The following is a 72,089-nucleotide window of genomic DNA, read 5'->3' on the forward strand; positions in this document are numbered from 1 at the left end:
TCACAGTTTTTCTGCGTTTTTGCAGCAGTCATTTATATACATTTTGCCATAGGATCCTCCTTAATATATACTGAGGAAAGCAAGTTATTTAAAATGTCTACCTTTTTCTTGTCTTCATTAATTAACATGACCATCTGTGTTGTCAGTGTACCTATACGTTCATTTTTATTTGTTTTTAGCAGTTATGCACCTAAAAAAAATGGGGTTGGTTTTGCTCTCTTTGGCCATCAATTTCTAATTTTCTAGTTTAGCCACTTTATTTGCCTTTTTGCATGCATTATTGGTTTTAAACGCCCTTCTCTTATTTTTAATCTAAAAAAAAAATGGTTTTGGTTGGAGCAACCCTTTAATCCTGTCTGTTAACATTTACCCTTCCTAATACATGTAGAATACACTCTGTATTCCATGATTCCCTCTTTAAACGCTATGTCAAAAATACTTATTCTCACTGTAGAAATCATGACAAACTTCTGTATTAGTCAATGATAAAGAAGAAAGTTGGTGAATGTAGTGTGTGTTTGTGTTGTAGTTTTAGTGTGTGTATGGTAAATGCAGTGTGTGTGTTGTGGTTTTAGTGTGTGCATAGTGAATGCAGTGTGTGTGTTGTGGTTTTAGTGTGTTTATAGTGAATGCAGTGTGTGTGTTGCAGTTTTAGTGTGTGTATGGTGTATGCAGTGTGTGTTTGTGTTGTGGTTTTAGTGTGTGTATGGTGAATGCAGTGCTTGTGTTGTGTTTTAGTGTGTGTATGGTGAATGCAGTGTGTGTTTGTGTTGTGTTTTTAGTCTGTGTATGGTGAATGCAGTGTGTGTATTGTAGTTTTAGTGTGTGTATGGTGCATGCAGTGTGTGTTTGTGTTGTGGTTTTAGTGTGTGTATGGTGAATGCAGAGTGTGATTCGGTTGTGGTTTTAGTGTGTGTATAGTAAAGCAGTGTGTGTTTTTGTTGTGGTTTTAGTGTGTGTATGGTGAATGCAGTGTCTGTTTGTGTTGTGGTTTTAGTGTGTGTATGGTGTATGCAGTGTGTGTTCTTGTTGTGGTTTAAGTGTGTGTATGGTAAATGCAGAGTGTGTTTTTGTTGTGGTTTTAGTGTGTGTATAGTGAATGCAGAGTGTGTTTGTGTTGTGGTTTTACTGTGTGTAAATGTGTAAAATAGGGGGCTGCATTGGGGTGGAGGGGTGGTATTTTTGGTGATATTTACATTTATTTAACACACTATTCTATCCCCCCCTCCCTGTTTCTTACCTGACAAGGGAGGGGGGAGGGATTGCATCCCTGGTGGTCTGGTTGAGGGAACCAGCCACTGTACAATGTAGACGGGGGCCAGCCAGCACCATCTTAACTTTCCAGTAACTCTCACAAGCTGTGCCTGCGTGCTGCACTGAGCGTTGCCATGGTAACCCGTGACAATGCTTTGCCGACCGTGGAGCTGGCGTGAGTTACAGACACAGGAGCTGCTGGAAAGTTAAGATAGTACTGGCTGGCCCCCATCTACATTGTACAGGTAGCTAGGGTGAACATATAGATAACGATCATCACTATCTATATGTGCACATATGGAATGTGGGGCCCGGGACTCCCAGAGCAGTCCGGGCCCCCCAGGACCGACCGGTGTATTGTCGCCACATGTGCAGTCGGACTCCAGGACAACCCACCACATACCTAACCCAATAACGCACTGACACTCGGGTATATGGGGAAATTTTGTCCACAGCTTTATTAAACAATCTCGAATAATAACAATTGTATTATTAATTATAATAATAATAATAATAACCATAATAATAATAACTTAACAAATAAACGTGGGTCATTGCCCCCCATACTCCGCCCTCGCATCCGAATCCTTCTGTTAATATAAAAGGCAATGACCCCCATATAAATAACACATATATATATAACATATACCAACATTATTCCAACATACCAACTTAAAGTGCCAAACATAAATTAACCATGGCAGGGGTATACCCGGATACCCCTACCCCACCAGGTTCTGAGCCACCGACAGGACTCGAAACCTACCAACCACCAATGACCACAGTTTACGTTTCCATCACGTTCATCCTAGGGAGCCTATTTCTTCTCCTTCAGCTCCCTATCCCACCACAAGCTCAGACCTTGACCTCTTAAGCTGTCTGAGCTCCGCCACCCCGAAGAAATAATGCTTTGATTATTCCGTCCTGCCAACCCAGTTTCATCAGGTCCCATCCCACTGCCAAAAAATGAACGCCGTCCGAGCGGAAGTGCCCCGGCAACCCGCCTTACAATTCGCTGTGCCGCACTACCACCCCCCAATTTCCTCACGAAGCTTGCCATCAAGCTATTCACTTTCTTTCTGCACTTGTCGATGGCCGAAGGGTCCCTTGCGTGCTGCCACCGCCTCATCATGATAATCTCCGACCATACCAACATCACCCCCGGAAGCAGGTCCCTCAGTTTGTTGAGGTTCTGCTTCATCCACTTCACCAGCCACCCATGCGGTGTTAGGCCTAAGTCATTGCCTCCCGCATGGAGCACCAGCAGGTCCAGCCTCTGCCCGCCTGCCGCCATCGGGAACACTTCCCCGCAGACCTCCCCCCAACAAAAACCCCTGTACCCAAACCATTGCACTGCCAACTGGTTCCTTGGAAAGCCCAGCTGCTGGCCCTGAGCTCAAGCTGCAGCCCTCCTTTCGGCCCAGAAGACAAAGGAATGGCCCACGATCCATGCGACATGGCCCATGTGGCCGGTGCCAGCAAAGCAGCCAGTCTGCTCCATGACCTCGCGCCGCCGACCGGATCCCATCCAGCAGCCTCTCCGCGTCGTCCATGGCCCTGCAGCAATGAAAAAGAAAAAACCCCACCAAACCCAATCCGTGTACACAGGAGTGCACACAAACTCGGTCAGGTAGAAAATTAGAAGTGAATTCACTTAAAATGGCTGCCTATTTAAATATCCCAGCCCATAACACCATTCCTTCCTTTCTTCCTCCTATGCACGCCTCCTAACTCCTGTCAAGGCCCTTTTTAGCTTAGCTGCGCTTTGGCTACATGGGGCTACATGACAACCGTTATGGTTGTCATGCCCTGATGCGGCCCTGTGTAGGGGTATAAATATAAATGTTATATTTAAAATTGGTAAAGCAAAGCTTGAATCAGAGATTATTTTGTTCAGATTCAGCACAGAAAAAATAGACAAGAACAAAAAGTAAATGTTGTTTTCGTATTATTATAAAATTGATAATTGCACGTAGAAACCTTTTAAAACTGTTTGCGTGAGCAGAAAAAAAATCCTCTCAATTAGAAAGCTAATACCAGATAAGCCCATCAATTTTTTCTATGATTATCAGAAAGAAAAAAAATTAAGATGTGGCATGTTAATGCTTCTTATGTTCATGAACAAATACAGTCTTTATTGCACTATGCATGATATATAAAGTACAAGATCATTGCCTCTCAGTTCTTGAAGTCCCCTGAGCTTCTGGACATGGAAAGAAAACCAGGACAAAATTGTATTATAGCTAACAAAGACTTGCCAGAGGGTCATAAAAATCAATTCAGTATCACTTCCTTATCATTCTGCGGGATCAATTATAATCAATTTTACTTCTCACTCTGTAGTAAATGTCATTTTTCATTCATTTAAGAATCCAGTTTCTGGGTAGAGAAAGAAATTGCAGTCCATGTAGGAGATTTTGTTCAGTTTTCCTTGCACAGCTTGCTGTTTAAATGGAGATTAAGAGCATTTGTTGTGGTTTACCTTGTAAAAGCTGTCATTTTGCACCTTTCATATGGTTTCCAGAAAATCTTTTTCTTTTATAATAAATTGATCATTACTCATTCAATTTGTAAGCAAATATCATTTACTCACAAAACTAAAATAATAAAAAATGTGGGTATATAGGTAGCAGTCCATAAGCATTAAATGGCCTGCCGGTATTAATGGCCTGCCGGTATTAATTCAAATGCCTTCTGCTAGAGACTGTGTGAGCATTATTTGTTTTAGTAGGTTTTTTAGTTTATCATGTCTTTTGTTTGGCCTTTTTGCAAATATAGATCGGAAAAACAAGATTGTTAATTAAGACATTGATCGCTAAGTATAAATATTTTTTGCATGTTCACAATCTATTTTAGAATGTTACTTAGTGTGAGTGGGTGGTAGAGGCAGAGTTGGGTTTTGGGGGGTTGTCTATAGACTTAGGAACTCTTAGTCACCTTAGCACAATAATATGTTAATTCTTTTTTGAAATATCTCTAAAGTGCCCAGGAGAATGGGCATATCCTGGGCTCTATTTTTTAAGGTCCTGTGAAACTAGGATTTACATATAAATTATACAATGTCCAGGAGATTGTACATCTACATATTTTATTAAACAGGGCCCATGTGACTGAGCATCTCATGACCACGTGGGGCACATTTATACAAATGGCCCAGGAGACTAGGCATCTCCGAGAACCAGCCTTCGTCCATTTCATGTGATGAGGCCATTTGTCCCTCTCCTACTAAAATAATTAGGGGTCCAGGTGACCGCTTTTTTTAGCTATAATTAATGTATTTGTTTAAAGTAATAAATAACTGCAGAGTGCAGATCAGCTTACAGGGGGCTGAATGGATGACATACAAGGGTGAACTGAGCACTCGTGCAAATCAGTCATGGGCAGTACATTAATGGCTCAGCTGGGGAGTTCAACAATCTCCCCAGCCAGCCTGCACACAGCAAGAGGTCCGCATAGCCTTCTGCAGGCCCCTCTACCTAAGGAGCATAGCACGCTGAGGGACAGTTAATGGGCCTTCACAAAGACCCACTATGCTGTTTCTTATGATGCACGTCTCTAGGAAGTACCGGATATACCGAGTTTTTCAGCACATTTTTTGTGCTGAAAACCCCAACTCGGCTTATACTCGAGTCAATTGTCTGTATTATGGCAATTTATATTGCCATAATACAGACTGGGGGCTGTGGGGGCTGCAGAGCGTTTACTTACCTCTCCTGCAGCTCCTGTCAGCTCCCTCCTCCTCTGCGCCGGTCCGTTCAGCACCTCTGTCAGCTCCCAGTGTAAGTCTCGCGAGAGGTCATAGTGCGGCCGCGAGACTTACACTGTGAGCCGACAGGGGAGCTGACCAAACCGGCGCAGAGGAGAAGGGAGCTGACAGGAGCTGCAGGAAAGGTAAGAGCGCCAGGGAGGACCACCAGGGAGTGAGAGCCCCCCTCCCTGCCATATATCAAGCAAGGAGGGGGATCGAAAAAAAAAAATAATAACAAAATAAAAAATAAAAAATAATAATTAAATAAAATAAAAAATAATAATAAAAAATAATAATTACCAAAATTATTAAAATAATTTTAAAAAAAATAATAACACTGCCCACCCCCCACCAAGGCTCTGCAACACACACACACACACTGCACTCATACACACACACACTGCATTCATACACGCGCACACACTGCACTCATACACACACACTGCACTCATACACACACTGCACTCATACACACACACTGCACTCATACACACACACTGCACTCATACGCACACACTGCATTCATATGCACACACTGCACTCATACACACACACTGCACTCATACACACACACTGCACTCATACACACACACTGCATTCATACACACACACTGCACTCATACACACACTGCACTCATACACACACTGCACTCATATACACACACGCTGCATTCATACACACACTGCATTCATACACACACTGCATTCATACACACACTGCATTCATACACACGCTGCATTCATACGAACACACTGCATTCATACACACACACTGCACTCATACACACACTGCACTCATACACACACTGCACTCATATACACACACGCTGCATTCATACACACACTGCATTCATACACACACTGCATTCATACACACACTGCATTCATACACACACTGCATTCATACACACGCTGCATTCATACGAACACACTGCATTCATACACACACTGCATTCATACACACACACTGCATTCATTATATACACACACTGTAAATAAATATTCGATTAATATAATTTTATTTAGAAATTTACCAGTAGCTTATGCATTTCTCACCCTAGTCTTATACTCGAGTTAATAGGTTTTCCCAGTTTTTGGGGGTAAAATTAGGGGCCTCGGCTTATATCCGGGTCGGCTTATACTCGAGTATATACGGTATGTGAAAGAGATCGGCAGATGGTCTGCTGAGAAATGAACCAGCCACATGTACATGTACATCAACATGCACCCTGTAGCACTGCTCAGGGAAGGCTATGTATCTTGTTCTGCAGGAAATTACATCATGTATCTAAGTTGCTCGATTAGTGTTACAGGCAGCATCTCAGCATCTCACCAGTACCGGCATCATTCAGCATCACAATGGATTTTCAGACCATCAGGGACAAGGATTTCTCCCTCCATGGCTAAAGGTAAGGCTCAGGGAGGGGGTGGGGGAATAATGTGTTTTTGTCATTTTCTGGCTTTGCTCCCAGTATCCTGAAGGCTGAAGTCCCAGAGGTCATGCTCCAAGTATCTTGAAGGCCTCAGTCCTAGAGGACCAACCACGCCTTTCCTGTATTTATGTTTTGGATTTGTGTTTTTGTAGCTAATATACCTATTTTCCTTTTTACATGTTGTGTATTGAGGTTTCTTTGCATATTAGTTGCAAACTTATGGTGTTTGCTGTTGTTGTCAGGGCTCCTTTCCAACGAAACCATGATGGAAAATAAACCCCACCTTAACAATGTCACATACTACTCACAAAAGAAGAAAGGACCACAGGCACTCCAAATTGAAACCGTATGCAGATTTATTAGGAAAAAATGCAACGCCAAGCAACGTTTCGACCAACAAAGGTCTTTTTCAAGCCACAATTAAGTACTACTACTCACAAGCCACAATTAAGGGAAAGGGAGGGAATTGGTTCTGTTCCTTAATCCACCAACAACACTAATGTCTGACTTCTGACATTGCTGCCTCTGCCACCACCATCAGTATATTGGGATTAACAGAAGCACCCAGGAAGCAATTGTTTTTTGTTTTTTTTCATTCTTTTCATGCTTTAAAACCCTGTACTGCCACGTCCACTGACAGTGCATCTCCTTTTATCACAGCTAGTTGATGCATTATACCTTCTTGGTGCTTTCCCAAGAAGTGCACAAGAGAGTATATTTTGTGGGGGTCATCAGAGTCACTCGTAAGTGAAAAGCGGAGTACCAAAGTAGTTTCCCCAATGTCTGGTATAGGTGGTGATGATGAATTCAGTGATGATAATTCTGTTAACCCCATAACACTTTTAACTCTGTCCCACAAGCTACTTGACTATGAGTATGATGAGCCAGATGATTTACAAGAAAAGAGTGTAGAGAGCACCTGCAGCATTTTTTTCAGGCAGCTAGTGTGCACTTGCCTCTTGCATCTTGTCCACCATCTCCAAGTCCATCTGTATCTGCTGTAGAATCGTCTCATCCAAAGGAGACAGCTGAAACACCAGCTGCACTTGCTACCACTGGCAGAAGTAGCTCATCCACTGTTAAAGTTTCCAACAACACCACAACAAATACCAGTACCACCACCATCAACATTAACAGTACTGGCACCATCAAAATTACCATTAGCATTAATCAATGTAAATGTTAGTGTATAGGCAACACCCACCAATTCAAATCCACCTGTATGTCCAGTAGACACAAGGCAAAAGGTAGGGGCTAATGCATCACACCAACCATGCAAAGTCTGGTTTGGAGTTTTGGTAATGTCAGCGAATTAGAAATAGGAAACCCAGTTTAAAATCTCTGACACACCTCCTCACAATACATATCTACCTACCTCAAATCCCTATATATTGTAAATTTGCCTGAGTGGCTATACTTGTTGTCAAATAGCCACTTTCAATAATTATATACTAATAATAACTTTGAGTACCTCCAAAAAGGCTGATTTGCAAAGTGTGAAATGTTTTAGAGGGTGAGTGAAGTCATCTCAAGTGCTGGTACTAGTACAATTCTGTGTTACTAAAGGAAGAATAGGCAGTATTAAGAAAGAACTAGTAATAGGCAGAATTAATAAAGTACTAGATAGGGACACTGATATTCTGTGCAGTTGTTCCAAACTACCAGCATCACAACTTCCTTTGCTTCCACCACCACCATTAGATAGAGCTGGGGAGATGGTGAGAGTAGTGTCAGTAGTCAACAGAGACAGGAACACTAATACCCCTTATTATCCAGTGAATATTTTTTTTTTTAAATTAATACTGCCACTAACAGCTACTTTCATTCTTTCATGGACTGGTTTAGAATTGCTTTACTGATGATTTATACTTTAATTTTTTAATTCTTAGTTAGACAGATTATTTGCTTTGCTGTGTTTTTTTGTCTCACTGTAGTGACTGTATCAGTGGAGGTAGCAGGCTTAGTCACGCTGCAAGATTTAGTGTTTGTAAAAACAGGGGATTTTTCACACATGAAAGGAAAAGTGATTGGGCGTTGATGACCAAGTCGCCTTATCCACCATTTCATTTCTTGAAAAAATACCCTGTTTTCAAACTAAATATCTCCTGCTGCTGCTAGTGCACTGTTTTGTTCCACACTGAAGGATCATCACTGACATTAGAGAGTGGATATGTGGGAAATCTTTGTTCTTGCTAGTCTGGAATGGGTAAGTCTGTGGTTAGTTGCCCACTGACTTTTTCATTTCCTTTTGGATAAATCATTTTGGACTTATAAAAGTGTAAAGTGGGGGGCGGAGCCAGCACCCGAGCTCACCGGCCGAACTGTTCAATAGCTCCGTGCGGGACATCGGAATTAACCCACCCGGTGCCGCAATCCGCGATCACACCGGGCTCTTAAGCCGACACACGGCAACCCCACACTATGGAGAAAAAGAGCAAAAAGCAGAAAGCCGATCCGGGCATGGGATCCGGAGATATCAGAGCTTTTCTCCGCGCGGCCTCGCGGCCTGCAAGTTCCAAAATGGCGCCTGAAACTTATACCACACAATCCTCGGACGAGGACAGCTACTATGCAGAGCCTGCAATACCTAACAGAGTACTACAGGCACCTCAGGAACCCATGGACATGGGGGACGCTGCACCAGCCACTAAGGCGGATATTAAAGCCTTGGTGAAGGACATTCAGGCCATGTTACAAGCGGACATGGCACTGGTGCGAGCAGAGGTGACTACACTCACCAACAAAGTGGCACAAGTGGAGGTAGGCCTGGGGGACACCAAGCTAGCGCAAAGCGCCACGGACGCAGCGCTGTGCTCCCTTCGCAAGCAATATGCGGACCAACAAATCCAACTGGCTAACATGGAAGACCGGAATAGGGCAAGGAACCTAAGGGTCCGAGGAGTACCGGAGACAATCACCGGCTCTGAATTGCCGCACTATTGCCGGCAACTTACGGCCACGCTATTGACACCGCGACAGGCAAAATTGGTCACGATAGACTCTTGCTACAGACTCACCAGAGCAGCCTCCACGCCACGCGAAGGAGCCAGCGACGTATTGATAAAGTTTGTGCGGGACTCTGACAGAGGACTGCTCATGGGGGCTGCGAGGGGCTCCCCCACAGTAGCATTTGAGGGGGCACAACTGGCATTTTACAGGGACTTTTCAAAACACACCATGTTGTGGCGGAAATCCCTCCGTCCAGCCACTCAGGTACTCCAGGAACACGCCATCCCCTACAAGTGGGGCCCACATCGTCTCCAGGCAGAAAAGGCGGGCAAGACACATAAGCTCTCACACGCATCCGACATACCGGCCTTCCTGCAGGAACTTGGCCTCCCAGCACTAACGACACAAGCGACAACTCGTCCATTGTGGACTGTGGCGGAGATCACTCCCTTCGTCCCAAGAGGAGAGGTTCAGAGGTCCACTGCCCCACCGACCTGACAAGACAGCAGTTGAACAGGACTTACAAACCTTTCATCTGTTGCAGCCAACAGGAGAGACACTTGACCCGTTATAAGTCTATTTTCTCCTATGCAGTTCATATTGTTTCCTTTTCTACTTTATGCATATGTTAGTTTATAAATTGCGCTCTTCCCATGTCCCCACAACAATGCCTCCATAAGCAACCGAATACTCCTATATGCTAAGCCACCCCTCCCCCCCCACATGCCCATAGAGTGCGCAAATTAGCTTATAAACCAACCGTCAACTCACTGCAGCACTCACAGCTTGTAACCTGGATAGCCATGCCTGGCTATGACACGCATTCCTGACTTAGGTCCCACGCGCAACACACCCAAACCTAGAGGTGCCTTAGCTCTCGCAGAGAGATATACCCCGACACCAAGCATACAGGCGCTTAAAGCTAGACGGATGCAACCTCCCTTGCCATACTAGTGTCAAAGCGCTATAGATAGGGCGATAAAGGGTTACCTAGGCCCAAAAAATGTAAAACCGGGTAGTCCCCACCCATGTGTCACAATTGTTACAGAGCGATATGGTTTATGTTATGAAATTACGAGTATAACACGTGGTATTGTTTTATTGTGCTGTACCCACAAAAATAAAGAATATGAAAAAAAAAAGTGTAAAGTGCTGGTGCGCAAAATATTGCACTTTACTCCCCATGGGTTGGTGCGCAGACGATGGACATTTATTTTTTGCTTTGCAAAAAGATAAGGTGCGCTGTAACTTTAAATAACTTATATGTGTACAATATAAAATATAGTCCTCAATACTATATTATAAAGTGCATGTGCAATGTGCAACACGTGAAAAATCCAATAGGGGAAAAAAGTCCACACTTACAATTTATAGCACCACTGGCGTGGATCACCCCTCAGGGTAACATAAATATGTAAAATAAACACAAAAAACACAGATCATAAGGTAATATGACTATAAAATGGTATACAATAGAGTAAGGGGAATAAATCTCACTTACAAAGGTAGAGCAGTAAAAGTCTGCTCTAACTATAATGGCAGAAGTCCTCTTATCTCAGGACTTAGAGATCTTTTATAATCAGGACAGCAGTTAGATCCTTCTGAAGCACTTTATTAATAAATAAAAGAATTCACACAAAGTGATAAAATGGTAAAAAGCTTCTTTGTCACCCGTCCAGAAGATTCTCCATACAAAGCTGTCGCGATAAATAAAGCTAGAATCCGCCGGCTATTGAATTGTGCCGCCGCAAGTAGATACTTCCGGGTTTCGGAGCGATCACGTGGTGACGTCGTGCGTGATTACACGTTTCGCCCAATCGGCTTCCTCAGATCACTTATCTCATTTATTTTTTGCTGTTTAGCTTTTTTAATTCTACAATAAAGTATTTTTTACCCGGGTCACCAGAGCATATATTGAATCCCACGTACTCTAGGGACTGATCCTCCCTGAGCGCCATAGCTTTGAGTGGGGCTTACACCACTCCAAATTTGTGAGTTTTATCCTTCTAAGGGTTTTTAGCTGTTTATGCATTTTAAATGACTTTATTGCACTAGGAGTGCTTTTCGTTTTTTATCTCCTTTTTACAGATACCTACAGTGCATATTGCCCACTGCATATTGTACAGAGAATAAGTATATGCATGTGTGTGATTGGTATAGGTGGTTGTCTTTAAGATATCAATTAGCACTTGAGATTTTATAAATATCTTTTGCGCACCAGCACTTTACACTTTTATCTTTTTGTACCTCATTACCAAGGTTTACAGCGAGTGTTGCATATCACAAAAGTTTTCTATCATTCTGTTTTAATTATTTATGGTTGCGCCGATTTTATCTATATTGTGTTGTGTTATCATTTTGAACTTATGACTCCTGTTTCCCATTTTTCATTAATACAAGATAGCAAAAGGAAAAAGATTACAATTAATCATTCTAAAACTAAGTCCTTCTACTTGATATATTTTTTAATAATATGTAATTTTGGAAACTCAGAATTGGCATTACAAAAATGACTGATACGATGTAAGCCAGGCAATATATTGTCATTTTTTTTTGCATTTCAGCACAGTCCTCTTTTTCAGGCTATTCTCGCTGTACGAATGGTTTTCATGATTTTTTTCTTATTTCCGTAATTCAGCCAAAACATACAGTGACATGAACTAAGTTCCATTAACCCAAAAACCTGAAAAAAATGTTTACTGCTGAAGTGCTTCCAAAGAACCAAAATGTTTTATTCTACACAAGTCAGACAGTTCTGAATAGTAAAAATCTAATCTTGGTTGCATACAAAGTATTTTGTCTAGGGATTCGAAGCATTGCCTAAGTAGTAAGGAATCATTTAACAAATCATAAAATGGTCAATGTGGAGAATGCATAATCTAAATTAGGTAGTAACTAGAAGATTAGAATACATTCTGGGCTCCTCTCTTTTTCTTTATTTTTTTCTCTTTCTTTCCTTTTATTTTTGATAAATTAGGGAACGATAGGGTCAGAGAAGGTAAGAAGGTAGGGCTTTGATAGGGAGAGGAGTAGGGAATCTTTTTTTACCAAGATAAAGGAAGGGTTAGGTAGGGAGAGCTATTTGGGTGAGGGATAGGCTCAAGGTAAGTTAGGACCATATCGAGATTGATTTTATAGACAAATAGATCCCCCTAGTTCCTCCATGCCTATTATATGTTTTCAATATACTATTTAGATTTGGTTATCTGTTATTTATTATTTTTTAAGTGTTACAAAATTTAAATGAATTGTCTTCTACAAAATGTAAAATTGTGTAATATGTACAAATGCTTTGTTTATGTAGTTTCTACTCAGAAATTATTTTCTTTTAATGAAGAGAGTGTAAAAAAAAAAGAAAATGCATGGTAGAACAAAATTCTATTTAATTTTATGATAACACGTAGTTATAGTGATGAGACTAAAAAAAAAAAAACATTGAAAATGCACAGACAAACACCTTATTGATAAATAGAGCATTGGTTAAAGGACCACTATAGTGTTAGGAATACAACGCTGTATTTCTAATATCATAGTGACCTTGCACCCCCCACGGCAATCAATAGGTTAAAAACCCTTTACACACTTGACTGATTTCAGATTCCAGCCCTGCCTCTCTCTACCTCCTCTGATGTCAGCGAGGGGTGTAACTATTTCTATGAACAGCCCTGCTCCTGGCCACATTCCCTGTCACACCCCTAAAATCAAAGTGTCTCTTCAAGTCCATTTGAAATGTTGGGATGTATGCCCCCTTACACAACCATCTGATTCTCAGGCCACTCCGCTAATGACAGAAATAGGGCATCGCTGTGGAGAGAGAAACCCAACTGACCACACTGATCATTTCCAGCATTCCTAGGGATAGGAAACTAATTTGTGAAACCAGTGACCGTCCCTGGAGGGCGAGGACAGTATAACAAAGAATAAGTAGGTAAACATGAAAAAAAAAATCATATTTACCTGCTTTTTCAGTCCGCATAATGAAACAACTGTCTCATTCAATGCTAAAGGCTCTGCATGGGAGAGTTGTCTCAAAGTGATGCACGTCTATTTAACCCCTTAAGGACACATGACATGTGTGACATGTAATGATCCCCTTTTATTCCAGAAGTTTGGTCCTTAAGGGGTTAAACAATTCAAAATAGAAAAAAAAAACTATTTGCACACTTATAAAATGACAGTCTTTCTCCCACTACGTAGCACTCTAAATGCTAATGCAAAATCCATGATATGGAAAGTAAAATATAATTAAAAAAAACATTAAAAGATTGTGGAGAAAATACACGGTTTGTTTTTTATTCAAATAGTTTTGACATTGAAGTGTCTGTTGTTGACTAAAGAGGACAAAAAAAGTCTCAAGGGAATTATCAGTGAAAATATAGCGGCAGTTATCTAAATGTATTTACTCTATAGAGGCTATATTGTGATTGATTGAGATGGAGAGTCTGATAAGGAGATGAGTGGTGTCACTATTGTTGGTGATGAAGACTTTCAGTCTAAAAATCTTTGGACTTAAGTCAGAAATACAGCACCGCCTATCAGGCATTCTAAATTAGTACTGTCCTTCATCTAAAATAAAAAAAATATTTATTTTATATAAAGAAAAAATATATATACATTCAAGAATTGTAGAATATAATCACAAAGTAATTGTCCCATTTTTAACAGTTGCTTCAGACAGAGAAAGGTCACAATGTATTGGAAAAAAAAATCTGTGCTCTGATAGATGCTAAATGGAAAAAAAAGAATAATGTGCGTCTTTATATTCACTTTATTATTATTATTATTATTATTATTATTATTACTATTATTTGAACCTGTTCTAGTATTTTTTTTTTATTAAAATGTGCATTTATTTATTTATTTAAATATGGGATTATTACCATTTGGTTCCAATTGTTTGCAGTGTTGCCTTTATTTAGTAATAAACACAGCAGCCTACTTTTCAGTCCACCATCTGAATCTTTGTCAAGACATATGTACAAACTGCCTTAAATATACTCACAGGTGAGAAAGAGTTGGGGTTCCGACGAAAGAGGCTTGAACAGCAAACTCATGACGTTATTCAAATCACAGAAACCTTAACAAGCAAAATTAAAATCCTGGAATCATCTTGTGATGTGCAGCTTTCTACTAAATGGTGATATTGCCACCATATATTTGTGTAAATATTTGTGTAAATATTTGTGTAAATATTTAAAGATTACACAAAACCCACTAAGGTGTTAACAGAAAAACAGGAAAGATTAATGGACCCCATCATAAAGTTTTTTGCAATGTGATGTGTTTTAGGGTTCAGAGTTGCATTCCGAATACTGGATACATATGAAATGTCTGTTCTTCCAAAGAGGCTATCTTTTGTCCTTACTGATTGAATGATCCCAAATACTAGTTTTTGCTTGTTGAGATTTAATTATTTTTAATATTTTTTTACTATCATGAGTTTGCTTTTCAAGTCTCTTTCACCTAAACCACCCCTCTTTCTCACCCGTTCTGAGTCGATTTAATGCAGTTTGTTTTGTTGTACACTTTTCTTAAAAAAGGTCCAGGTGGTGGATTGAAATGTTGACTGCTGTGTTTATTACTACAATGGAGAAATAAAGTCGGCACTGCAAGCAATTCAAAATAAGTCCAGTGAGTGTACTTTCACTTTTTAGTTCTGTGTATATGACACAAGTTGCACCATGGTCATAAATATACTGGGACACTAAGTGCAGAGCCCTTCTTGATTGTATATCTATAGTGCTGCTTTTTAGGTTTATCACAAAGCTGTTTATTTGGCTTTAGGGTTCACATTTAGCTTGGTTTGCCATTATTATTACTATTGTAATTTAATGTGATGTTCTGTCATAACAATAAATTGCATTTGTCTTTGGTGAGACAAGGATCAAACATGCATTTTATTTGACTTTGGAACAAGCTTCTCCTATCTTCTGACATTTTTGTAGCTGTGATTTACTAAAATAATACAAATGTGGGTCAGCACACAGTACTTTAGAGTATAGAATTTTGTATTCTCTTTACTATAAAGAACTAAACCACAATCATTGATCATCTTATATAAAAAAAAAAATGTCTTTGAATGCATAGCTTTTAATTAGTTGATATATTATTTGTAAAGGTGGAGAATTTCCAAAGTTAGGACATCATTAGCATTGAAACATGTTTTGATCTAATGTAGCTTAACCCAGTTAGAGCTCTCATTAACAGATGTATTGCTTGTAGGGAACTTTGTTTTCATTGTCAACGGTCTTCAGATCAAAGGCTCTTAAAAACTAATGTTTATCACTGCCTTATGTAATTTTACCATGCCTGCGTTATGACATATTATTGCAAATTTGCATAATCTGCAAATCAGCGTGCCAACTATTTATAGAGATTTTAAAATAAGTTTCCTTGTGATAAAAAAAAGTAAATCTTCAGGTTGTCTTCATAGGTTTAAAAAAAAAAAAACGTATTTAGCTAACTAAAGTGAAGAAATAAAAATGTATTGTAAAGAAATTATTTGACATAGCCAAACTATATCAATTTTAAGCCCCCCCCCCCCCCCAAAAAAAAATGAAATTTTTAGAGAATTTATACACAGGATATCCTGAAAGCATAGATGCTTAATATTTTTCCCCCCATTGCTGTATTATAATGAGGAACCAGTGGAATTATATCATAATAATAAAGTAAATATTTAAAACCATCTCTTGGCTAGAAATGAAAGCATTTTATATTGGTATCCTTCCCTTTAGGCAATGCTTAACCCCTTAAGGACCAAACTTCTGGAATAAAAGGGAATCATGACATGTCACACATGTCATGTGTCCTTAAGGGGTTAAAGGAAGTTTAGATCCCTTAGTCTTTTCCTGTCACTCAGATCTCTAGAGATATTGTAGTTTATTTACTTTGTGGCTTACTGGAGAAAAGCTATATTCCTGACATTTACATTTCAGTCACACATCCATCGGTTGTCCTACTGGACATCACTTAATTGATAAAAAATAAAGTTGTACCACAGGGATGTAACCTATTTCCCATGGGATGAGAACTTCACTTATCTAGATCCCTGAATGTCCAGATGATTGATTCCATAATTTTGGCTTCCTGGGGATACCTCTAGGTTTTGCACTCCATTCTCAAGGATGGTGTGGTTGTGTGTATGTTGGGTAGGAACACAAATGGCATGCTAATAGCAGCTATGCAAACACTCTCACTTGTTTTCATGACCACCATTTCCAGAATTTTGAGATTGAATTAATAGAAAGAAAAGAGCATTTGAATAAAGAAGTTGGACAGCTTTATTCACTAATATTCCAACCAGTGTTATAAATAAAATCCAACAAGAACATATTTTCTCAACCCAAAGGTTTTACTTACTTAGGGATTAAGATGTCTAAAGATTTGGATAAAATAATGGAACACAATTTTCTACACCTTTTAAGAGCAACTAACAAAGACCTGAAAGAATGGAATCGAGTAGAAGTGTCATGGTGGGGGAGAGTGAACATCCTAAAATCTTATGTTTTTCCCAAGTGGATCTCTATGTTCAGAATGCTCCCATTAAATATCCCTACCCCATGGTTAGCTATGGTTAAAACTTTCTTCTCTAAGTTCATCTGGAGGGGGAAGAAACCAAGAATAAAAAATTAAATACTGTCCAATAATATCAGGAAAGGCGGTATGGGCTTTCCTGATATTGAGACTTACTACTAAGCAAGGATGGTTTTACACGTAGCTTTATTGTATAAGGAACAATCAAAATCCGAAGCTTGGTATAGACAAGAGTCTGAGAGTAGTAACATTAAGGATTTCTCTAGACTAATCTGGTATTCCAAAGCGGGTAAATATTATTCTTCTTTTGTATTAAAACAGATTATCCCACTTTGGGAAAAAAAATAAAAAAGAGATTAAAATCTAACAACACAATTTTTGACTTCCAAGAAATGTACATTATTGAAAATGAAATTGAAAAATATCTATTTTACTAACTGGAAGAATAAGAATATTATTTGCATTAAAGGAGCACTATAGGGTCAGGAACAAAAACATATATTTCTGACCCTATAGTGTTAAAACCACCATCTAGCCCCCCTTCCCCTCTCTTGCCTTCCTAAATATAGTAAAAGCTTACTTGTATTAGAGTCTGATGCTGCTGACTCTGCCCCTGTCTGGCTCAGAATAGCAAGCTGTCTGCTGACATCATCAGAAGTGTTGTTCATAGCCAATCACAATGCCTTCCCATAGGATTGGCTTAGACTGTGAAGGAGGCAGATCAGGGGCAGAGCCAGCACAAGTCAAACACTGCACTGGCCAATCAGCATCTCCTCATAGAGAAAGTTCCGTGTATGCATGCATATGGAGATGATACTGATATGTTGTGATGCACACTAGGAAAGACTGAGATAGGAAGCAGCTCTAGCACCCATCTGAGGAGTGGCCAGTGAAGTTATCACTAGGCTGTAAGGTAAACACTGCATTTTCTTTGAAAAGACAGTGTTTACAGCAAAAAGCCTGAAGGTAATGATTCTACTAACCAGAACAAAATGCAACAAGCTGTAGTTGTTCTGGTGACTATAGTGTCCCTTTAAGCATTTGATTAGCAATAATAGACTCAAACACTTTGATAAACTACCTATTAAATAACAGTCAAGAGATTTTTTTTGATATCTGAGAGTGTAGAATTTTTTATCCTACCAAGAATATACTTTCTAATGGGGGTGTTTACAGCAAAATGAAATCTGCTTTCTCTCAATCTATAGCTTAAAACATTTGTTCTCTAAATGTGTGAAATTGATAGAAACAGGTAAGGTCAATATCACTCCAGTCATAATCCAAAGATGGGAAAAAGCTTTAAATATTTCTATTGATGAGGACGAGTTGTCCACCTCTGTTTATAAAGTGAATACATATGTACATAGTTTAACACACTCATAACACTTTGATAAAGCCTCTTTGCAGGAGAAACGCTTTAGTGTTTTTTAAAGCTGTTTTATGTTACTATTTTTTTATAGCTCATTTATGCTATTGGATCCTATCCTTTTTATTCTATTTTATTTTATTTTATAATATAATTCCCTTTACTCTCTCCAACACCCCCACTGGAGGATTAGATGAGTGATATCCTTGGTGGAGATCATACCACCTATGCCTACATATATTGAGCAATATCCTATTTGCTCTTCACTTGTGAGTATGCCTCCATTTTTTTTATCATTTTATTTTGTATTATCCAGAGAGCACTATTTTGTGTTTTTATCATTTTTTATAAATCACCAATTATTCGAATACCGGCCTACTGCCATTGAAAAGGAGATATACCCTACCACCACTGGAGACCCCCTTTTTGAGGACATCCAAGGACCATCTACATATCCATAGGCGGGGATTGTACCGTCTAGGCGCACATATCTGGAGCTGAGTATAGGCTCCAGAAATTGTAAGTGCAATTCATTTCCCTTCATTTACCATCACTTAAGATCTCAATATACTACACTATATCCATGTCTTTTTCCTTCCCTCCTCCATATCGCTCTGAGCGTGGGAATTCCTTCACAGGTGCTTCTCCCTGATCCTACTACCTACATATGTACATAATCTCTCTTTATTAGAGACTCATTGTAAATTGATAAATAAATGGTAGATGGTACCATCTAGATTATCAAAGATGTATTCGAGTTATGATCAATCCTACTGGAGAGGTGGTGCTGAGAGAGGCAATTATGTGCAACCAAGTCCTGCTGAATCTTCAGAGCAGAGGTATCGTCTCTGGAAGATTGCCCAACCTCCCCTCCCCACACCATCCCACCCCATGGTCATCAACTTACTTATAGTGCACATCAGCTGGTTTCCTTAACACACCAATGAAGTCACTAAACCTCTCCTCACCTGAATTCATTTAACACACTGCATTCTTACAATGGTTTAAACACTCATTGATATTTGTGTGTGTTTGTATATATGATCTACATATCTATATAATTTTCTCTAATGTTTAACACATTTTCTCCCTTCTATTTTTCACTTTAACACTAACTTCTCTAATTACTAAAATATCCCTATCCTTTCACTCACCTGTCCCTGGCAACACCATCATCATTACTTCCACCTTACTCCCCTCCCCTCTCTATTCATCCCATGCACTCTACACATACCTTTCCAGCCTATCTCCACCAACTCCTCTCAAATCCTCTACATACATACCCTCCTACAAAACTTTCAAATCCTACTCCCACCTTCACTTCCTTTCTATCCTTCTGCTCCTAGCAGCTGGTGATGTCTCTCCAAACCCCGGTCCCCTCTCAACAAACTCAGCACATACTAACCCAAGGATCCACACTAATCTCATAACCATCTCATGTTCTTCTAAATCTTCCTTCAATACTGCCCTCTGGAACGCACGCTCTGTTTGCAATATAACTAAATCCACTGCTGTCCATGACTTCTTCATCTCTCGTTCAATAGATTTACTAGCCTTAACAGAAACCTGGCTCTCCCCCTCTGACACTGCCACCCCTGCATCTTTGTCCTTCGGTGGTCTCCAACTTACCCACAACCCAAGAAACTCTGAATGTAAAGGTGGTGGTGTTGGGTTTCTCCTCTCCCCTCACTGCTCTTTTAAACCTCTTCCCACCCCCCCTTCCCTCTCTTTCCCGTAATTTGAAATACACTCAATTCACCTTTTCAAACCCTTCTCTGCTAACATTGCTGTTATTTACTGCCCCCCTGGTTCCCCTCTTCTCTTCCTTGACCACTTTGCTGCCTGGCTACCCTATTTCCTCTCTTCTAACATTCCATCCCTAATTCTCGGGGACTTCAATATTCCTATAAACCCACCCTTGACCTCTGCAGCCACTAAACTACTTTCAATTACTTCCTCCCTCAGGCTATCGCAGTGGGCAAATTCTCCCACCCATGTAGCTGGCAATACCCTTGACCTAATCTTCACTTATGCTTGTACAGTATCTAATATATGCAACACTCCATATCCACTCTCTGATCACAACCTCTTATCATTTGCTCTCACGTACCCCCTCACCCAACAACCTCAGCCTAACCCCCCCCTCAACTCAGGAGGGACCTTAATTCTCTCCAACAGTTGTCAGCTGACATTGATTCACAACTGCTGTCCATCCCTTCCCTCTCCTGTCCTTCACTGGCCATCTCCATATATAACTCTACTCTTACATCTGCCTTGAACACTGCAGCGCCACTCCAAACAAGCACCTCAAGGAGTACCCGCCCCCAACCATGGCATACTAAATCAACGCGCTACCTACAAAGATGCTCCCATTGTGCTGAACGCTCCTAGAGAAAGTCTCGCACCCAATCAGATTTTCTTCATTATAGATTCATATTGTGTTCATACAGTGCAGCCCTTGCCCTTGCCAAACAGTCCTATTTTTCCTCTCTCATTAGTTCATGTTCCCGCAACCCCAGGCGTCTCTTTGACACCTTTAATTCTCTTCTTCGCCCTGCTGTGGCCACCCCCCAAACTAACCTTACTGCTGATAACTTTGCATGTTACTTCACTGACAAGATTGAACAGCTAAGGAAATAATTCTCCCCTCCTTGCCTTTCTGTTTCTCAATCACACACAGATCCCCTACCCTTCAGACATTCTCCCCAGCTACTGACCAAGAGGTGGCTGCTCTTCTTTGCTCCTCTCGCCCCACCACTTGCCCACTCGATCCTGTCCCATCTCACCTTATCAGATCTCTCTTCACTTGTCTCGTGTCTTCTCTAATACACATCTTCAACTGCTCGCTCTCTTCTGGCATCGTCCCTGCTGACCTATACTAAAAAAAACATCCCTCGACCCGTCCACCCCCTCTAACTACCGTCCCATATCCCTGCTCCCTTTTTCATCAAAGCTTCTGGAAAGAGTTGTCTTTACCCGTGTGTCTCATTTCCTCAATCCCAACTCTCTCCTTGACCCCCTTCAATCTGGCTTCCACCCTCTCCACTCTACAGAGACTGCCCTTATCAAAGTTACTAACGACCTAATCGCAGCTAAATCCAAAGGCCACTACTCCATACTAATTCTTCTTGACCTCTCAGCGGCCTTTGACACCGTTGATCATGCTCTCCTTCTTCAAACTCTTCAATCGCTTGGTCTCTGTGACTCTGTCCTCTCGTGGTTTTCCTCTTATCTCTCCCAACGCTCATTCAGTGTCTCTTTTTCTAATGATACCTCCTCCCCTCGCCCTGTCTCGGTTGGGGTCCCCCAAGGCTCCGTCCTTGATCCCCTTCTATTTTCTCTTTATGCTGCCTCACTTGGCAAACTTATTACCTCTTTTGAATTCCACTACCACCTGTATGCTGATGACACCCAGCTATATCTCTCCTCCCCGCACCTCTACCCCACCGTCCTGCAACGTGTCACTGCTTGCCTTTCTTCTATCTCTGACTGGATGACCTCCCGCTTTCTGAAACTCAATCTCTCAAAAACTGAGCTCCTTGTCTTTCCTCCTCCTAATACTGATCCTCCTCTTTCGCTCTCCCTTCAAGTCTGTGGTACCAACATCAGTCCATCCTTGCAAGCGCGCTGTCTTGGCGTCATACTTGACTCTGGTCTCACCTTTGAGCCTCACATCCAGCATGTTGCCAAATCCTGTAGATTCCATCTTAAAAACATAGCCCACATCCGCCCCTTTCTTGCACCAGATACTATCAAGGAGCTTGTCCATGCTCTAGTAATTTCCCACATGGATTATTGTAACCCTCTCCTGATTGGTCTTCCCAAAAGCCGTACTGCACCCCTACAGTCCATAATGAACGCTGCTGCTAGACTGATTTTCCTTTCTAGTCGTTTCTCTCACACCTCACCCCTCTGCCAGTCCTTACATTGGCTTCCTGTATGCTATAGGAGTCAATTCAAGGTACTAACTCACACCTATAAAGCACTGAACAACTCTAGCCCCTCTTATATCTCCTCACAGATCCATAGGTATGTCCCTTCTCGGTCTCTCCACTCTGCCTGTGACCACCTCCTGCCTGTTGTCCGCACCCGTATGGCCAACTCGCGCTTGCAGGACTTCTCGCAGGCGGCTCCCTTCCTATGGAATAGCCTGCCTACCGCCATCAGACTCTCCCCTAGTCTTGCATCTTTTAAGAAGTGCCTTAAAACCCATCTCTTTAGGAAAGCTTATGGCCTCCAAGACTAACCCCTACCTCACATACCTGTCTCTTGCCCTCTCCTAAAGGGCAGCCCACCTTATTTGATTGCAAATTCCTGTCCTAATGTGTTTTACACCCCACCTCCTATAGAATGTAAGCTCGATTGAGCAGGGTCCTCTTCAACCTATTGTTCCTGTAAGTTTATTTGTAATTGTCCTATTTATAGTTAAATCCCCTCTCATAATATTGTAAAGCGCTACAGAATCTGTTGGCGCTATATAAATGGCAATAATAATAATAATAATAATAATAATAATAATAATAATAATGGTGGTCATGTGGTAACATTTCTCTTCTATGGCAATCAGTACAAAATATTATCTATAAATTATGTGATACAAGGCTTATATACAAATCAGAGGTTATGTTGTTACATATTAATTGGCCTCATTTGACTAAAGGACAGCTTATCGCGGTTTGCTACTGTTTGGTTGCAGCCAAGTTAATTATTTCTAGGAACTGGAAGAAGGATCAACCCTTTAATACTTCTAACCTTATAACTCATATTAAATTTCAATTGTTAATGGAGAGAGGCATAAGCAAAAATAAGGGCATTTATAGAGATATTGCCCAATGGGAGAAATTGATAAATTCCATAGATGCTTTAGAAAAACACAAGTAACAAATCTAGAGTATGAGATAGGATACCCCATGCTGGTAAGGGGTTCTTTCAGTGAGCGATCCATATGTTTGTTTGTTTTTTCTATTTCTTTATGATTTGTCTGCATGTCTATGTTATTGGAAAGGCATTTTGCTTATGGATTGTCAAGTATTTAAGTTTATTTTTTTCTGTCTGATAAATGTGATTGTATGTATAAGTTGGAAGCTGGCTTCAGAGGATTGCTTGGACCAGGTGCACTTCATTTTTGTTAATATCTTCAGTGCCTTTATTTTTTCTTCAGTCATATTAATGTATACAATATTACCTTAACAAGACAACTTGAACTTATCACAATTTGCAAATTGCTACTAATAATTACTATTTAAACAAATAAGAAACAAAGAACTCTAACAACTAAAATTAACTAACGTACTAACAACTCAACCTAATACCTGCAATCTACCCTCCATCTAACACTGGTAGCTTTCCCTTACTATAACAACTAACTAGATACCAGCTTCTTCTAACCGATTATCATAACTAAAACTCATCAGAATTTGACAGATAAAAGAATGAATAAATAATCACTAGCAGAGAGCACACTGTCACTGAGGCTGCCTGTCCTACTGCACACAGTCACACAACTAAACAAAGAGTGAGACTCTCTCTCACTATAAACATATCTCTCTTTTTCTCTCTCGCTCTACCTAGAACACAAACTAAAACACTATACACTAGATTAAGGCAAGCAATGATTCCCTGGATGGCAACTAAATCTAATTTCTATACTGTTTGTTATGCTGCAAAATGAAAGGACAACACCATGTTAGCCTACTTTACACAATTTCCAACCCCTTGTCCCCTGTGCTTCCACTGGCCAAGTGTCTGCAACAAAATCACCATTTACTGACTGTTCTCTCACATCAATCGCAAACATTTGCTTATTTAATTGGAAATAGAATAGAGAAGTCTAATTAGACAAGCAAGTATGACATCACACAGACAGAATTTGTTTCTTGGCCCAGATACCCATAATTCCATTCCCTCCCACTTGTTTACCACTTTTCAGCCATCCAAAGGACAACGCGTGTATCCAAAACAGTTTGGTTCAATTTGTTATGTTTCTGTTCATTTTCATTCCGTTTTGTTAATTTTAGATTTGGAACTTCAGAAAAATTGTCCGAAATTCACCTAAAATTTGATTCTGAAACAAGCTGCGTGTTTAGTCATTAACACGCTATAGAATGTAGTTGAAGTTTGCCAAACAATTCCAAGACACTCAATTTTACTCTCTTCCCCTGAAAGACTTCAGAGTTGAAGTAAGCCAATGATTTTGAGGTGGATAGATTTAAATGACTTTACACCAGGTTCAGCTAATAAAATGCCCTGTTCCATTTATGTGGAAAAAACATAATTAAATTGTATCTCCATTAAAAAAAATAAAATAAAACACCTCGTCCCTGTCATGTTTTGTTTAGTTGAGTGAAAGTTGCACACATTATAAAAGAATTACAAGTGACAAGAAATCAATATTCTAACAATGGCGGTAGCTATTTCATTTGCAAAGTACTGGCTTTACTATGATTAAATAAAGGAAATGAGTCAATGTAAAAACACACCCCAGTGAGCAATACTATAATTAGTGGAATAAGAAAAAATGCACTTAATTGTTCAAATCATTTCTTTAATAGTTGTGAGCAATACATGTTTTACTCAGATATCAAAAATAGCAAGTATATTTAATAGATTTATTAGGAATAAATGTAATAATGTTAAACGATGCAATTATGTGACATAGTACAACACACTGCTGTATAAGCAAAAACAAATATCCAAATTATGTGTAAAAATTGTTTTCAAATATTTTTATTACAGTATATGCCAAAAAAAGACAAAAATATAACAATACATCAAAATAATACAGAAAAATAACACAGAGAAAAAAAATAAAATAATATATATCCATCATTTGAATTAATGTTAAGAGTAAAGATGAAGATTAGAGATCAGGACCTGGGGCTTTCTGATTTAACTGATTATGGTACATTATAAGATATTATAAGCCAAATCCATCTTACTTCCAGATGGCCTATATGTTACTGTCAATACCTGCCTCTGTGTCATTATTCAAGTTTATTCTATGTGTACAAATTAAACTAAAATAAGTACCAGAATCTGCACACATGGATAATCCTAAATTACCTACGGAAAAATTATGTATACCAAAAGAGTGCACATTTATTGATAAAAAAAAAAGTATGCATATCAAAAAAACATGGTGTCATACTGTCACAGCAGCCCTCGTAGATGCTAAAGGTAGTACAGGCAAATCACACCAAACCATTGTAGTGCACTGAGATGACACAAATTTCCCAGACAGGGGAAGGTGTGAAACTCTAGATCTAGGGCTTTCACACTCTTTTTTGGGGTAGTCTTCTTGGTGGTCTCTCCCCTGTCTGGCAGTTGCAGGTAGTACAGCAAACTGATATTTTGCGAACATCATTTTTTTTTTCTCTCTCTTGCTGGGAAATTTCTGTCCTTTCAGTGCACTTCAATGGTTTGTGTGATATGTCTGTACTACCTTTACCATCTTTGAGGGCTGCTGTGACAGTATGACACCAATACTCAATAAATGTGCACGCTTTTCGTATACATACTTTTTTAGTGGATTATTTGGGATTATCTATTTGTGCGGACCTACATGCACCTATTGTGACACATTATCTATAACTGGGAAAAGTCCAGCACCGTCGCAAGAATCCTTAACGATTTAACGATAATTTGGTGTTGCGGCTATATATGTGAACAGAATATTATTTCCTGTTCACACTATCTTGAGTTTATTATTAAGTACCAGAATCACCTGTGTAGTGAAATGGGCCTCATTTCTACTAATATATCGATATATGCTGGTACTGTTTTTTGTTTGTACTATGCTAACATCTAAATATGCTAACGTGTTATGCCCCCCTCTCCCGTGTCTCTTACTTGCCCACCAGCCCCTTTCTGTGTCACTGTGCTTTAGTGTGGGGGATAGGGGCAGAATTGTGTGGGATAGGGACTTTATTATTATTATAATATATATAGCACCAACAAATTCTGTAGTTCTGTACAATAGGGCTTTAGTAGGTGGATAGGGACAGTACTGTGTGTGTGGGACAGGGGCCTTAATAGTAGTATCGGGGAATAGAGGCAGTATTGTGGGGGGATAGGGACTTTAGCTGGGGTGTAATAGGGGCAGTATTGTGGGGGGTTGGGGCTTTATTGGGATGGGGGCACAGACCGTATTGTCGCAGCTTGATTCTTTAGTATGGGGACAGGACCCATATTGTGGGGGATAGGGACAGTGTTATGGGGGATTGGGGTGTTAGTGGTAGGGTTAGAAACAGTATTGTGGGCAATGTGGCTTCAGTGTTGTGGCATATAGGCAGTATTGTGTGGGACAGGAGCATTAGTGAGGAACAGTATTATGGGGGAGTGAGTCTATGGTGGGGGAGATAGAAACAGTATTGTGGGATCTGGAGCTATGGTTGGGGTAGTGAAACATTATTTTGGGGGTTGGAGCTTTAGTGGGGGTGCAGGGGCAGTATTGTGGAGGACTGGAGCTATGTTGAGTGGGATAGGAAAAGTATGGGGGGCAGGGGTGGTATTGTGGGGGGTAAGGCAGCATTGTGGGGGACTGGGGCTATAGTGGGGGGGATTGGAACAGTTTTAAGGGAGCAGGGCAGCAGTGTGGGGGACTGGGGCAATGGTGGGAGGGAGGGACAGTATTGTGGAAAAGAAACACACACACACACAGAGAGACACACTTTTTTCAATCCACCCCGTCTTCCTACCTTTTGGATACCTAGAGTGAATTCACAGCCTGGGGTCCAGTGGGCTGCCGCAGTGCTCCTCTGAGGGAGCTCTGACCCAGATCCGCATTACTTGTACAGCTACCTCTCATGCCCCGCAGTGGTGCCTGGGAGTCAGAATATGACGTCACATTACCGCTCCCAGGACCGCACGAGGGAGCTATACAGGAAATGCAGATCTGGGTCAGAGCTCCCTCGCGCGCCCTCTGCTCCTGCGCCGGGACGCAGAGGTACCGGCACTCTGCCACACTGCAGGAAATGACCATCTGGAGATGAGTGCTGTGGACTTCTCTCCTGATGGTCAATTGGATATGTTCGCCCCCCAGGCCACAGTCCTTTGGATTCTGTGCTGCCTTATGGTAGCGCTGGCCCTGTATGTACAAGTCTAGTAAAGAACACTGACATCCTCCAGAGCCATAACTCTGTGAGTAATAGCCTTTCACAATTCTCTCTTTGTAATTCCTAATTTTTTTTTTATCTAGGGCGGTTACTCACAGAGTCTAGAAACTTCTCTTAATATTGTAAGTTTTATTTCAAACTGCCATGAACTCAATTTACTAGAACACATTTACTACGATCCACAAGAACAATTCTCCAAATTAATTTGTCATGTAAAGTTAAAAAAGAAACATTAAAAAAGCTCATTCAGCCCAAATTTCCTATCATTTATTCAATATCCATACAGACTTTGCCCCTAAAAAAAGTTTATATAATTTCTACCATATTATTATTACTAATTACTAGTCATTACTAAAAAAAAGTTTATATAATTTCTACTATATTAGTATTACTAATTACTAGTCACTATGGCTTTGAACTGAGTTGACCAATTCATCAATGACATTTGTTTCTATTTCTATGCATTAAATAAACACTCCAAATTAAATTAACAGAACACTCCAAGCACAAAAACCACTACAGTCTGGTTCCAGGCGTGCCCTGATGCCCTGCCAGAGTAAGCAGTCAAACCATTTAATAACGATAACATCACCTCTGTATCACTAAATGCATGATGCTGTCAGAAACGTCTGTCACTGATTTACAGGAACACTCCAAGCACCATAACCACTACAACTCACTGTAGAGGTTATGGTACCAGTAGTCACTTGACATCCTTCCAGAGTAAAAAGTCAAACCACCCACCAGGTGTCTTCTGCTGTCTCCTCTGCTGCCAGAAGCTTCTGTCATTGAGTTTTTGCTTCTGCTCACTTGGAGTTGCCTGAAGTAACCTAATGTAAAGAAAGGATATTTTAAAGAAGGAGTTTCCCTTGGAGTTCTGTGAAACTATGAATAGAAGTTTCCTTTTTTAGTTAGACTGTTTTAACTTTTTAACAGTAAGCCTTACTTCAGTAGTGGGGAAAGTAATGGAAACCATGTTAAAGAATAGGATTATTGAACATCTAAAAACACATGGATTTCAAGATCAGAGACAACATGGGTTTACTTCAGGGAGATCATGCCAAACTAATCTTATTGATTTTTTTTTATTGAGTAACTAAAATAATAGCTCTGGGTGGTGCAGTAAACATTGCTTACCTAGATTTCAGTAAGGCTGTTGCACATAGAAGTCTTATCAATAAATTGCAATCTTTAAGTTTGGATTCCAATATTGTTGAATGGGTAAGGCAGTGGCTGAGTGACAGGCAACAGAGGGTTGTAGTCAATGGAGTATATTCGAAACTTGGGTTTCTCACCAGTGGGGTACCTCAGGGATCTGTACTTGGACCCATTCTCTTTAATATTTTTATTAGTGATATTGCAGAAGGTCTTGATGGTAAGGTATGTCTTTTTGCTGATGATACTGTAGCGGTACTTACCCTTCCGGGTGCCGGCCGGGGTCCTCAATTCAAGCCGCGCATGGCTCAGCTGCTGCACGAGCCGCGCGCGGCTCTTCCGACGGCTGGAGATGGAAGGCGGGCAGTGACCGCGAGAAGCGGTCACGCGTCCCGCCTGACACTAAGAGCGCGCCACGAGTCTCGGGCGTGCTCTTAAAGGGACAGTGGGAGCCTAATTAGAAAAGGTCTCCCATTGGTCCCCTGTCATGCCACACTCCCCATACAATTACCTGTTGGGGGTGTGGATATGACAGGGACCAATCATAACTGAGGTTTGGCTATTTATACTTACCTCTTTCCCTTTGTTCCTTGCCTTATTGTGGTTTCTGCTACAGTTCCCTTTAGCGCTTGTGGTGTTCAGTTGTGTTTCTTCGTTTTGACCTTGGCTTTGTATTCTGACTTCGTTTTTGCTTTATCCTTATCTGTTCTGTTTGCCGGCTTGCTCTTTACTGTGTACCAGACCCCGGCTAGTCCTAGTTTACGCAGTCTCTTTGTGCCCTTGACCTCGGATCGTTCCTGACTCTGTACTTCTCCAATATACGTCAAGTCCGGCCACTCTAAGGACCGGTAGACGTATCTTCCCTCTGTGCTGTCTTCTGTTTTGCTGGATCCTGCGTGTTGGGGTATAATCTCGTTACAGATACTAAGGTATGTAACAGGGTTGATATTCCAGGAGGGATAAGCCAAATGGCAAATGATTTAGGTAAACTAGAAAAATGGTCAGAGTTGTGGCAACTGACATTTAATGTGGATAAGTGCAAGATAATGTATCTTGGATGTAAAAACCCAAGGGCAGAGTACAGAATATTTGATAGAGTCCTAACCTCAACATCTGAGGAAAGGGATTTAGGGGTGATTATTTCTGATTACTTAAAGGTAGGCAGACAATGTAATAAAGAAGCAGGAAATGCTAGCAGAATGCTTGGTTGTATAGGGAGAGGTATTAGAACACTGGTGAGACCTCACTTGGAGTATTGTATGCAGTACTGGAGACCGTATCTTCAGAAGGCTATTGATACTTCAGAGAGAGTTCAGAGAAGGGCTACTAAACTGGTTCATGGATTGCAGGATAAAACTTACCAGGAAAGGTTAAATGATCTTAAGGGAATCAACACAGTAAAGGAGGAGACCATATTTAAAAAAGAAGAAAAACTACCACAACAAGAGGACATAGTCTTAAATTAGGGGGCAAAGGTTTAAAAATAATATCAGGAAGTATTACTTTACTGAGAGGGTAGTGGATGCATGGAATAGCCTTCCAGCTGAAGTGGTAGAGGTGAACACAGTAAAGTAGTTTAAGCATGCGTGTGATAGGCATAAGGCTATCCTAACTATAAGATAAGGCCAGGGACTAATAAAAGTATTTAGAAAATTGGGCAGACTAGATGGGCCGAATGGTTCTTATCTGTCACATTCTATGTCCCTTTGTTTCTATGTTTAAAAAAGCTAAAAAAAAAATTAAAAAAAGAAGATAAAAACCATGAGTTTAGACATACAAGGTTTGTTTTTATATTCTTGTTGCTTTTGTTGTGCCTGAGGAAATGAGTGTTAGCAAGATTGCAGGTCTGACTCAGTGCACACCTTATAACATGTATGCATGGCTGGAAGAATCATTCCAGGGTCCATACCTCTGTGGTAGCTGTGAGTGAATGGCTTCTCAGAAAGTTCACTGAGCAGAGTTTAGGGATGGCATCAAGTGGTGTGGGAGGAGATAAAACAGCTGGGGTACAGGCTGGTAGTTAGGTGACAGTTACACATGGTAGCAGTGACACTTGCAGAGATATTATCTGTGTCTATAAAAGATCCCATGGGTTCTCCATAGACCACAATGCTGTACTCTTACAGGACGGCGCCCATGAGAGACAGGATCAGGTAAGCAAATCTCATCTTTCCTGCACACCTCCACCCCCCAGTCACTGATCCACGTTAGGGTTTTTTTTTAATTATGCAAAGTCCCAATAGGGCGACAGTGTCCCTTTAAAGAATTTCTCTTTGTTAACAAAATGAATGCTAAGACAACGTCTTCAGATCAAAGCAGTTGAGAAACTATGTAATGTGTAAATCTATTTTTTAAGAATAGAAGTAAAATTCATTTATATAGGACATATTAAATTTACTTTCAGTACATTGACAACTTACCCATGTGTAAGGTATCATACACCCATGCATAAATCTACAGTAACCCATGTGTATTCATTTAATGTAAATAGTTACATCAATGACTTTTACACTTTATTAATTTTCATCAAATACACATGATTTTAAAATAGTTTACAGTTAAGTTATTTTAATACTAAACTAGCAAATGTACAATGACAGCTAAGGTTATAACAATCAACACTTAAATCTGTGTTTTCACTATTACTGTTAAGGAATTTTTCATGTTTATACATGACAGGCGCATAGTCATACCCTTGGGCATTAAGCCAGTGCGATAGCTGGAGCTGGTGAGATAGCTCAGGGGACTAATTCATCATCAGTTCAACCCTTGGGGGTCGCAGATTTAAATCCCAGCATGGTTGACTCAGCCCTTCATCCTTCTGGCTGCCCAATTGTGTCTGGAGTAGGCAACATCACTCAAAATGGTAGTATATACATCGATAAGATCCTCAAACCATTTGTGGAACAGTTGCTGAACAGTTGCTGTCCTACATTCAGGACACAAAGCAAGCCCTAACCCTCCTCTCAAATGTGTCCCTAAGACAGGCAGCTTAGATGTGGAATTGTTATTAGAGATGTCCCGAATAGTTCGCTGGCAAATAGTTCCTGGCGAACATAGCTTGTTTGCGTTCGCTGCGGTGGGCGAACATGTGCGATGTTCGGTCTGCCCCCTATTCGTCATCATTGAGTAAACTTTGACCCTGTACCTCACAGTCAGCAGACACATTCCAGCCAATCAGCAGCAGACCCTCCCACCTCCTGGACAGCATCCATTTTAGATTCATTCAGAAGCTGCATTCTTTTTTTTTTAAGCCAGAGGTCTGTTATATTTGAGCATGCTAGGCTGAACGTGCGTATATCATGGCTAGTTGCACTGAGGGTATGAGTATATAGCAGTACATTGTTGTGAAAGATGGCTGTCATGTTTAGGTTGTAGCTTGCACGTTATCAACTGTGTATTTATATCAGCAGCTCCACCACTAGTTATAAATCAAGTGTGAGTCGCCCTGTGAGATGAGACTAGTGAATAACATAATACATGAACGGTTAAGGTAAAGGCATGTAAGGAACTACGACAATAAACTCTTTAGGAGGTGAAATAATGACATATTTAAACGCTTGCTACTTTACGATTAGTTAATGTGCAGAGAGCAGTTCATGTGATCAAAGGCATGGAGGATTGGCTATAGTGGGACATGCTTGGCATGCTGCTGTTTACTGCTTGTGCTCATCCGATCCCTTCTGGGCGCCAGGTGAAGACCCTGGGAGTCCCTGATACCTGGAACATCAAAGGCAAGTCTCTGGCTGAGTGCCGGGTTCGTGGCTTGAGGTGGTGGAAGCTTGTTTTGTCGGGTGGTCGGATCTGTCCCGGTGATGCTTCACGTACGGTGCGGGATTGTGGTGGCTTAAGGTGGAGGCGAGTGCTTGACGTGGGGCAGGCTCTGCATTTCTGTTTGTGCCTCCGGTCCCGTCTTCGACACCTTTTGCGTTGGTGGATTTTAATGGGGACTGCTTCGCTTAGCTGTGGTGGAGCTTGTTGGGGCTGTGGTGGAGCTTGTTGGGGCTTCTTGCTTGTTATTTGCTTCCAAAATTGATTAAAGAGTCTGTCCAGCTTAGACTCAATATCCTGCCATGCTTTGCTGGTACCAGGAGGACACGCGGCTGCCGCCATATTGGGAGAGTCGCAGATTAGTATGTCAGCCTGGTTGGCTGTGCTCTGTGCGTCCATTAGCTCCAGACAGCCTCTCAGGGGTGGACCGGGATAACCCCCACCGGTCCGAGGGCACATTAGATTGCACGTGCAGTGCCCCAAATTTGAAGTAGGAGGACCGACCAAGCATCTTTTTCCATCTCCCGGTTCCTAAAATCGATGCCATATACACTTCCCCTGATGGGGGCAACACAGAGAGAGGAGTCTGAAGAAGAGGAGTCAGAGGAGGAAGGTGGCTTTGAGGAGGTGGAAGACCAAACACAGCAGGTGTCCCAGGGGGCTTGTTGTCACCTTTCGGGGACCCTTGGTGTTGTACGTGGCTGGGTGGAGGAAGAGACCTTCAATTACATCAGTGAGGACAAGGAACGGGACATGACTAGCTTGATATCCAACCTTGTGCAAATGGGGAGTTTGCGGTTGTGCTGTCAGGGCTCCACGGGCAGCGGTGAGGGGAGCCTCTAATCCGCTCGCAGCACTCACCCTCGGTCCGTCGCTGCCCGCGGTCCCCCCTCCTCTTACCGGTCGGCGAGCGGCGTCCTCTCCTCTTGACACGCCGCTCGCGTCCTTTCTCCTCCTCCTCCCCCCAGCGGCAGCATGTCTAACGCTGCACGCTGGGAGCCGGCACCCATATCAGTACGCCGTGGTCACTCACGTGACCCGGCGTTAAAGCGACAGTACAAAAATCACAGTGGGGGGTATAGATACCCCCCACGTGTGTTTGTTAATTCTGATTGGAAGTTATCCAATCAGAATTAAGGCTAGGATATTTATACTTACCTTTCCTGCCTCTCAGTGCCCTGTTGTGGTATTTGCTTTATGTATTGATACTGAACGTGTGCTTTCTGGTTACGTACTCTCTGGCTTGTTATACTGACTTTGTGACTTTCTCCTACCCTTTGACCTCGGCTTGTTTCTCGTTATTCTGTTTTCTGGTTCCCCTTACTCGGCTTATCTCCTGACTATTCTGTGTGTGCTTAGCCCGGCCACTCTAAGGTCCGGTACTGCACACTTTCTGTGTGTGTGTCTGTGTGTGCGTTAGCGTGTTGGGTTCCCCGAATCGTGACATTTGCAAATGGACTGTTTGCGGTTGTTTGCAGTGCGTTAAACGGGGAGTTTGGTCTGTCACTGTGAAGCGGGCGTAACCCTTACACTACCTGATCGATACAACATCCTGATGTTTAAAGCACATTATTCCAAACAATTTAGGAATGTTAGGTGATGTATGCCCTTTATGGATTAAAACCAGACTCTGCATCAACTATGTAATTTTCCATCGGAGTTTTGCCATGGATCCCCCTCTGGCATGCCACAGTCCAGGTGTTAGTCCCCTTGAAACAACTTTTCCATCACTATTGTGGCCAGATAGAGTCACTGTGGGTTTTAAAATTAGCCTGCCTATTGAAGTCTATGGCGGTTCGCCCGGTTCGCCCGTTCACGAACATTTGCAGAAATTCGCGTTCGCCGTTTGCGAACGGAAAATTTTATATTCGCAACATCTCTAATTGTTATATTATATATACCACATGACCGGGGCATTGATGTGAGATTTTTCTTTGCAAAAAGATGTGTGAGCCTTAAACTGATTTATGTTGAATATCCTTGGGTTTGTACTGTGACACAAATTCTGCGATGGGGACTGCCTGTGCCCCGTCTTATGCGATCCTTCTCCTGGGGTAGTGGGTAGAACATATTCAACATCTAGAAGCCTTACGGGAATTTGGTGGCATCGTTATATACACTACATCATTGTTGTGTGGCAGGCCACGCCCGACGAATTCAACAGATTTGTATATCTTCTCAACCAAAATTAAGAAAATCTCAGGTTCACCTCTGAATTTGGAGGACAATCACTTAATTTTTTGGACATTGCCATCTCAATTATGGAGGATGGCTCTATCCAAACCACTCTTTTTAGGAAGCCCTTGTCCTTCAATGGCCTCCAACTTTGGGATAGCTTCCATCCAAAACCCCTGAGATATGGCATCCTGATTGACCAATATCTCAGGGTGCGGAGAAATTGCAGTGACTTGGAAGATTTTAAAACCATGGCAAAGATCCTGCAAAAACAGTTCCGTGAAAAGGGCTAGCCCAACAAATCCCTCAGAAAGGCATACAGGAGGGCATTGGAGGCCAATAGGGACACTCTCCTGGGCAACTGTCACACAAATGGCTCAACCAAAATAATCAGGATGATTGCCCCATATGATATGGGATGGGACACTATGAGAAAAACTTGTGAACGATTTTGGCCCATTCTGATGAACAACGCACATCTTAAAAAAGTTATAAGCTGTGAGGATATTTATGGGGTGATAAATATTAAAAATAATATTTTCATAAAAATTATCAAAAACGAATGTAATAATTTTTAGTATATAAAAAATTGATATTGTGGCACTGTTCCCCGATGAATGATTTAAAGCTGAGAATTGCCTACAATTTGTAATTCTCTTAGATCATAGAGGAAGTTTCACCAAAAGATTTGTATTTCACACATTAATCACAAATTAATTATAAAAATATAATTTATTGTGACAATAATAATAAAACTATTATATGTAACATGCGTGACAATAATCAGTGAATATTTAGGTATAACATAAGTATACAATATGGCAGTGGTTTAACACAATATAGACAGCTAAAACAACAGTTATATGCACAGTTGTCAACAGTTTAAGATTTATGATAGGATACTCCACTTAGAAACCAAATTCATAGAAGACAGAACTTCACAGAACACAGCAGTGCAGCGTAAAGCAATAAAACTTTGGCTGACAGTCAAATCACACTGAATTAACTCTTCCACTGCTGGCTACAATCCTCATAGGCAAGATATCCTATTATTTAGCAATTTTACTACAATATTTCATATACTAGATCATTTGACCATTCCAAGGACCATCGAATAAGAATAATTCAAACCAGATTTTACATTGCAGAAAACTTTCCTAAATAAGATTCACTATCTTATATCAGAACAAGTCAATACCTCTGGGTAAAAATTTGGTATGCTAACATTTGTCAAATTTACCGTTAATATATTGCTATCTTTATTCCACCTGCAGGAATGGAATTTTTATAACCATATATTCCTTAGCTAATTATGGTTTCTAATAATTGAAATCTGACCAATATTTATCCAGATATATTTTCCTGACATTAGTAAAAAATTAATTACCATATATACTGGAGTATAAGCCGACCCGAATATAAGCCGGGGCCCCTAATTTTACCCAAAAAACTGGGAAAACTTATTGACTCAAGTATAAGACTAGGGTGGGAATGCAGCAGCTACTGGTACATTTCTAAATAAAATTATATCCTAAAAAAATTATACTAATTGAATATTTATTTTCACTGTGTGTATATAATGAATGCAGTGTGTGTGTGTGTATGAGTGCAGTGTGTGTGTATGAGTGAAGTGTGTGTATGAATGCAGTGTGTGTGTATGAATGCAGTGTGTGTGTATGAGTGCAGCGTGTGTATGAATGCAGCATGTGTATGAATGCAGTGTGTGTTTGTATGAGTGCAGTGTGTGTGTGTATGAGTGCAGTGTCTGTGTGTATGAGTGAAGTGTGTGTATGAATGCAGTGTGTGTATGAATGCAGTGTGTGTGTATGAATGCAGCGTGTGTATGAATGCAGTGTGTGTATGAGTGCAGTGTGTGTGTGTATGAGTGAAGTGTGTGTATGAATGCAGTGTGTGTGTATGAATGCAGTGTGTGTGTATGAGTGCAGCGTGTGTATGAATGCAGCGTGTGTATGAGTGCAGCGTGTGTGTGTATGAGTGCAGTGTGTGTGTGGATGAGAGTGCAGTGTGTGTATGAGAATGCAGTGTGTGTGTATGAGAATGCAGTGTGTGTGTATGAGAATGCAGTGTGTGTGTATATGAGAGTGCAGTGTGTGTGTATGAGTGCAGTGTAAGTGTGTGTGATGCAGTGTGTGTTTGTGTATGTTGGGCATTTTTATAATTTTTTTAATTATTTTAAAAAATATATATTATTATTATTATTTTAATATATATTATTTTATTATATTTTTTTATTCTTTTTCGTCCCCCCCTCCCTGCTTGATACATGGCAGGGAGGGGGACTCTCCTTCCCTGGTGGTCCAGTGGCATTGGCAGTTCAGTGGGGGGGAGGGGGCTGGCAGAGCTGTTACTTACCTCTCCTGCAGCTCCTGTCAGCTCCCTCCTCCTCCGCGCCGGTCCGTGCAGCTCCTCTGTCAGCTCCCAGTGTAAGTCTCGCAAGAGCCGCACTATGACCCCGCGGCTCTCGCGAGACTTACACTGGGAGCTGACCGAGGTGCTGAACGGATCGGCGAGGAGGAGAAGGGAGCTGACAGGAGCTGCAGGAGAGGTAAGCGCTCGCTGCCAGCCCCCAGTCTGTATTATGGCAATGTAAATTGCCATAATACAGACATTAACTCGAGTATAAGCCGAGTTGGGGTTTTTCAGCAGAAAAAAATGTGCTGAAAAACTCGGCTTATACTCGAGTATATACGGTACATTTAATTAAATAAAACCAGCATAATTTCCAGTTAGGTTGTAGATTTTCTATCAGATGTGTAGATATGTTCCAGGAATTTCGAATGCAAGTATAATGAGAATTGTGGAAAATAGAAACGTTTTCAGAGTTCTGGAGTTGTGTGAGTTTGAGTCTAAGAGTCAGAGTGTCTAAGAGAGTGTTTGAGTGAGAATCTTAAGTATAGTCCAAGAGTGTAATTGTTGTTTCCCAGTGTTTTTCAGAGAGTGTCCAAGAGTCAGAATGTGTCTCTCTTCCCTTTATCCTTAATTTTTTTACAGGGGAAAATTCTCTGCACGTCACTAGTTGATAGGACCAATAGGGAACAGTGGGTATGTCTTCCCTACAGACTATCATCTAGATTTTGGTCAGTAGATGGTGCAATTATACAATAGGAAGAGAGAAAGGCTGCGACAAAATTAAAACAAAATAGAAAAATAAGAAATATATAGAAACAAATAAACAATAAAAATTAGTCCCAATATATATCAGAGAATAAAAATGTCTGTTCCACAGGTTCCACTGGTAGAGTGTATCCTCTGTCTGTGGTTCTTCAAATCGTCTCGTGATATGGAAGACACAAAGGCAAAGGACTAATCGTGCAGAGTGTTTAAAATAAGTAGTGGTAGAATAATAGAATGTATTACACTCACATTTTCATGAGCTATGACCAGTTCAGGGGTAACAGGTGTTCAGCAGAATAATCCCTGCTTGTAGGATATTTTGAACAGCAAATAGTGCTCTCTATTGATATAATGAATAATAGAAATGAGAAGGAAATATACTCACAAATGGAGTGCAGATCTCACTGCACTTGAAAGATAGCGTGGGCGGTATAATCCCCACCTCAGGATATATAAAATGCCAGGAAAGAAAATAGTAAAACAATGTAGTATGTGTAAAAATAATAAAATAAAAATTTATGAGTGGCACAATAATATAGCCAAACTAAATTTATTATTAAAATACACAATAAAACCATTAACGCGTTTCACCACTGGGGTTTTATCAAAATGGAATAACATTAAAACCTAGCAAGAATAGAATATATATAGGGACACTGGTGCTTTAAAAATGGCGCCAACAAAATTACATTAATGAGCATTGGCCAATCAGAATTAAGCATAGTACACATAGTTAAAAGAACTTTTAGTAACAGAGATTAGAGATAAAACAGAGATTATAATAAATAAAATAAAAGTATATCATGTCACAATCATATTGTATTATATACAGATCAAAAACGAGGCCTCCAACACAAGTTATACTTTGTTAAAAATGTACATAGCGCGTCACGTGACCCGCGCGGCATTATGGGGAATGTAGTGCGCAGGTCACGTGATCGCACATAAACATGTATGCGGCCATCCCAACACTGGGCGGAGTGTGCGTCACAGGGGGCGGGTGCATCATACGTCACGTGACCGGGTGCATCGTATGTCACGTGACCCGCGGCACACAGAACAGTGTGATACACGGGTCACGTGATCGGCGTACAGGCGCTTGGGAAATGTAGTTATTAAAAACGAAACTGACTTTTAAGAAAATAGGCTAAAAAACTAAACGGATTTATAAAAAAAAAATGATATGCTATTGAATGCCTATTGGAACATGGTAATATAAATAACTTATATACATAAATGGCAGATATATAATACAGAGTCAGAGTAACAATAATAAAACCATAGAAATAAAACCATTACTGTAAAACATATTTAGTAATAGCAGCATCATAACTAGAAGAAAGTATTTTGACCAATGTATTAAAGTATATGTATAAAATAAAGAGTAATAAATAAAATAATGGGATAAAAATTTGATAAAAAAGAGTAAAATATCTACAGTGTGGTCAGATTGGGGGTATCCTAGACTATAATGCCGTAGGTAACAACTATGAATAGGATAACCCCAAACTGACCACAAAAAGAGTAGACAAAAAATATATATTGATAAAAAGTGTTTTATAAAAAGTTAAACAAATCAAAGTCTACATTTAAACCTAGGGGGGCTAAAGTCTGTAGGTTAAATACCCACTCCATCTAATTTTTTCCTAAAATGTTCTTTATATTGCCACCTCTCCAGGGAACTTTGCATTTTTTATTCCAATACATTTAAGGAATTTCGGATCCCGATTATGTTTTTCAAAGTGTTTAGATACAGAGTGGTTGGCAAAACCATTTTTTATATTTCTGCAGTGTTCTGCTAGTCTAGTTTTTAGGCATCTAGTAGTCATGCCTACATATTGGAGGCCACAAGGGCACTCCAATAGGTAAATGACATTGGTAGTGTTGCATCCAATAAAATCTTTTATAGTATAGCTTTTTTTCGTTACATTTGATTTAAAATTGGTAACTTTGGACTGGATAGCGGGATTAGTACTTTTGCATGCAATACAACGTTTACATCTGTAGAAGCCCGTCATTCCATTTAAAAAAGTTTGTTGCGTCTTTTTGACTTCTCTAGTGTAGTTATTGGTTAAAATAGATCTAAAATTCGGTGCACCTCTAAAAACAATTTTCGGTTGTATCGGTAATGTTTCTTTAAGAAGGTCATCTTGTCTCAGGAGGTGCCAATGTTTTTTAATCGTTTTTTTAATAAAACCACTTTTATTATTATAGTTAAAAATTATAGGAAGGGTTGGGGCTTCTAAAATATTTTTGTCTTTATAAGTTAAAAGATTTTCTCTGGGTTTGTTTCTTACTGTTTCAATAATGTTATCTAATTGTGTGGGTGAGTAGTTTTTTTTTTCAATAAATTGTTTTTTTAAAAACAGTGATTGTTCATTAAAATCATTAATGTGAGAGCAGTTACGACGCATTCGTAGGAATTGACTTTTGGGAGCGCTCTCAAGCCATGGCTTGTAATGACAGCTAGTCTGATCGATTGCTGTGTTTGTACACACTTTTTAAAAAAATGTTTTTGTATGCACTATACCTTCTTTGATAAAAATACTTAGGTCTAAAAAATTTATAAATTCTCTGCTATATTCACAAGTTAAAACAATCCCTCTATTATTCGAGTTAAGATGTGAAATAAAAGCATTGAGTGAATCTTCCGAACCTTTCCATATAAAAAACAAATCATCGATATACCTAAAATAGGAGACCAGGTTTTGCTCCCATGCATGCCGCCCCCAAATGGCACTGGATTCCCAGTCAGCCATGAAAAGGTTGGCACAGCTGGGGGCAAACCTGGTCCCCATAGCTGTCCCTCTCTTTTGGAGGTAAAATTATTTTAAAAAAACAAAAATAGTTGTTATTTAAAATGATATTAATGCCTTCCACGATAAAATCAACCTGAGTTTCTGGGACTCTTTTTTCATTTGATAGCATAGTTCTGACGGCATTACAACCAAGTTGATGCGGAATGATAGTATATAAAGAGGTAACATCGCATGTAACAAGTATATAATCTTGTTCCCAATAAAATCCATTTAGAAAATTTAATAATGACATTGAGTCCTTCAGATAAGACTTCATGAGTTGCAGATGGTGCAATTACATCACAGAAAATTCTTGTCAGGGGGTTAATTCACCTTTTTGTATAATGGGTAAACTGAATTTGTTGATGCGTTTGACGTAATTTTTGTTATCGCTGATGGCCACTATATATCAAAGAACATGTCATCTTCAAATACTTTTTCCCAGTCTTAGTGTCTTTAAATCTAGCTTTCTGACATGTCTAAACTCTTCTTCACCTCATTTTTACAATGCATCTTTGTAAGATTCCGTTATTTTTTTTTATAGAATGTAAAATTAATTACTTAGTGTTTTCTGTCACTTGATGTCTGGTTTTCTTGTGTGAAACTGTGTTTAACCCCTTAAGGACACATGACATGTGTGACATGTCATGATTCCCTTTTATTCCAGAAGTTTGGTCCTTAAGGGGTTAAAGGGACACTATAGTCACCAGAACAACTACAGCTTATTGAATTTGTTCTGGTGAGTAGAATCATTACCTTCAGGCTTTTTGCTGTAAACATTGTCTTTTCAGTGTTTACATTACATCCTAGTGATAACTCCACTGGCCACTCCTCAGATAGCTGTTAGAGATCCTTCCTGGGTCATGGCTGCCTAAAATGCATCCAAACATTCAGTGTCTCCTCCCTCTGCATGCAGACACTGAACGTTGCTCATAGCGATGCATTGATTCAATTCATCTCTATGAAGAGATGCTGATTGGCAAGGGCTGTGTTTGAATCATGCTGACTCTGCCCCTGATCTGCCTCTTTGTCAGTCTCAGCCAATCCTATGGGGAAGCATTGTGATTGGATCAGGCTTGAATACAGTAAGATTTTGCTATATTTATGAAGGCATGAGGGGCCCAGGGGGGCTAGATGGTGGTGTTAACACTATAGGGTCAGGAATACATGTTTGTGTTCCTGACCATATAGTGATCATTTAAGATTATTTATACTCAACTAACGTTAGCAAATAATATGATATTTCTTCATTGATATTGTATCCATGAATATTCTATATTATTAACATATATATATATATATATGATTAATATAATAATAGTAAATTATAAGTGAATAGTGTGTGTGTGTGTATGTATGTATATATATATAATATATATATATACACACATATATATATATATATATATATATATACCTTCACTGAAGCCACACTAGCGTGATTGGCTGCTCGCATTTCATTACGAACACTCCCCCATGCGTTCCAAACGGTCGCTATGGCGACCAGTGGAACGCAAACATAGCTTTCCAGCTCACCTCTGAACCAGCTTTTTTCTGTATACCGGGTCAAATGGACCCGCGTTTCTTTCGCACCAGCTGCAATCACACTTAGGGGTAACTGTAAGTACAGCTTGTTTGCATTGTTTTGATGATGTTAATATGTATGTATGTTATTTAAGCACTGTTCCTGACGAAAGTGCCATTAGAGAACTGAAACGTTGATCTAATACTGGCAGATGCCTGAATAAAAGCTAAGTTTTGATCACAATATTTTTTGAAGTCCTTGGAGTGCTATCATTACTATATATATATAGTAAAGGATAGCACTCCAAGGAATTATATAAAATATGACTTTTATTTACCTTCCAATAAAAAAACGGTCAACGTTTCAGCTTGATCCCCTCAATCTTTCATCACAAACAGTGAAGAACAACAAACCAACAAGATAGTCTTTTTTTTAACTGCAACACAGCTGGCTTGGTGTACCTCATCACGTGTAATTGTGGGAAGAAGTATGTAGGAAAGACCTTTCATCCTTTTAAACAAAGAATTAAAGAACACGTTAGATGTGTTAGAAACTCCACTGAGACCCCATCTCACGACACCTGAAAGAAGAACATAATGGTGATCCTAAAGGACTTCAATTTTGTGGTATTGATTTAGTCAAAAAAGACCAATGAAGGGGGAACTATGACAAATTTCTATGCCAGCAGGAGTGTTGGTGGATATTTAAGCTGAAAACCCTATTCCCAAGGGGACTTAAATAAATAAAAGAGGTAAAAGAAAGTTCTTCATTAAGCTTCATCTCTATCCGAATACAATTAATTCCACGCCTTGCCTTGTTGGAACTTCCATTGCCTTGTTGGAACTTGATAAAATCTGACTTAGTTTTGCTTACCCAATATTTTTAGGCCATACTAAATTAAATCAAGTCCATATTTAGATATAGGGTATTTTGTAAGTCCCGTTTATTAACAAAAACACATCACCTTCTTGCACCACAATAGTTTAGACGATCCTTTATCTGCCCTTAAAACATCTTTAACATCTCTCTCCATTAAGGATAAAGTCTGTGGTTTTCTATGTAATCTATACCTCTTGGGAGGTGAATGACTTTATTGTTTTTTATTTTTCACCTCTGTAATATACAAGGACTCCCTTTTCGATATGCACCTAACAGCACCACATCCATTAAAATGAGGGGTATCTCCTAAACAGTGTTTTCTGCTTAGTCTTGTTTAAATCTAAGAAATGAATATTGATTATGTGACATGTTAAAACTAATTTAAAGTGTTTACATATTTACAATAATCATTTTCCTCCAAAGTAATAACGAGAATTCTAATACTCATGTTATGTCCATGAGACAGGTTCTGTGTAGTGGGTGTGATACATTCACTAAGCCCTACTGTTTTAGATTACTTCATAATGCTATATAAGGATAGAGTCTATGGTTTTCTATATATCTATACCTCTTGGGAGGTGAATGAATCTGTTTATTATTTATTTATATTTTTTATTTTTCAGATCTGTAATATTCAGTAAAAGGGCTCCCTTCTCAATATGTATCCAACAGTACCACACCCATTGAAATGAGGAGTATCTCCTAAACCGTGTTTTCTGTTTAGGCTCGTTTAAATCTATCACAAACACTACAACAAACTGCGGGATACGGCTGAGAATAATTCTAAAAGGAACATACAAAATACACAGAAATAGTGAAGTACAGTTTAACACATCTCATGCGCTGTATATGAATGCACTCACAAGATAACGGAGAAAAAATCGCTCATAAGGTGCCTCCCCCGGTAGATTTGGGGGGCTGGTAATCCCTTGATTCCTCGTTGGATTTCTTAATAATACTCAGGACTTCAAATAGGTAGTAGTAGAAAAAAAGATGCTTTTATTGATAAAAGGTGAATAATCACCATCAATAAAATATATTAAAATAAATGAAAAACGGTATGGTCCTACGCGTTTCGTTCTATAAAGAACTTCCTCAGGGACCGTATATAGAAATAAAACAATATACAATTATAACAGGTTAGAAATGCATCCTATTCCCACCCTCCCCAAGTCCTCTTTAAATAGGGCTACTCCCTATGTCCATTGGTGGTTCCAGGGGTGGTACCCAGTGTCCGTCGCTTGATTGGTCCTGTAGGTGGATAGTACAGCTGTTTCCATTCTCCTTATTTTGCTGGCGATCAAATTTGGCGCGTTCGGCTGACCGGAACCGGAAGTGTGGATCGTATTGCACTTCCGCGTTCCATATGCGTTCCACGTGCGTTCCACCTACGGTTAATGTGCGTTCCACCTTCATTCTGTTACGTTCTCATAGTGTGATCACAAAAATCAACAGACAACAAAATATTCTATCTACTGAGAGGAAAAAAGGTGTTAATAACTTCATTTGCAGCACATTTGTTCTATAATTCAGATCATAATAAATTACCATCCTTAAGCTGTCTATAAACAGTGGTGTAGAATATTTAAAAGGTGAAATGTGTATAGCAAACACATTCCTTTATAATATATATAATACAATCTCCCAAAGATGTATCTCATATTGATTCAATGTGTAATGTGCATAGTAGAAAAATATTATATATTATATATCACTAATGTGATGTGTGTTAAAGAAATAAAAATATATCTACGGTCAAGTGTTAAAATATGGCCACTAATGTTAACTTTCTATCGAATTTACAAACTAATAGAAGAAAGAAATTTGAGGCCATGTTTCAGGAGTGGGAGAAACCACAGCCTTTTAAAGGGCTAGATGATTTTTTTTAAAAAGAAGGAAAAGCTACTAGCTGGCGAAACAAAAAAATGGTGGGAGGTAGCTTATTTGGAGAATTATCTTAAGGAAGGCCTTGTCCCTAGGGGCTTAAGGATAGATAAAACTCCAGCATTTGGATTGGAAGATGATCTCTTCCTACAAGAGTGGGATGAAATTCTCATAAATTGCTCGTTCCAATTGATTCAACTTATCATTAAACATTCAAAAGATATGCAGAACAAATTGGAGTCTGAGCTAATTGATCTAGATACCAACCCCCCCCCCCCCCCAGCATTTGAAACCAGAGAGTTTAAAGAGAGGGAGGATATCCTTCAGACTAATATAAAGAAGCTAGATGAAAAAATTGCAGAAACAAAAAATAAAAAGTACAGTAGGGATAGGGAGGAAAAGTTGTTGGAAACTTTTTCGATGCAAAATAAAATACGCAGAAGGAGATTACGTAGTCCATCACATAATATTACTAAAAACAACCAATGCCCCTCTTCCTATAGAACAAGGATGAACTCCCAATCTAAAACTGCACAATATAAAAATCACTCTAGGTTTCAATATGATGGATCAAAGGATCGTCAAGATACATCCAATAAAGAATCAATTAACTCCCATCCACTTAGAAAGAAATCTCCAGAAAGAACATATGATTTAAAGTCACATGCCCGAACCACAAGGGACAGAACAGAGACCCATGGGAATAACACTCAATATAATGATCGAGAACAAAATTTTCAGGGGAGACCCCGGGGCCCAAAGGAAAAAACCATCACCAATTATTTCCGTCCAAAAATGGACACTTGGGAACATCCCAACAGATTTGCCCCTCTGTATCAGAACTCACCCACGAAAAGGGTGAGAACAGAGGATTAATTCAATCATCACAAATTATCTATTCATTAGAACAAAGGGAAATAGATAATTGCATTTTTAATCTAACCAAGACTCCTCTGACATCCGAAGAGATTAATTTACTATCTAAGGGAATGAAATTTGCCCCAAGTAAGACCTTTAATGATTTCAATCTTTTTATAGATCTAAAGAAATTCATTCGCTCACTAACCATCAAGAGACATTTCCTTCTAAATCCATCACCCTTAGATGATACCTTGAACATTTCAGCAACTCCTTCCAATTACAGATTTCAACCAAAATCACATTTTTTTCCTGCACAAAGTAAGGGCCCTTTCTTAGAAACATTTGAACACATGGTAAACCAAACATTTAAGTCTTTCAGTACAAAGGACAATAAAAGATCACAAGCTTCTAATCTTACTAAGAGAGAAGAAAGGATTCTTAAAAATCTAATGGAACGCGATGACCTAGTAATTAGAGAGGCGGATAAGGGGGGTGGCATAGGTCTGATGACCACCTCCTATTATCTAGAAGAATCTGACAATATTTTGGGAGACAAAAATACTTATACTATTCTTTCAAATGATCCTACGTTCCGTTTCAATTCGGAGCTTAGGGTCTTATTGGAAAAAGCATTCAATAATGGGATTATTACTCAAATTTTTTTTGATTTTTTATTTAAAAAGCACCCCGTTATACCAATTTTTTATTTTCTCCCCAAAACACATAAACGCCTCCCTAATCCACCAGGGCGCCCTATCATTAGCGGTGTAAATTCCATAACAGCCAATTTAATCGCTTATGTGGACTCTTTTCTGCAGAAGTATGCACAGGGAGCACCGTCCTATGTGCGAGATACAAAATCTTTCTTACAGGAGTTGGAAAGTATTGAATGGAAGCCGGAATACAGTTGGGCCACACTAGATGTGACCTCTCTGTATACCGTAATTAGCCATTCCTTAGGCCTGGAATCAGTTGATTACTATATGTCTCAAGACAGCACACTATCGGTAGACCATAGGGAGTTTATTTTTTCTTCAGTTCAATTTATTTTGGATCACAATTATTTTTTCTTTAATGGTGATTATCATTTACAGATCACTGGGACCGCCATGGGTACCAGGTTCGCCCCCAACTATGCCAACACCTACATGAGAAGATGGGAAGAACTTTTCGTGTGGTCTGGGCATGGCTGGAGGGAGAGCCTGGTCCTATGGCGGCGATACATCGATGATGTTATTATTATTTGGAAGGGGTCTTCGGTTGCTTTTCAGAATTTTGTCTGTTATCTTAATTCACCCCAGAATGGAACAAATATGAAATCCATTTTTTGGATCTTGTCCTCTTTTGTGACCAAGATCAAATACAAACCAGGTGTTTTTTCAAACCGACAGATGGCAATGGCTTTGTTCACCAACAAAGCTTCCACCATAAACCATGGCTACGGGGCATAGCTAGAAGCCAGTTCACACGCGTGAGACAAAATTGTTCTAACTTTGGGGATTTTAAGGCCCAATCACTACATATAAAGAAAAAAACTCATTGATAGAGGTTACAACAAAAACTCATTGGATAAAGAAATCCGTTCCATTGGTTCACTACAACGTAACTCCCTGTTAGAGGATAAACACAATTTGACCAAAAAAAACATAAACTTTAAATAATCTTTTATAACTCAGTACAACACTGACCACCATGAAATCAAAAAGAGCTTACAAGAATTCTGGCCCATTTTGCTGCAGGACCCAGTTTTGGGAGGGTCTATATCTGACCGCCCGCTGGTGATCTATAAAATGAATAACAATCTCAAGAATCTACTAGCTCCTAGTTATGCTATTAAACAACAGAATATTAACTTTTCTTCAACTTCTGGTTTATTTAAGGGATGTGGAACTTGTAAGGCTTGCACCACCACATCATTGTTTAAAACTAAGGTCTTTCATAGTAATATCTCGGGGGAAGTTTTTAAGGTGAAATCTGAGATTAGTTGCCACACGGACTATGTAGTCTATCTGCTGCAATGTCCGTGTGGCAAACAGTATGTGGGACGCACGAAAAGGATTCTGAAGGTTAGAATATTAAAACACCTAAATAACATTAGGAAAAAACTAACAACCCATTCAGTTCCAGCTCACTGTTCTAATTGTCCATTATTTTCTTTCAAGGAATTTAAGTTTATGGGTATTGAAAGAGTGTCTTCATTCTGGCGAGGAGGGGATAGGGTTCAAAAATTATCACAGAGGGAAACCTTTTGGATACATAGGTTGAATACCCTAGAGCCACAAGGCCTTAACATAGGGATTGATCTAGTATGTTTTCTGGATTAGGATTTACATGGTTTATATAATTTTCTGTCTTCACATATTTATTTTCATTTATATATATATTTTTGGATCATTGTGATTTCATTTAATTATATATAGTCGACATATTCATCACATTGAGTATGTGTAACCGTTGGACTTCCTTGGAATTTGGAGGCTCAATTGTGTCTATATACACAATTTTTTGGGAACATTTGATTTTTTCTTTATATTAATATTTTTTGTAGCCACTAATGAAATAAAAGATCTAATATGTTTATATAACAATTAATTAAGATATCAGGTATATGTGTCACTCCATCCAATATTGGAGATTATTCATAGGAACATTGCATATTTATTTGTATTCTAATTTATTTCTTTAACACACATCACATTAGCCCCTAGGGACAAGGCCTTCCTTAAGATAATTCTCCAAATAAGCTACCTCCCACCATTTTTTTGTTTCAGCAGCTAGTAGCTTTTCCTTCTTTTTAAAAAAATAATCTAGCCCTTTAAAAGGCTGTGGTTTCTCCCACTCCTGAAACATGGCCTCAAATTTCTTTCTTCTATTAGTTTGTAAATTCGATAGAAAGTTAACATTTTTTTTTTTTTTTTTGATTGGGTAACTAAAATTATAGATCAGGGTGGTGCAGTAGACATTGCTTACCTAGATTTCAGTAAGGCTTTTGACACTGTTGCACATAGAAGGCTTATCAATAAACTGCAATCTTTGAGTTTGGATTCCAATATTGTTGAATGGGTAAGGCAGTGGCTGAGTGACAGGCAACAGAGGGTTGTAGTCAATGGAGTATATTCGAAGCTTGGGCTTGTCACCAGTGGGGTACCTCAGGGATCTGTACTTGGACCCATTCTCTTTAATATTTTTATTAGTGATATTGCAGAAGGTCTTGATGGTAAGGTGTGTCTTTTTGCGGATGATACTAAGATATGTAACAGGGTTGATGTTCCAGGAGGGATAAGCCAAATGGCAAATGATTTAGGTAAACTAGAAAAATGGTCAGAGTTGTGGCAACTGACATTTAATGTGGATAAGTGCAAGATAATGCATCTTGGACGTAAAAACCCAAGGGCAGAGTACAGAATATTTGATAGAGTCCTAACCTCAACATCTGAGGAAAGGGATTTAGGGGTGATTATTTCTGAGGACTTAAAGGTAGGCAGACAATGTAATAGAGCAGCAGGAAATGCTAGCAGAATGCTTGGTTGTATAGGGATAGGTATTAGCAGTAGAAAGAGGGAAGTGCTCATGCCATTGTACAGAACACTGGTGAGACCTCACTTGGAGTACTGTACACAGTACTGGAGACCATATCTTCAGAAGGATATTGATACCTTAGAGAGAGTTCAAAGAAGGGCTACTAAACTGGTTCATGGATTGCAGGATAAAACTTACCAGGAAAGGTTAAAGGATCTTAACATGTATAGCTTGGTGGAAAGACGAGACAGGGGGGATATGATAGAAACATTTAAATACATAAAGGGAATCAACACAGTAAAGGAGGAGACTATATTTAAAAGAAGAAAAACTACCACAACCAGAGGACATAGTCTAAAATTAGAAGGACAAAGGTTTAAAAATAATATCAGGAAGTATTACTTTACTGAGAGGGTAGTGGATGCATGGCATAGCCTTCCAGCTGAAGTGGTAGAGGTTAACACAGTAAAGAAGTTTAAGCATGCGTGGGATAGGCATAAGGCTATCCTAACTATAAGATAATGCCAGGGACTAATGAAAGTATTTAGAAAACTGGGCAGACTAGATGGGCCGAATGGTTCTTATCTGCCGTCACATTCTATGTTTCTATGTTTCTATTAGTGGCCATATTTTAACACTTGACCGTAGATATATTTTTATTTCTTTAACACACATCACATTAGTGATATATAATATATAATATTTTTCTACTATGCACATTACACATTGAATCAATATGAGATACATCTTTGGGAGATTGTAATATATATATTATAAAGGAATGTGTTTGCTATACACATTTCACCTTTTAAATATTCTACACCACTGTTTATAGACAGCTTAAGGATGGTAATTTATTATGATCTGAATTATAGAACAAATGTGCTGCAAATGAAGTTATTAACACCTTTTTTCCTCTCAGTAGATAGAATATTTTGTTGTCTGTTGATTTTTGTGATCACACTATGAGAACGTAACAGAATGAAGGTGGAACGCACATTAACCGTAGGTGGAACGCACGTGGAACGCATATGGAACGCGGAAGTGCAATACGATCCACACTTCCGGTTCCGGTCAGCCGAACGCGCCAAATTTGATCGCCAGCAAAATAAGGAGAATGGGAAACAGCTGTACTATCCACCTACAGGACCAATCAAGCGACGGACACTGGGTACCACCCCTGGAACCACCAATGGACATAGGGAGTAGCCCTATTTAAAGAGGACTTGGGGAGGGTGGGAATAGGATGTATTTCTAACCTGTTATAATTGTATATTGTTTTATTTCTATATACGGTCCCTGAGGAAGTTCTTTATAGAACAAAACGCGTAGGACCATACTGTTTTTCATTTATTTTAATATATTTTATTGATGGTGATTATTCACCTTTTATCAATAAAAGCATCTTTTATTCTACTACTACCCATTTGAAGTCCTGAGTATTATTAAGAAATCCAACGAGGAATCAAGGGATTACCAGCCCCCCAAATCTACCGGGGGAGGCACCTTATGAGCGATTTATTCTCCGTTATCTTGTGAGTGCATTCATATACAGCACATGAGATGTGTTAAACTGTACTTCACTATTTCTGTGTATTTTGTATGTTCCTTTTAGAATTATTCTCAGCCGTATCCCGCAGTTTGTTGTAGTGTTTGTGGTTATATGAAAAGGTCGTCTTCTCTGGGTAACGATCTTGGGAGGCTGCATTGTAACAATCAAGCTAAGTATTTGTATATATATTTCACTACAATCACTGTCTGTAGTAGTGTTTATATTGCATTGTACCATTCGTTTAAATCTATGAAAGGAATATTAAGTATGTGACATGTTAAAACTAGTTTTAAGTGTTTACATATATACAATAATCATTTCCCTCCAAAGAAACAAAGATAATTTAATGCTCATGCCATGTCCTTTAGAGAGGTTTAATGTAGTGGGTATAATACATTTACTAAACTCTACTGTTTAAGATTACTTGATTACATAATGCTATATACAAATAAGAGTTTATCTTCTTATTAAATTCTGTTGTAGTGATCTTTCCAATAAGGATACATAGGGATTTACTTTACCACACATAATGTACTTTGGATATTAGTGCAATTTATTTCATATTGAAAAAGTACTTTAAGTGCTGGGGTAGAGGTTTCCCTTTAAGGAGTTAATTAGTAGATAACGGACGTTTAATACGGCACCTGATAATTCTGTGACGTCCCAACGACGGATTGGATGCATGACCTCACTTATGGGTGGGCTTACAACCTTTTTAAACGAAGAGACTTGGAAGTGCCCTGTTCATATCTCTGGAGAAAGGTGCGAATTTAAATTTCTTACCACCTTTAGTGTATTGTATGCCCTATTTCCCCATTGTGTGTCTTACACCTACCTTGTGTATCTCCTACAACCCCCCTGTGTGTGTCCCAGCCCCTTTGTGTGTCCTTCTCTCCCAACCCCTTTGGGTCTTTTACTCTTCCCAACTCTGTTGTGTGTTTTTCTTTCATCCCAGTCTGTCTGTCTCCCCCCCAGCCCCTCTGTGTTTTGCTATCTTCTTCTCCAGCCACTCTGGTTTTCACCCCAGCACCTTTGTTTTTCCACTCCCGATGCCCTTCTGCATGCGTCTTACATTCCTAGCCCCATCTGTGTGTCTTTCTACCCCCTCATGTCGCTCTGTGTGTCTTTCTCCCCAATAAAGCCCCCCTCTCCCCTTCATGTCCCTTAGTGTTCCTCTTGCCTCCCCTCCATGTCCCTTACTGACGCTCTCCCCTTTCGGTTTCATTATTGGTCCCCTTCTTGTCCCTTAGTGTTCCTCTCTCCTAACATTCCTGTCCCTTAGTGGTACTCTCCCTGTCCATTAGTGGTACTTTCCCCTCTCTTCCCTGTCTCTTAGTGTTCCTCTCCCATTCCTTCCTTAGTGGTCCTCTCCCCTCACCTCTTTTCCTTGTCTCTTATTGCCCATCCCTTTAGTGTTCCTCCCCCTCTCCTCTTAGTGATCCTCTCCCCTACCTTCTCTCTCTTTTAGTGGTCCCCCCCTCCTTAGTGTTAATTTTCCCTTATTTCCCCGGTCTTAGTGTCCCCACTCCCCCTCTCTTAGTGGTCCTATCCCCTCACCTTCCTTTCTCTTAGTGCCCCCCCCCCACCCATTAGTGTTCCTCCCCCCTCCTCTTAGTGTTACTCTCCACTCCCTTCCCTCTTTTTTAGTGCCCTCCAATAGACTTCCTTTTTCCTTCCTTCCCCTGTCTCTTACAGTCCCCCCCCCCTCCCTTAGTGTTCCTCTCTCTCCCCCTCCCCTCCTTAGTGGTCTTCTCCCCTCCCTCCCTTGCATGCATTAATACCTTACTTGTAGCATGACCGAGCGGAGCGGACCGCGGTACAGGAGCTTCTGATTCTCTCAGTAAGCACTTTCTGTCATTTCGGCCGAGTACAAGAAACAGATGTTCCTGTACCGCGGTCCGCTCCGCTCAGCCATGCTACCCTGTGTGACTGGTAGGAGGGAACACTGTGCACTTCCCTCTTGCCTGGTCTCTCTAATCTAGTGCCTTATGGCGGCCGCCTGTCCCGCCTTATGGACGAGCCGGCCCTCCACACAAGTGAGAATAATTTCACTCTACTGTGGTCATAACTGCACAGCTCAGTTCAAAAGGCCAGGATCTTGCTTATTATTATTTGTTATGTTTATATAGCGCCAACAAATTCTGCAACGCTTTACAGTGGGTGGATGAACAGACATGTAGTTGTAACCAGAAAAGTTGGACACACAGGAACAGAGGGGTGTTATTTTTATTTCAATTTTGTATGCTTTCTTTTTAATGTATAATCTATATAGTTTTAATTTAATTTTATAATTTTATGTATATAAATGATCAAGTGAACCTCTCATGTCAAATATAGGTTTGCAGTTTGCTATCCATCTCACCTGACTCATATTAACATGTCTCATTTAATTTATTCACGTAACCCCTGTCTCCTGTTGAGAGTGTCAATCATGTTTTAAGTAGATGTTTGCACTTGTCATGTGACAAACCTCTGCTGCATACCCCTGTTTAAAAAGCACAGACTTTTCAAGTTCCAAAATTTATACCACCTGCTAATCACCCCAAAACACAGGTCTAATGATTAGTGCCTGCACCTTGCAGAAATGTTTCCCACCGAGTTTGGATACACCTGATTTTCTAAACATCACAGGTAACATAAAAAAATATAAAAATGAAAAATGTATATACAGCTCCACATAATACATCATAAATTATTTTATATATGTATTTAAGAGCCTAATTTCAATTAAATATACATTACATGGCTTTTTCTCAAAGGGTAGGTCGAGGCACTCAGGATTGCTGCAGGAAGGCTGGTTTATTGTAACAAAAACTACAATGTTTTGACCTACTCAGAGGCCTTTATCAAGCTATCACCTCAGTATCACAATACCCTATTTAAAGGGTGTCAACCATAACCACAATTAACATAATATGTGCAAAATCAATTAAATAAAAACAATCAATTATACCCCAAATGTATAAATATATATATTCCAGTGCAAAAACAGTGCTTTCATAATTATTAAATTCATAATAAATGATTTACATATTTCTCTCTCATGGTTCTCATTCTATCTCTGCCAACTATAATTCATTCATTCTGGCTTGATGTTATCCTTGATCCTGGCCTCACCTTTGTGCCCCATGTCTAGTCTGTTGCTAAAACCTCAAAAACATTGCCTGTATCTTCCCTTTCTTACTCAAGATGCTGCTAAGGAGCATGTTCATGCTCTTGTAATCTCTTGCATGGATTATTGTAATTCTATCCTAATTGGTCTCCCCAGAAGCCGTACTACCCTCCTACAATTTGCAATGGATCCTGCTGCCGCCAGGCTGATCTTTGTTACCCGTCGCTCCTCCCATACCTCGCCACCCTGTCGATCCTTACACTGGCTTCCTGTATCCTATAGATGTCAATTTAAAATACTAACCCATACCTCTAAACAAATCTAACCTCTGTTACATTTCTTCACTGATTCATGGGTGTGCCCCTTCTCAGTCCCTCTGCTCTGCTGGTGACCTTCTCCTGCCTGCTGCTCCCACCCTTACAGATAATTCACTCTTCCAGGTCTTCTTGCGTGCATCTCCTTTGGAATAGCATGCCTACCACTATCAGACTCTCCCCAAGTATTCAATCATTTAAGAAGTCCCACAAAATCTTTTTTTTAGAAATGCTTATGGCCTCCCAGAGTAACTTCTAATTTAACAATGTTTCTCTTTCTCTCTCATATAGAACCACAGTCCACTCTCCCCTCCAGTTATGCTTCTTTTCCACCATGTTTGTTTTCTGTCTCCCATCTTATTGTGTTCAATACCCCACCTCCACTAGACTGTAAGCTCGATTGAACAGGGTTCTCGTATGCCTATTATTCCTGTAACATTTTGTAATTATATCATTTATTGTTAAATTTCCCCCTTTTATAATATTGTAAAGAGCTGCAGAATAGGTTGGTGCTATATAAATAACAATAATAATAATAATAATAATAATAATAATAATAATAATAATAATATGTATGTGAAAGTTGATTCATGTAAAAATCTGATTGCCATTAATATTTATTTAAAAATAAATTGTTCCTTTTTTTGGGCATATTTTTTTCAACCTAGACTCCTATGTAACTATGTAACAACTACAGTATGCTCTAATGCCACCCTAAGGCAGTTTGTAAAACAATATGGGAATGTTTTGATACCTTTTCTGGTTTCTGCCGGGCGTTGGCCAGTCTCTTCTGGAGCTAAAAACACTTGTTAGATGCTTTCATTAGCTCCACTGTGCAAGGTCAGCGCTTTGTGTTTTCCAAAAGCAACTTCACCAGTATCCAATGAAAGGTCCTTTCAGCAAATGCAAACATCTCCTGCAATCATTTCAGCAAGTGGTCCTATTATTTATTAAACAGTGAATGCCAATGAAAAAACAGCTAGGACAATTTGAGAATATACTTTCCAACTTATCTACAGATACAAGCTGGCTATCATAGTCTACATTTTACAAACTGGTTTTACATATACTACAATTTAATGTTTTTTGCATACATCTGACTTACTAGGTATTTCATAGATATTTAAAGAACACCGAATACAGACAAAAGAATCAGCACGATCTAACCAAACCAAAGAGAGAGAGAGTATTAGATAGGTAGGCAGCACACGACAAAGAGGTAGGGCTCCCTCTTTGCCCTACAAACAAATACAGCAGTGAAAAAAAGAGAAGGAAGAGAGGTTGCACCAAAAAAGTATGGACAGAAAACGAATAAAACAGAATGTAGTAAATATGTAGAAAAAACTGTGAGTATTAATATGAAAATGTGTCCAATATATATTGTAATTTCATTTCCCAGATATCTAAAAGATGAAATAGAACAGTCCAGGCCAAAATTATCAAAATTTTCAATATGAAGTCCAAGCAAAAAATCATAATACAAACTAGAAGAAACAACCACAATCTTGTTAGGGAGTTCCTTCCGTGGGAATGCCAAATTAGGATATTCTTGGGATCCGTATATAAATACAAAGAATAAATAATAGTGCAATATATCCCAGAAAAAATAACAGTAGATAAAAGGTATAGTCCTACTCACATTTTATAGAGATTTAAACCAGCTCTAGCATGAATAGCGTACAGTGGTATAATCCCCAACTATAGGACACGTGTAGAGTTTGTTGTTAGGCGGATGTCACAGCAATATGAAGACCATAAAATAGAATAAAAAGCAACAACAATAGTGCTCACTGTTTAAAAATTAACAGGAGTGTAGAATAACAATTGGGTACTCACATTTGGTTGAGCAGGCAAACTGCTCAATGGGTAGTGCGTAAGTGGTATAATCCTCACCTAGTATTCTTTGGAGTAGTCCTCACTGGAACATTCCAGGCAGTAGAAAATAAAAATATAAAATAATAAAAGATAAAAAAGTAAAATAGCACGCTCACGTCTTAAGGAAGGAAATATCAGCACGGCAAAGAATGAATGGTGGCTGCCATGTTGTTGGAGCCTGTAGAAAGGGAATGATGGTGGCCATATTTAGGGAGTCTGTATTGGGGAAATATATGATATAGGAAAACAGAGGTACTTTTACCTTATAGAGGGGAGAGAAAAAAAGGGAGAACACTAATAATAGTGTACAGTGATAATATGCATAAAAGTGGCTAAACTTGAACTTTTTGAATATATATGTTTAAAATAAAACATTAGTTTATATAAATGTCTTAGCTACTACATATAGTAGTATATATTAAAATAGAAGAATAAAAAATGTTTTAAGGAAAATATGTAAATGATAGTACAAAGAAATGATATAGAAAGGATGTTATAACAAATTAAAAAGAGGGGGTAGGACCTGAGCTTCATGGCAGCTGCACACACTTGGGGGCAGGACCTGAGCTTCATGGCAGCTGCACACACTTCATGAGAGTTCCTCACCCGATCGAGCTAATCAACCGCCAATTAGACTCAAAACATCAATCTGACATATACGTACGTGTAAAAACAGAAAAACTGAGTCACTAACATAGGTGCATAGGTGAAAAGGCGCTATTATGATGAACCTCACAACACCACTAAACCAAAATAAATCAAGTTATTATACAAGGTATAAGGGGAAAAGCTCCATGCTAAAGAGAATGAATACCACCTGATAATAAAATATCTGTAAGAGAAAAAAACTGCACATAGCGTTATACGGTACAGGGGGAAAAAAGGGGGATAGGGGAGGGGGAAGTGAGAAAACTCACAAGTAGAGATGTCCCGAACAGTTCGCCGGGAACTGTTCACCGGCGAACATAGCTTGTTCGCGGTCGCCGCGGCGGGCGAACATATGCGATGTTCGGTCCGCCCCCTATTTGTAATGGAGGTGGGAGGGTCTGGTAGGGAGGGTCTGCTGCTGATTGGCTGGAATGTGTCTGCTGACTGTGAGGTACAGGGTCAAAGTTTACTCAATGATGACGAATAGGGGGCGGACCAAACATCGCATATTGTCATGCCTTAATAATAATATCCTCTTACTTCCTGGTTCCACGGAGCTTAGCCACACCTCTTTATGACACGGTCTCCTTATTTAATCCGACCGCACCAGCTGATCGACGCTGGATTAATGAACTACGTTCCGTACTCACGAACCGGCTGCAACATCGTTGTGAAAGCCCGCTATTACCGGACCGGACTGGAAGACTTCAAGTTCCCTTCACCTTTCCTCATCCACGGCTAAAGCTGAACTCTATCCATACAGGATAAACCGCCTCTGAGGAAATCTCGGGAACCAGTGTTCTATGTGCCGGAAGCTAAGTAAAACCTCTGTGATAAGCGTTGCATCTCAAAGCTGTTATTTCCTGTCTCCAAAGTCCTTCGTTAAAGCCAACCCGTTACAGCTAACTTCAACTCATACTTTGTCTCAGTTAGCTGCATCTGTCTTACTTCGGTTAAAGTCTATAGAACAGCTATTGTAACTTCTTATCACCTAATTAATTAATGCTACTAAAGGACTCTTGCTACTTCAGTTATCGTTTACTACTAAAAGCTACAGTGCATATAATTGTGGACTTCAGTTATCGTTTACTACTTAAAGCTACAGTGCATATAATTGTGGACTTCAGTTATCGTTTACTACTTAAAGCTACAGTGCATATAATTGTGGACTTCAGTTATCGTTTACTACTTAAAGCTACAGTGCATATAATTGTGGACTTCAGTTATCGTTTACTACTTAAAGCTACAGTGCATTTAATTGTGGACTTCAGTTATCGTTTACTACTTAAAGCTACAGTGCATATAATTGTGGACTTCAGTTATCTTTTACTACTTAAAGCTACAGTACCTGTAAATTGGAATTAAAGTCAATACCTTTTACTTTCTATAATAAACATTCAAACTATATGAAATCTGCAGTTGTGTTCCTTCATAACAAATGTTTAGACGTGACAGATTAATCCAGCCATTGTAATGGATCCAGCAGATTTCAATTCTACTATAACTACGCTGAATCAAAGAGTTAATGCACTAGCCCAAAGTGTGCAAGAATTGCAAGATACTAACGAAAGACTTCTCACTTATATCAGAGATTTACAAACTCATACTCCTCATACTACTCTGCACTCGGCTAGTGATCCTGCTGTATGTAACCAAGAAAAGTTTTCTGGAGATCGTTCAAAATACAGGGAGTTCCTCAACACCTGCAAATTATTAATTGCCTTGAAACCTCGATCCTATCCTACAGAAAGAACTAAAGTTTGTTCGGTTATTTCCTTTCTAAGAGGTGAACCTATGTCATGGGCCCATTCCTTTCTGGAAAACGATGACCCCATCTTAGACTCACTGGATGAATTTTTTGAAGCCATGTCTCTCCTCTATGAAGATCCTAACAAACAAGCTACAGCTGATTTAACAATCAGAACACTACAACAAAGAAGTTACCCTCATCCTCTGAACTTTCGAAAATATTTCTTGACAACATAGTTAAACTTCACGGACTGCCAGACTAAATCATTTCAGACCGAGGAACTCAATTTACCTCCAAATTCTGGAATGCATTATGTGCCACTCTTCATATCCAACGTAAACTATCATCTGCATATCATCCTCAAACAGATGGACAAACTGAAAGAGTCAACCAATGCTTAGAACAATATCTACGATGTTATTGCTCTCACTTACAAGACGATTGGATAACTTGGTTACCTATGGCAGAATTCGCATACAATAACTCTTTTCATACCAGCAGTAAAATGACTCCATTTCTATCCAATTATGGATTTCATCCTTCCTCATTTCCTGCTCAGACAAGTTCTTCATCTAACCTCTCCGATTCGAATCAAATCTCTCATATGTCCTCTTTATTTAAGAAATTGCATGAGAATCTAGAATTGGCCTCCTCCAATCAAAAGAAGTTTTTTGATACAAAAAGACAACCTTCACCTTCTTATCAAATCGGTGATCTTGTCTGGCTTTCCTCAAAGAACATCTCTACAAACCGTCCATCAAAGAAGTTAAGTTCTCTTTTTCTTGGTCCTTTTCCAATACTATCGGTTATCAACCGTAATGTTGTTAAATTGAAACTTCCACCAACTTTAAAGCTACATCCTGTTTTTCATGTGTCCTTGTTGAAGCCTCATCATCCCGACCCTTTTCAAAGGAATGTTACTACTTCTCCTGATCCCATATTGGTCCAGGGTGAAGAAGAATACGAAATTCAAAGTATACTGGATTCAAGGATCCATTGTGGCTCCTTACAATACCTCATCAGATGGAAAGGATATGGAGTTGATGAAGATACATGGGAAAACTCCTCTAACGTTCATGCTGACAAATTAATTTCCAAGTTTCACAAACGTTACCCTTCCAAACCAAGTCAATAGCACCCAGAGGTTGCTCATTAAGGAGGGGATACTGTCATGCCTTAATAATAATATCCTCTTACTTCCTGGTTCCACGGAGCTTAGCCACACCTCTTTATGACACGGTCTCCTTATTTAATCCGACCGCACCAGCTGATCGACGCTGGATTAATGAACTACGTTCCGTACTCACGAACCGGCTGCAACATCGTTGTGAAAGCCCGCTATTACCGGACCGGACTGGAAGACTTCAAGTTCCCTTCACCTTTCCTCATCCACGGCTAAAGCTGAACTCTATCCATACAGGATAAACCGCCTCTGAGGAAATCTCGGGAACCAGTGTTCTATGTGCCGGAAGCTAAGTAAAACCTCTGTGATAAGCGTTGCATCTCAAAGCTGTTATTTCCTGTCTCCAAAGTCCTTCGTTAAAGCCAACCCGTTACAGCTAACTTCAACTCATACTTTGTCTCAGTTAGCTGCATCTGTCTTACTTCGGTTAAAGTCTATAGAACAGCTATTGTAACTTCTTATCACCTAATTAATTAATGCTACTAAAGGACTCTTGCTACTTCAGTTATCGTTTACTACTAAAAGCTACAGTGCATATAATTGTGGACTTCAGTTATCGTTTACTACTTAAAGCTACAGTGCATATAATTGTGGACTTCAGTTATCGTTTACTACTTAAAGCTACAGTGCATATAATTGTGGACTTCAGTTATCGTTTACTACTTAAAGCTACAGTGCATATAATTGTGGACTTCAGTTATCGTTTACTACTTAAAGCTACAGTGCATTTAATTGTGGACTTCAGTTATCGTTTACTACTTAAAGCTACAGTGCATATAATTGTGGACTTCAGTTATCTTTTACTACTTAAAGCTACAGTACCTGTAAATTGGAATTAAAGTCAATACCTTTTACTTTCTATAATAAACATTCAAACTATATGAAATCTGCAGTTGTGTTCCTTCATAACAAATGTTTAGACGTGACACATATGTTCGCCCGTCGCGGCGACCGCGAACAAGCTATGTTCGCCGGCGAATAGTTCCCGGCGAACTGTTCAGGACATCTCTACTCACAAGACGTCTGGAAATTCAGACTTCAGTCTCCCCACAAAATGGGATATGTATGCAGTAGGTATTTCAGCTGGCAACTGTGAATGGTAAAGGAAAGCCAATAGCGTAATAAAGTAAAAACAGACACCTTAATGCTTAAAATTGCACTCACAATAAATAAGAGGGAAATATCTTCAGGCTTGTCTCCACCCAAAGTGGACCTGGAACAGTGCACTGCAAGAGGTTAGGTGGAACAGCAAACAGTAGTTAAACAGAAGGCACAAAAAAGGGAACTATAAAACCAAAGTCCCACAAATAGTATCCAGCGCGTTTTGTCCAGTTTGTGGACTTCATCAGGGATCTGGCCAGATCAGTTGCATCCAGCAACGCAAACCTTCAGGGCTGTCTCCTCGTGGCTTTCAAGTTAAGATGGCCACCGGCATGACATCCGAGACCTGGCCCCACCTTGAGGAGCGAATTGTCAGAGCCTTTAATCTCCTATGGTCTAAACTATGTACTGCAATCAAGAGGCAATCTGCGCGAGACGTACCTCGTTGGTCCACTGCAAGTCAGGCTTCTGAAACATGGTCTGCTCCGATCCGCACAACCCCAGTCCTGCCAGCTAAATGGAGAGGTAGGAGGAAGAAGACAGCACCACTCCAAGATCTGCCAACACCCTCCTAGACCTCAGTCCACACAGGGATGTATCCCCAGGCATGGCTCACAACCCTGGGTACTCTATGCTCAGCGACAATGCCAGCTACATGCAGAAGGGCCCTGAGATGCCGTCCAGACCTCTAGAAGCGAATGGACCAGTGAGGAACAAGTGCTGGACTGTACCAGAGTCTGGGGCTGGTGGGATAGCTTTGAGGAGACCGAGTATTTTATTATACCTCTGGGCAGGCTACACAGATCAGTGGGGATAGGATGAACACCCTTCTCAATATAGGGCCTTACTCACCTTAGGCCTCTTGGCCAATATAGGGCAGTGTTTCGAACCCAGCACCCCTTTTCATCCATTTTCCATTTTGAACATCATGTTTTTATGTTCTTAGCCTTTTCTAATCCCGCTCCACTCTGTGGCATTAATCTAGCTAATATCATCCTGGCGCTTCTCATGGGTACTACACCCTCAATTAACCTTGCAGCATGCTTCAAGTGCATTTGATCCTCTTGTTACCCTGTCTATGATAACTGCTAGCACTGTGTTATAGCCTGATGTCTTTATTATAAATCAATCTCATGTCATAGTTAAAAAAAAAACGTGCCTTCACTTGCCATATTACACTTTCAAACTACTTGACAATATACTGCTTGTTAATGCTGTTGTGGCAACATACGCTCACTTGTAATCTTTTTCACACAAAAATAAAGAATTAAAAAAAAAAAAGATCAAAGTCTACATTTAAACCAACTGGTGCAAGAGTTTTTTTAAAAGAAAGACTCAATATATTTCTTTTCTACCAATAATTTTCTTAAAGTCTCCACCTCTCCAGGGAATTTAGCATTTTTGAATTCCAATACAGTTTAGATATTTAGGATTTTTATCATGTTTTATGAAATGTCTGGATACAGAATGGTTAGGATATCCTTTAATAATATTACGGCAGTGTTCTGCTAATCTAATTTTTAAGCATCTTGATGTCATCCCTATATATTGGAGGTCACATGGGCACTCCAAAAGCTATATATCCTTCCTTTTGTTACAACAGATAAGGTCTTTTATAGGATAAGAATTATTAGTATTATCAGAAGTGAATTGTGTAGTTTTAGATTGGATACTTGGGTTCGTACAAACTATACATCTATTACATTAAAAAAAATGTGTGATTGTGATAGAAAGGATGAGTTTTTGTTGGCAGGAACTTTAGTAAAATATTTTGAAGAATTGATTTGAAATTTGGAGCACCCCTAAAAACAATGCTGGGATTATCTGAGTGCCGTGAGTGTACCATGTTAGTTTTTTTATCTATTATTATTTTATATGTTTATTTTTTACTGTCTGACATCCGATTGAGGACTACGCCAAAGAATCCTAGGTTATACCACTTACGCACTACCCTTTGAGCAGTTTGCCTGCTCAACCAAATGTGAGTACACACATTAAGACAACCAGAAACCCCACAAACCTCATCACAATACCCTACCCTTTACCCTCACTTACCAAAATTCATTGTGCACTCTGGAATGCCCGCTCCATCTGCAGTAATTTAAAATCAACAACCATACACAACTTTTTCATCTCAAACTCACTCACACTGCTTGCACTTAAAGAGACCTGGCTGTCCCCCTCTCATAGCGCTACTCCTGCCTCTTTATGTTTTGGTGGGCTACAATTCTCTCACACTCCCAGGCTCAACTGTAAAGGAGGCGGAGTAGGCATCCTTCTCTTCCCTCAATGTACCTTTCAACCAATCATAACTCCCCCTGCCCTGTCCTTTTCTTCTTTCAAAGTTCACACTGTCCACCTATTTAAACACACTCCTTTAAGAATTTCTATCATCTACCACCACCCGGTTATCCTAGACTATTCATTGAGCACTTTTCTTCCTGGCTTCCCCACTTCCTCTCATCTAGCACTCCTTCCCTTATACTTGGGGATTTCAATATCCCAATCAACAACCCCAATTGCACTGATGCCTCTCGTATGCTCTCTGTAACCTTTGGCCTTACGCAATGGTCCAATTTAGCAACCCATACAGCGGGAAACACTGTTGATCTTGCCTTCACCAACCTCTGTACTGCCTCTAATCTCTCCAATATTCATTTTCCTCTATCTGACCACCATCTGCTGACTTTTGACATTGGCATACCTAAGACCCAATTGACACCACCGTCTGAACATCACTCTCACAGAAACCTCCAATGTCTTGACCTAGAGCATTTCTCCACTAATCTCCAAACTCTCCTTTTACCTATCTCAAACCTCACCTTTCCTAGTTCTGCAACCTCCTTCTACAATTACTTCAATACCCTCATAACCACACTCTCCCGCGAACCCAAACGACTATTTCACACATTTAACTCTATTCTTCGCCCTGCTGTTCCTCCTCCACCTACTAACTTGACCGCCTCAGACTTTGCAACTCACTTCACTGACAAGATCTCTACAATCAGAGAAGAGATCTCTAATCTTTCTTCTTGCCCTTACAATACTTCCCCTAACTTCACTCCCTCTGCTGTTCTATGTTCATTTGCACCCGCTACATTGGAAGAGGTTTCTGCTCTGCTCCAGTCCTCTCGCCCCACCACCTGCTCCCTAGATCCAATTTCCTCGCATCTCATCCATACTCTGTCTTCTTCTCTTTCTCCACCTCTCTGGTATATTTCCATCGCCCTTCAAACATGCAACTGTAACCCCAATTCTAAAGAAGCCCAATCTTGACCCTAACTCCCTATCCAACTATCGTCCTATCTCGCTCCTGCCTTTTCCATCCAAGATCCTTGAAAGAATTGTGTATGCGAGATTGACAGACTTCCTCGAGTTCAACTCTCTGCTAGACCCACTAACTGTACTTCACTATTTCTGTGTATTTTGTATGTTCCTTTTAGAATTATTCTCAGCCGTATCCCGCAGTTTGTTGTAGTGTTTGTGGTTATATGAAAAGGTCGTCTTCTCTGGGTAACGATCTTGGGAGGCTGCATTGTAACAATCAAGCTAAGTATTTGTATATATATTTCACTACAATCACTGTCTGTAGTAGTGTTTATATTGCATTGTACCATTCGTTTAAATCTATGAAAGGAATATTAAGTATGTGACATGTTAAAACTAGTTTTAAGTGTTTACATATATACAATAATCATTTCCCTCCAAAGAAACAAAGATAATTTAATGCTCATGCCATGTCCTTTAGAGAGGTTTAATGTAGTGGGTATAATACATTTACTAAACTCTACTGTTTAAGATTACTTGATTACATAATGCTATATACAAATAAGAGTTTATCTTCTTATTAAATTCTGTTGTAGTGATCTTTCCAATAAGGATACATAGGGATTTACTTTACCACACATAATGTACTTTGGATATTAGTGCAATTTATTTCATATTGAAAAAGTACTTTAAGTGCTGGGGTAGAGGTTTCCCTTTAAGGAGTTAATTAGTAGATAACGGACGTTTAATACGGCACCTGATAATTCTGTGACGTCCCAACGACGGATTGGATGCATGACCTCACTTATGGGTGGGCTTACAACCTTTTTAAACGAAGAGACTTGGAAGTGCCCTGTTCATATCTCTGGAGAAAGGTGCGAATTTAAATTTCTTACCACCTTTAGTGTATTGTATGCCCTATTTCCCCATTGTGTGTCTTACACCTACCTTGTGTATCTCCTACAACCCCCCTGTGTGTGTCCCAGCCCCTTTGTGTGTCCTTCTCTCCCAACCCCTTTGGGTCTTTTACTCTTCCCAACTCTGTTGTGTGTTTTTCTTTCATCCCAGTCTGTCTGTCTCCCCCCCAGCCCCTCTGTGTTTTGCTATCTTCTTCTCCAGCCACTCTGGTTTTCACCCCAGCACCTTTGTTTTTCCACTCCCGATGCCCTTCTGCATGCGTCTTACATTCCTAGCCCCATCTGTGTGTCTTTCTACCCCCTCATGTCGCTCTGTGTGTCTTTCTCCCCAATAAAGCCCCCCTCTCCCCTTCATGTCCCTTAGTGTTCCTCTTGCCTCCCCTCCATGTCCCTTACTGACGCTCTCCCCTTTCGGTTTCATTATTGGTCCCCTTCTTGTCCCTTAGTGTTCCTCTCTCCTAACATTCCTGTCCCTTAGTGGTACTCTCCCTGTCCATTAGTGGTACTTTCCCCTCTCTTCCCTGTCTCTTAGTGTTCCTCTCCCATTCCTTCCTTAGTGGTCCTCTCCCCTCACCTCTTTTCCTTGTCTCTTATTGCCCATCCCTTTAGTGTTCCTCCCCCTCTCCTCTTAGTGATCCTCTCCCCTACCTTCTCTCTCTTTTAGTGGTCCCCCCCTCCTTAGTGTTAATTTTCCCTTATTTCCCCGGTCTTAGTGTCCCCACTCCCCCTCTCTTAGTGGTCCTATCCCCTCACCTTCCTTTCTCTTAGTGCCCCCCCCCCACCCATTAGTGTTCCTCCCCCCTCCTCTTAGTGTTACTCTCCACTCCCTTCCCTCTTTTTTAGTGCCCTCCAATAGACTTCCTTTTTCCTTCCTTCCCCTGTCTCTTACAGTCCCCCCCCCCTCCCTTAGTGTTCCTCTCTCTCCCCCTCCCCTCCTTAGTGGTCTTCTCCCCTCCCTCCCTTGCATGCATTAATACCTTACTTGTAGCATGACCGAGCGGAGCGGACCGCGGTACAGGAGCTTCTGATTCTCTCAGTAAGCACTTTCTGTCATTTCGGCCGAGTACAAGAAACAGATGTTCCTGTACCGCGGTCCGCTCCGCTCAGCCATGCTACCCTGTGTGACTGGTAGGAGGGAACACTGTGCACTTCCCTCTTGCCTGGTCTCTCTAATCTAGTGCCTTATGGCGGCCGCCTGTCCCGCCTTATGGACGAGCCGGCCCTCCACACAAGTGAGAATAATTTCACTCTACTGTGGTCATAACTGCACAGCTCAGTTCAAAAGGCCAGGATCTTGCTTATTATTATTTGTTATGTTTATATAGCGCCAACAAATTCTGCAACGCTTTACAGTGGGTGGATGAACAGACATGTAGTTGTAACCAGAAAAGTTGGACACACAGGAACAGAGGGGTGTTATTTTTATTTCAATTTTGTATGCTTTCTTTTTAATGTATAATCTATATAGTTTTAATTTAATTTTATAATTTTATGTATATAAATGATCAAGTGAACCTCTCATGTCAAATATAGGTTTGCAGTTTGCTATCCATCTCACCTGACTCATATTAACATGTCTCATTTAATTTATTCACGTAACCCCTGTCTCCTGTTGAGAGTGTCAATCATGTTTTAAGTAGATGTTTGCACTTGTCATGTGACAAACCTCTGCTGCATACCCCTGTTTAAAAAGCACAGACTTTTCAAGTTCCAAAATTTATACCACCTGCTAATCACCCCAAAACACAGGTCTAATGATTAGTGCCTGCACCTTGCAGAAATGTTTCCCACCGAGTTTGGATACACCTGATTTTCTAAACATCACAGGTAACATAAAAAAATATAAAAATGAAAAATGTATATACAGCTCCACATAATACATCATAAATTATTTTATATATGTATTTAAGAGCCTAATTTCAATTAAATATACATTACATGGCTTTTTCTCAAAGGGTAGGTCGAGGCACTCAGGATTGCTGCAGGAAGGCTGGTTTATTGTAACAAAAACTACAATGTTTTGACCTACTCAGAGGCCTTTATCAAGCTATCACCTCAGTATCACAATACCCTATTTAAAGGGTGTCAACCATAACCACAATTAACATAATATGTGCAAAATCAATTAAATAAAAACAATCAATTATACCCCAAATGTATAAATATATATATTCCAGTGCAAAAACAGTGCTTTCATAATTATTAAATTCATAATAAATGATTTACATATTTCTCTCTCATGGTTCTCATTCTATCTCTGCCAACTATAATTCATTCATTCTGGCTTGATGTTATCCTTGATCCTGGCCTCACCTTTGTGCCCCATGTCTAGTCTGTTGCTAAAACCTCAAAAACATTGCCTGTATCTTCCCTTTCTTACTCAAGATGCTGCTAAGGAGCATGTTCATGCTCTTGTAATCTCTTGCATGGATTATTGTAATTCTATCCTAATTGGTCTCCCCAGAAGCCGTACTACCCTCCTACAATTTGCAATGGATCCTGCTGCCGCCAGGCTGATCTTTGTTACCCGTCGCTCCTCCCATACCTCGCCACCCTGTCGATCCTTACACTGGCTTCCTGTATCCTATAGATGTCAATTTAAAATACTAACCCATACCTCTAAACAAATCTAACCTCTGTTACATTTCTTCACTGATTCATGGGTGTGCCCCTTCTCAGTCCCTCTGCTCTGCTGGTGACCTTCTCCTGCCTGCTGCTCCCACCCTTACAGATAATTCACTCTTCCAGGTCTTCTTGCGTGCATCTCCTTTGGAATAGCATGCCTACCACTATCAGACTCTCCCCAAGTATTCAATCATTTAAGAAGTCCCACAAAATCTTTTTTTTAGAAATGCTTATGGCCTCCCAGAGTAACTTCTAATTTAACAATGTTTCTCTTTCTCTCTCATATAGAACCACAGTCCACTCTCCCCTCCAGTTATGCTTCTTTTCCACCATGTTTGTTTTCTGTCTCCCATCTTATTGTGTTCAATACCCCACCTCCACTAGACTGTAAGCTCGATTGAACAGGGTTCTCGTATGCCTATTATTCCTGTAACATTTTGTAATTATATCATTTATTGTTAAATTTCCCCCTTTTATAATATTGTAAAGAGCTGCAGAATAGGTTGGTGCTATATAAATAACAATAATAATAATAATAATAATAATAATAATAATAATAATAATATGTATGTGAAAGTTGATTCATGTAAAAATCTGATTGCCATTAATATTTATTTAAAAATAAATTGTTCCTTTTTTTGGGCATATTTTTTTCAACCTAGACTCCTATGTAACTATGTAACAACTACAGTATGCTCTAATGCCACCCTAAGGCAGTTTGTAAAACAATATGGGAATGTTTTGATACCTTTTCTGGTTTCTGCCGGGCGTTGGCCAGTCTCTTCTGGAGCTAAAAACACTTGTTAGATGCTTTCATTAGCTCCACTGTGCAAGGTCAGCGCTTTGTGTTTTCCAAAAGCAACTTCACCAGTATCCAATGAAAGGTCCTTTCAGCAAATGCAAACATCTCCTGCAATCATTTCAGCAAGTGGTCCTATTATTTATTAAACAGTGAATGCCAATGAAAAAACAGCTAGGACAATTTGAGAATATACTTTCCAACTTATCTACAGATACAAGCTGGCTATCATAGTCTACATTTTACAAACTGGTTTTACATATACTACAATTTAATGTTTTTTGCATACATCTGACTTACTAGGTATTTCATAGATATTTAAAGAACACCGAATACAGACAAAAGAATCAGCACGATCTAACCAAACCAAAGAGAGAGAGAGTATTAGATAGGTAGGCAGCACACGACAAAGAGGTAGGGCTCCCTCTTTGCCCTACAAACAAATACAGCAGTGAAAAAAAGAGAAGGAAGAGAGGTTGCACCAAAAAAGTATGGACAGAAAACGAATAAAACAGAATGTAGTAAATATGTAGAAAAAACTGTGAGTATTAATATGAAAATGTGTCCAATATATATTGTAATTTCATTTCCCAGATATCTAAAAGATGAAATAGAACAGTCCAGGCCAAAATTATCAAAATTTTCAATATGAAGTCCAAGCAAAAAATCATAATACAAACTAGAAGAAACAACCACAATCTTGTTAGGGAGTTCCTTCCGTGGGAATGCCAAATTAGGATATTCTTGGGATCCGTATATAAATACAAAGAATAAATAATAGTGCAATATATCCCAGAAAAAATAACAGTAGATAAAAGGTATAGTCCTACTCACATTTTATAGAGATTTAAACCAGCTCTAGCATGAATAGCGTACAGTGGTATAATCCCCAACTATAGGACACGTGTAGAGTTTGTTGTTAGGCGGATGTCACAGCAATATGAAGACCATAAAATAGAATAAAAAGCAACAACAATAGTGCTCACTGTTTAAAAATTAACAGGAGTGTAGAATAACAATTGGGTACTCACATTTGGTTGAGCAGGCAAACTGCTCAATGGGTAGTGCGTAAGTGGTATAATCCTCACCTAGTATTCTTTGGAGTAGTCCTCACTGGAACATTCCAGGCAGTAGAAAATAAAAATATAAAATAATAAAAGATAAAAAAGTAAAATAGCACGCTCACGTCTTAAGGAAGGAAATATCAGCACGGCAAAGAATGAATGGTGGCTGCCATGTTGTTGGAGCCTGTAGAAAGGGAATGATGGTGGCCATATTTAGGGAGTCTGTATTGGGGAAATATATGATATAGGAAAACAGAGGTACTTTTACCTTATAGAGGGGAGAGAAAAAAAGGGAGAACACTAATAATAGTGTACAGTGATAATATGCATAAAAGTGGCTAAACTTGAACTTTTTGAATATATATGTTTAAAATAAAACATTAGTTTATATAAATGTCTTAGCTACTACATATAGTAGTATATATTAAAATAGAAGAATAAAAAATGTTTTAAGGAAAATATGTAAATGATAGTACAAAGAAATGATATAGAAAGGATGTTATAACAAATTAAAAAGAGGGGGTAGGACCTGAGCTTCATGGCAGCTGCACACACTTGGGGGCAGGACCTGAGCTTCATGGCAGCTGCACACACTTCATGAGAGTTCCTCACCCGATCGAGCTAATCAACCGCCAATTAGACTCAAAACATCAATCTGACATATACGTACGTGTAAAAACAGAAAAACTGAGTCACTAACATAGGTGCATAGGTGAAAAGGCGCTATTATGATGAACCTCACAACACCACTAAACCAAAATAAATCAAGTTATTATACAAGGTATAAGGGGAAAAGCTCCATGCTAAAGAGAATGAATACCACCTGATAATAAAATATCTGTAAGAGAAAAAAACTGCACATAGCGTTATACGGTACAGGGGGAAAAAAGGGGGATAGGGGAGGGGGAAGTGAGAAAACTCACAAGTAGAGATGTCCCGAACAGTTCGCCGGGAACTGTTCACCGGCGAACATAGCTTGTTCGCGGTCGCCGCGGCGGGCGAACATATGCGATGTTCGGTCCGCCCCCTATTTGTAATGGAGGTGGGAGGGTCTGGTAGGGAGGGTCTGCTGCTGATTGGCTGGAATGTGTCTGCTGACTGTGAGGTACAGGGTCAAAGTTTACTCAATGATGACGAATAGGGGGCGGACCAAACATCGCATATTGTCATGCCTTAATAATAATATCCTCTTACTTCCTGGTTCCACGGAGCTTAGCCACACCTCTTTATGACACGGTCTCCTTATTTAATCCGACCGCACCAGCTGATCGACGCTGGATTAATGAACTACGTTCCGTACTCACGAACCGGCTGCAACATCGTTGTGAAAGCCCGCTATTACCGGACCGGACTGGAAGACTTCAAGTTCCCTTCACCTTTCCTCATCCACGGCTAAAGCTGAACTCTATCCATACAGGATAAACCGCCTCTGAGGAAATCTCGGGAACCAGTGTTCTATGTGCCGGAAGCTAAGTAAAACCTCTGTGATAAGCGTTGCATCTCAAAGCTGTTATTTCCTGTCTCCAAAGTCCTTCGTTAAAGCCAACCCGTTACAGCTAACTTCAACTCATACTTTGTCTCAGTTAGCTGCATCTGTCTTACTTCGGTTAAAGTCTATAGAACAGCTATTGTAACTTCTTATCACCTAATTAATTAATGCTACTAAAGGACTCTTGCTACTTCAGTTATCGTTTACTACTAAAAGCTACAGTGCATATAATTGTGGACTTCAGTTATCGTTTACTACTTAAAGCTACAGTGCATATAATTGTGGACTTCAGTTATCGTTTACTACTTAAAGCTACAGTGCATATAATTGTGGACTTCAGTTATCGTTTACTACTTAAAGCTACAGTGCATATAATTGTGGACTTCAGTTATCGTTTACTACTTAAAGCTACAGTGCATTTAATTGTGGACTTCAGTTATCGTTTACTACTTAAAGCTACAGTGCATATAATTGTGGACTTCAGTTATCTTTTACTACTTAAAGCTACAGTACCTGTAAATTGGAATTAAAGTCAATACCTTTTACTTTCTATAATAAACATTCAAACTATATGAAATCTGCAGTTGTGTTCCTTCATAACAAATGTTTAGACGTGACAGATTAATCCAGCCATTGTAATGGATCCAGCAGATTTCAATTCTACTATAACTACGCTGAATCAAAGAGTTAATGCACTAGCCCAAAGTGTGCAAGAATTGCAAGATACTAACGAAAGACTTCTCACTTATATCAGAGATTTACAAACTCATACTCCTCATACTACTCTGCACTCGGCTAGTGATCCTGCTGTATGTAACCAAGAAAAGTTTTCTGGAGATCGTTCAAAATACAGGGAGTTCCTCAACACCTGCAAATTATTAATTGCCTTGAAACCTCGATCCTATCCTACAGAAAGAACTAAAGTTTGTTCGGTTATTTCCTTTCTAAGAGGTGAACCTATGTCATGGGCCCATTCCTTTCTGGAAAACGATGACCCCATCTTAGACTCACTGGATGAATTTTTTGAAGCCATGTCTCTCCTCTATGAAGATCCTAACAAACAAGCTACAGCTGATTTAACAATCAGAACACTACAACAAAGAAGTTACCCTCATCCTCTGAACTTTCGAAAATATTTCTTGACAACATAGTTAAACTTCACGGACTGCCAGACTAAATCATTTCAGACCGAGGAACTCAATTTACCTCCAAATTCTGGAATGCATTATGTGCCACTCTTCATATCCAACGTAAACTATCATCTGCATATCATCCTCAAACAGATGGACAAA

Source organism: Pelobates fuscus, chromosome 8 (genome assembly GCF_036172605.1).
Source record: "Pelobates fuscus isolate aPelFus1 chromosome 8, aPelFus1.pri, whole genome shotgun sequence".
Classification (NCBI taxonomy): domain Eukaryota; kingdom Metazoa; phylum Chordata; class Amphibia; order Anura; family Pelobatidae; genus Pelobates; species Pelobates fuscus.